The sequence below is a fragment of the Cajanus cajan genome, chromosome 6 (genome assembly GCF_000230855.2).
Source record: "Cajanus cajan strain Asha chromosome 6, NIPB_CcT2T_4, whole genome shotgun sequence".
Taxonomy (NCBI): Eukaryota; Viridiplantae; Streptophyta; class Magnoliopsida; order Fabales; family Fabaceae; genus Cajanus; species Cajanus cajan.
The window spans coordinates 47,293,148-47,363,969 of NC_138522.1; the positions used below are offsets into that span (position 1 = coordinate 47,293,148).

At 31.0% G+C, this 70,822-nt stretch overlaps 6 protein-coding genes, 1 long non-coding RNA gene and 1 pseudogene across 24 annotated transcripts in view; 5 read left to right on the top strand and 3 right to left on the bottom strand.

The window, feature by feature from the left end:
* Positions 1 to 4,344: 4,344 nt before the first annotated feature.
* On the top strand, positions 4,345 to 10,581 carry LOC109796028 (transcription factor TGA2.3). 3 transcript variants are annotated; one of them, XM_020355633.3, is made up of 12 exons: positions 4,345 to 4,520; positions 5,010 to 5,175; positions 5,863 to 5,966; positions 6,589 to 6,662; positions 6,770 to 6,970; positions 7,169 to 7,219; positions 7,333 to 7,392; positions 7,536 to 7,613; positions 7,749 to 7,800; positions 8,477 to 8,748; positions 9,082 to 9,330; positions 9,939 to 10,581. In XM_020355633.3, the coding sequence occupies exons 2-12, from the start codon at positions 5,072 to 5,074 to the stop codon at positions 10,083 to 10,085; spliced, it is 1,392 nt and encodes a 463-aa protein (XP_020211222.1). In that variant the 5' UTR covers positions 4,345 to 4,520; positions 5,010 to 5,071; the 3' UTR covers positions 10,086 to 10,581. The 3 variants fall into 3 exon arrangements, with proteins under 3 accessions (XP_020211222.1, XP_020211224.1, XP_020211223.1); XM_020355635.1 differs by lacking the exon at positions 4,345 to 4,520 and adding an exon at positions 4,527 to 4,882; XM_020355634.2 differs by lacking the exon at positions 4,345 to 4,520 and having other exon boundaries at positions 4,889 to 5,175.
* An 8,415-nt stretch (positions 10,582 to 18,996) lies between these two features.
* On the top strand, positions 18,997 to 24,233 carry LOC109797541 (microtubule-associated protein 70-1). The gene is made up of 11 exons (XM_020357602.3): positions 18,997 to 19,384; positions 19,596 to 19,681; positions 20,454 to 20,519; positions 20,639 to 20,809; positions 20,967 to 21,137; positions 21,272 to 21,427; positions 21,537 to 21,683; positions 22,493 to 22,564; positions 22,646 to 23,185; positions 23,269 to 23,453; positions 23,914 to 24,233. The coding sequence occupies exons 1-11, from the start codon at positions 19,234 to 19,236 to the stop codon at positions 23,930 to 23,932; spliced, it is 1,764 nt and encodes a 587-aa protein (XP_020213191.1). The 5' UTR covers positions 18,997 to 19,233; the 3' UTR covers positions 23,933 to 24,233.
* Positions 24,234 to 27,602: 3,369 nt separating this feature from the next.
* LOC109797179 (DNA gyrase subunit B, chloroplastic/mitochondrial) lies at positions 27,603 to 40,924 on the top strand. The gene is made up of 21 exons (XM_020357127.3): positions 27,603 to 27,880; positions 27,994 to 28,138; positions 28,593 to 28,673; positions 28,776 to 28,889; positions 29,322 to 29,378; positions 30,444 to 30,545; positions 30,802 to 30,952; positions 31,050 to 31,126; positions 31,795 to 31,905; positions 34,341 to 34,411; positions 34,637 to 34,778; positions 35,174 to 35,272; positions 35,423 to 35,551; positions 35,662 to 35,776; positions 37,110 to 37,177; positions 37,615 to 37,728; positions 38,442 to 38,558; positions 38,689 to 38,742; positions 38,825 to 38,930; positions 39,579 to 39,709; positions 40,330 to 40,924. The coding sequence occupies exons 1-21, from the start codon at positions 27,759 to 27,761 to the stop codon at positions 40,396 to 40,398; spliced, it is 2,175 nt and encodes a 724-aa protein (XP_020212716.1). The 5' UTR covers positions 27,603 to 27,758; the 3' UTR covers positions 40,399 to 40,924.
* Positions 40,925 to 42,199: 1,275 nt separating this feature from the next.
* LOC109796668 (uncharacterized) lies at positions 42,200 to 49,359 on the top strand. 12 transcript variants are annotated; one of them, XR_014434750.1, is made up of 6 exons: positions 42,208 to 42,740; positions 43,334 to 43,388; positions 44,673 to 45,265; positions 45,416 to 45,514; positions 46,610 to 46,914; positions 47,008 to 49,359. It is a non-coding gene; the product is annotated as an uncharacterized LOC109796668 (long non-coding RNA). The 12 variants fall into 12 exon arrangements; XR_014434751.1 differs by having other exon boundaries at positions 46,619 to 46,914; XR_014434746.1 differs by having other exon boundaries at positions 42,200 to 42,740; positions 44,673 to 46,914; positions 47,008 to 47,196; positions 47,725 to 49,359.
* On the bottom strand, positions 44,191 to 48,989 carry LOC109796667 (uncharacterized). Its single transcript, XM_020356412.3, has 8 exons — positions 47,953 to 48,989; positions 47,705 to 47,837; positions 47,027 to 47,242; positions 46,630 to 46,785; positions 46,148 to 46,400; positions 45,429 to 45,829; positions 44,891 to 45,007; positions 44,191 to 44,793 (listed from the first exon to the last, which is right to left on the bottom strand). Exons 1-8 carry the CDS (start codon positions 48,987 to 48,989, stop codon positions 44,455 to 44,457), a joined length of 2,652 nt encoding a protein of 883 aa, XP_020212001.1. The 3' UTR covers positions 44,191 to 44,454.
* Positions 49,360 to 51,083: 1,724 nt separating the features above from the next.
* LOC109796827 (pentatricopeptide repeat-containing protein At1g80270, mitochondrial) lies at positions 51,084 to 55,277 on the bottom strand. Its single transcript, XM_020356643.3, has 3 exons — positions 55,118 to 55,277; positions 54,374 to 54,923; positions 51,084 to 52,477 (listed from the first exon to the last, which is right to left on the bottom strand). The coding sequence occupies exons 1-3, from the start codon at positions 55,150 to 55,152 to the stop codon at positions 51,233 to 51,235; spliced, it is 1,830 nt and encodes a 609-aa protein (XP_020212232.1). The 5' UTR covers positions 55,153 to 55,277; the 3' UTR covers positions 51,084 to 51,232.
* Positions 55,278 to 57,177: 1,900 nt separating this feature from the next.
* On the bottom strand, positions 57,178 to 60,432 carry LOC109797520 (calmodulin-like protein 3 pseudogene; annotated as a pseudogene). 3 transcript variants are annotated; one of them, XR_014434758.1, is made up of 2 exons: positions 59,793 to 60,432; positions 57,178 to 57,192 (listed from the first exon to the last, which is right to left on the bottom strand). The product of XR_014434758.1 is annotated as a calmodulin-like protein 3 pseudogene, transcript variant X3 (transcript). The 3 variants fall into 3 exon arrangements; XR_014434757.1 differs by lacking the exon at positions 57,178 to 57,192 and adding an exon at positions 57,235 to 57,249; XR_014434756.1 differs by lacking the exon at positions 57,178 to 57,192 and adding an exon at positions 59,587 to 59,731.
* An 8,408-nt stretch (positions 60,433 to 68,840) lies between these two features.
* Positions 68,841 to 70,822, top strand: part of LOC109796326 (F-box protein At2g26850) — a 5,713-nt gene continuing 3,731 nt past the window's right edge. For both annotated transcript variants that reach the window (XM_020356008.3, XM_029270935.2), the window contains exons 1-4: positions 68,841 to 69,401; positions 69,492 to 69,553; positions 69,975 to 70,147; positions 70,697 to 70,771. In XM_020356008.3, the coding sequence (XP_020211597.2) occupies positions 68,967 to 69,401; positions 69,492 to 69,553; positions 69,975 to 70,147; positions 70,697 to 70,771 (745 nt within the window). In that variant the 5' untranslated portion in view covers positions 68,841 to 68,966. The remainder of the gene's footprint in view (positions 69,402 to 69,491; positions 69,554 to 69,974; positions 70,148 to 70,696; positions 70,772 to 70,822) is intronic.

The window sequence follows — 70,822 nt, forward strand, 5'->3', positions numbered from 1 at the left end:
ATTTAAAACATGATTGTTTTCGTTATATTTATTTATGTAAAGTATTTGTTATTTAGTAACTTTTTGTTTATAACTAGTCTTTTTTTTATTATTTATTTATCGATCATATATTATATTAAAAGTAATTTTAAATGATAAATATTGTGTCACAAATGTATTATTATATAATATTATTTTGATAACGTGTTTTTAACAAGTTTTTTTTTTTAATTTACAAAACTCTTAACATGAAATTTAAAAAACTTAAATTTAATTCTACTCAAACTAATAACATTAGTACGTGAAAATGGACTTATTGTGATAGATAAATATTATTACTAAAAGTATTTAAGTTTTATTAGTTGGTATTTATAAGTAAATTATTATTATTTTTACTCGAAATCATCGTGTGTGGGAAAATAGAACACCCTTTAAATATAAATCATTTTTCTTGCAGTACATGTTGGTATTTAATATATGATATTAATTCAATGTTTAAGTTGTATATAATTTAAATCACGCTCGTAATGTATAACCGTGTTTTCTAAATAATTCTTATAAAAGTTAATAGAGTTATTATATAATTGATTTATGATGAAATGAAAGTGTATAAATTTTTTTTTATAGAGTGGCGACATAAACTACTTTGTGAATTTAAAAAACGTAATGAAATCCTTAGCAGCCCCTTTTATAAATTTTGTAAAGCAAATGATTGGTATTAGCAATAGGTGTGGTGAGAAAGGGTAGTGATGTAAATGAATAAGGCAAAGGAGTGGAAAAATGTAAGTGCGAAAAACATACATAATAAATAGCTATTTTTATCTAATAATAATGGATAATAACTCACGTGCAATTGCAGCATTGGGGTTATTTGTGATTCGGTTAGGTGATGCGTAATATTGTTCGTGTAAAGCTCAAAATAGTCTACTCATTGCCATGCCTATAAAGTATAGTGTTATTTTTATTTTATTTTTTTATTGTATTGTAGCAATTTATTTGAAAGGAGTACAGTGTCCGGAAGATACTGAAATAAAATCTATAGGACATTGGGACCTAAAAAATGCTATTGACTTCTACTTCTACAGTTGTGCACCGCAATTTTAAAATGATTCCCTTTTAGATTTTTCTTCTTGTCATGCCATTTGTCACATGTCTTGCATTTTGTTTTGCTTTTAAATACTATATCTATTTCATTATTCTAAAATGGGGATGCACAATATACACATCCTTTTATGCTGTGTTTGGTTGCCAATATTAAAGTAGAGAAGGAGATGGAGAGAATAGACAAGAGAAAGAATTTTTTTTTGATAAAAGTGCTTTTAACTTGCATTTAAATATGTTAATAATCTATTTTCTTATTCTAAACATAACTTAAAATTTTAAGGTATTAGGTAAGTGGATCTTTCGCACTTATTATATATTACTCTAACATGTACAATTCTAATCAATGTGAAACTTCACTTTACACTTGAAGTCCAACACTCTCCTTATTACCGTTATACTTGTCTAATTCCATTCAGGATCTTACTCTTGATCTTTCTCATTTATATATTACTTAACATGCTTAATTCTAATTAATGTGAGACTTTACTTTATACTTGAAGTCCAACATTTACAAGTAACATATCTGATCTGGATATATTAATATGAATTTTTATCTTTCTCATTTTTTTAGTTATTCATTATTGATATTTTTATTTTTTATTTTTTGTCATGGATGCAAAAGTTAATTCACTGATTCACGCAATGCAAGTTAATGTTAGTCCTCAAATTGTAGTCTCAATTAAGATATTGTTTTTTTATATATATAAAAAAAGAGTACTATAAATTATAAGCCCGAACAAAGATGAATTAAGTGAATTAGCTAGTACGCAACACAAGGTTGAAGGTAACAACAACCCTGTGAATGCCTCCAACAACATGCATGAAAGGGGAGATTAATTAAATCATGCACTGTAGTTTGTGACAAATATTAACTTGAAAGATATGATGCATAGGTTCCATGAATTTACATTTTCTTTTTACTAGTATATTATATTTCTCTTTCATTGAAAATATATCTGCCCCTTGCCTGATTATGACACACACTTCATCAGTTTTGGTAAAAAAACAAAAACTATATTTAATTTAGACTTAAAATTTAAAACTATAAGTCCTCAATTTCATTGAGCGATATTTGTCTGATTCAATACATTCAACCCATTTTCTAAATATTAGTTTTGCTATTGGAAAATTGTGTTAATATCAAAGTAATATAAAAAAATGGAAAATTACAAATAATTAAGGTCCTTAAGTACATATAAGGCACCAAAGATGATGTTCTCACCATAAAGGGTTTGATGATCTTTCTTTATTTTCTTTTATTACATCTCACATTTTCTCTCTTTTTTATCTTCCTATACAACCATCATTTTCTTCTAATTTTTTTGAATAAAAAATTAAATAAATATTATTTCATTTTTTTTCAAGCAGTGAATGTATTATTCTTATTATTCTGATATTATGCTTTAATAAAATTTGGATAATTATGCTTTTAAGCTTTAAATATATGTTTTCTATCATTAAAATTGTGTGGGTGATATAAATATTTTCTATCATTAAAATTGCTTAGATGAATTTTTAAATTGAATCTCTTTTCTCCCTCTACAATGTTATAGTTTTGTATCCCATGTTTAATCGATATAATTGTTTTTTTTTTGTGTGTGATATTTGATCAATTATTATGCATCTTTTGGTAATTAGTTAAATTATGCATCATTTTGTAGAAATCATATTTAACATCGATTAAAATAAATATTTTACATCAAGGCAAATGTAGATGTGATTGTTATAAAATAAAAAAGACTTTCTACGTTAGTTAAAAGTGTGCAAACACTCTTAACACTATTCTTCCACAACACTTTCGTTTACACTGCTCTCTCTCTCTCTACTTCAAATCACCCCCAACCACCCATTGCTCCACCACCCGGATACACATTTATTTTGTATCATCCTAAAAACTAAAACTAAAGAAATGAAATAAAAATCAAATACACCTATCATTTAAAAAAAGTTGACATGATATCAAATAAAAGTGTAGTATAAAACATTACCATCATGATCTATTAAGTCAAAAAATTCTTATTTAATTTTTTTTTAATGAAAAATCCTTAAGATTAGTCGGTGTCATAATAATGCGAATGATACTAGTCTTTGATCTATTAAATTTAGTTGATGACAAGAAATATTTTAAATATGATTGATTACTATGAGAGAAATAAGTGAAGAATAAAGCGAGAATAAATAAATAAAGGAAAAATAAATGAATAAAAATATGTAATAAATATAATAAAAATTAGTATGTATAGTTTAAAAGAAATATAAGAAAAATAATATTATAGAGTTATTTAATTTGAATGAAAAAAGATGAAAGAAAGTATAATATAAATAAATTTACTAATTTCCTCTACTAAAATTAGTTACGCGAGATGTCTCCATAATATATTTTTAAACAATTGAATGAATCAACAATTGATTGAGAGAGTAATGAAAAGTGCAAGGATTGCACCAAGTTTATGGAACATTTGAATTGTTTGTAATTGATTAAGCATCAACCCTAATCAATTACAGGTTATTTATTATTCGAATATGAAAGCTTTGGAATCGATTGCAACGGTTTGGGGAGTCAACCAATTTACGTAAATGGGACTGGTAATCTATTATAATGTTTGATGAGAATGATGATGGTAGAGAAGTGTGTTTGTGGAGTCTTGACACAAGAGGCATGAAAGTGAGGAGTAGCTTAGTGACAAACCAAAATTCCTTTCTATTTTCACACATATAAGCGAAAAAGAAGACTTTTGTGGAACCCTCATCTCAGCATTTGGGACAAGCAACAAGTGAATTTATTTGTCAGTTATCTTGTGTATTTTGAGTTTTGGATGGTGTCTTTGTGGAGTCTTGTACTAATATGGAGTTGGGATCAAAATACAGAGAGGAGGGTAAAAAGAAAGATGGAAACAAAACAAAAAGCGGTAAAGTTAACTCAAGTTTGAAGAATTTAAAAAGGCAAAGTTATTTTCTTTTTTCAAATGGACGAGAGTTTCAGACGAAAAGGACGTATGCAAGAAATTGGAATGGTCTGAACGTCACGCTTCTTCCACTCTCTCTCTCTCTCTTTCCACCCTCCATAAAATATTTATAATTACACCAAAAAGATCAACTTGATGACACATGATGCTCCTCTTTGAATGTGTGGTGTGGTAATAAAAACACAAAAATTGTTTTCAATCATAAGCAACAATCACCGAATAAATAATTAAAAAAGCATATAAAATTTCCCCAGGGTTAGAGATGAAATTGTACTGTGTAACATCATTATATTATAATAATAAAATATTAAAGTGCCATTTCCTTCAATCAAAAAAGTCAAAAAGTCTTGGTATTTATCGTCAACTTGTCCCTGGTTAGGGTTTGCAGAGCTATTATTCCATCGGTTTCTTCTTCTGGGTGTTGCTTAAATCCGTGGAAAGTTCATTTATTTTCGATTTTCATGCGACCAGGTTGTTCAATATCACTTTTTTAGTTTTACCCTTTTCGTATCAAATTTGGGGTGGTTCTCTTTTTCCAATTTATGTTGCTCAGCTTTGTTTTTAGAAAGTGGGCCTTTTATTTTCATTTTCAAAATTAGTTTTTTTTTTTATAAAATTTTTGTGGGGGGTGTATTCTGATGCTGCAGAGGTTTTGATTTCGAGTTCCAAAATTTGTCTTTGTTTCAAACGGGGTGTACGGAGAGTGAAGCTGTCTTACAGCTTTTTTATTTATTTATTTTTCTGATTTTCCAACACCTGTTTTGGTGCCAATATGATGACAACGAGTTTGGGGCTGTTTTATCTTGAATCCTGTTTCCTGAGCTCGCCTTGAAGTTAGTTTGTCTTGAATTTTACTTAAATTGTGGTTTTCTTGTTGAAGATAGTGCGAGCTTGAGGATTTTTTTTCCTTCTGAGGTGGGTTTGACTGAAGTTGTTGTGTGGTTTGTGAAATGGGTTCAGGGTCTTTTGGGGTTGAGGTTTGTGGAGAGATATGATGGTCGTTGTGCTGAGCATGGTTATTGATGGGTAGCAGAAGTAGAACTGTAAACGTTAACACTAAAGACACCAACAAGGTTGTGAACGGGATGCCAAGCTACGCTCCTTCCTTGCCTTCTTCTAGTTCCATGTAAATTTTTCAGCGGACCCTTTTAATTGATGTTTAATTTGTTCTTTGTTGGTCTTATGATAATTTCCCAGTTTGTTGTGTTTTATTTTATAATTCTCGTGTGGGTAGATTGTTTATGTAGTAAGCATTTACTAGTCTAGTATAACTCTTGTGTAACTAATTGAAACTATTCATGTTGTCGGGGAACTGTGCTGTATTGCTGTTGAAATTAGATTAGGCCTTGTCTAGTGCAAGATTGCAGAGGAAAGCGTGCTGTCAAGGGTGAAAATAATGAAAACTTCTTTGTAGTTTGATTTTGCTGTTTATGGGGAATCTATATTCTCGAGTAGAGACAAGTCTTCCTGTTCACTTTATTATGCTGATTCATTCATCCTCATTGAACTGGAATGCCATTGTTTCTTCTAATTATTGGAAGTTGAAACTATACAACCCTGTAGTTTTTTCTAACTATATTCTTGTTTTCCATTTTTGGTGGCTTCAGATTTTCTTAAAAGCTTACTATGACTTTTCTAGATTGAATTTTCCCATGGATTTGTTGTCAGATCTTGAGTATCCAAGTTGAACTTTTCTTTAGGTTGGCAACATGGATTTTGTCGATGACTGCATGGCTTTCTCAGCCTTGCCTGGATTATTGAATATGCATTCAGCAACTTTTTTTTTACATGTTGTCATGGTTTTTGTTTGCAGGGGCATAGAAGCAACTAATGTTCATCCTTCCCGAATTTCTGAATTTGGAACCCTGGAGCAATCTCTTGGATTTCGTGTTGAGGATACCATTAATCTTAGCAGAAGTATGTTGCTCATGTTTTGATCTATAACAGTTGGACTCCTTTTTTGTGTGGTATTTGTTGTTGCTGTGAATTGCTGTTTTATGAATTGGATATCTTGTTTCATATTCCCATTCCTTATATTGTTATGCTTGCCATTCCCAATGTTGTGTATTTAAAACAGAATCACATCCTTTCCGAGTGATTGCACTTGTTTGTGACTTGCTCCTAACATATTTCTTCCGTTCTATTTCTACCTCTTCGGAGTTTTATTTCTATAAAAAATGCTGCTCACGGTATGCAGTATTCTGTGTGCACTCTATTGGTCTGTACTCTGTATTCTTTTGTTTGGCTTCTGTTCCAAATTTGATTGGTGAATATGATACTTTCCATAAGCTGCTGGTATAATGCTTTTAAGATAAGCCTACCATTTTATTTGTACCTCATGGAGACAATATATTTGGAATCATTGTTTTTGGTACTTGTAAAATAAACAACTTTTAATTTTGGTGCTTGTAGAATATTTTTCTTTGATTTTCATTCTTCTAAAATCTAAAGTCATTATTTTTGTGACAAACATTCATCCCCCTCTTGTTGGCACCTTATCAAACCTCTATTACCCTTTTGTTTTTATATTATCTTTCAGATCCGGTGTTTAATCAAATGAAATCAAATAGCCAAGCTCTAGGTGCTGATATTCAATTTGGTGCTTTAAATAAGGTAATTTCTAATCTTCTTTATGTGGTTATGTGCTTTCAAGAATCAATAAGTCACAGAATATAATGAATTCCTGCATTTCATGCTCTTCTCTTACATGTAAAATGCAGTCAATTGCGACATCAGATATAAACCTCTCCGCTGCTATTGGTGGGTCTCAGCCATTGCCATTACAGATACTAAAAGATTCACAACCAACTCTGGCTTCAACATCTGCCGGTAATCGTGAGAACTGGGGAGAGACCAACATGGCTGATGCCAGCCCCAGGACTGATACTTCAACAGATGATACAGAAGACAAAAATCCAAGGGTAATTATTTAGCTTGCATACTACACTTTATTCTGCATCTTGATTTAATTTATTCATCAATTTGATGCCTTTTTGGTAATGCCCCTAGAGTTATGATGTGACAGTAAGTAATTTTTCCTTCCTGTTAAAATTTTATCAAACATACAAAGGCATGCTAATTTGTACTCTAAAATATGGTGCTTTATTGTTGTTTGGCAGCCTGAAAGGGGTGAATCCAGTGATAGATCAAAAGATAAATCAGATCAAAAGGTTGTATGCAGTAGTTGTGTTCTCAAAGCATAAGCCTTTTGTTACTATGGGTTAATTTTAATCTCTTTCTCTCTCTCTCTCTTTTTTTTTTTTTTTTTTTTTTTTATCGCCAGACATTAAGACGGCTTGCTCAAAACCGTGAGGCTGCTAGGAAAAGTCGACTGAGGAAAAAGGTATGGCCTTTTCCGTTAATTATAGATGAACTTGTAAAATTAGTGTGTTATAACATGGTTAGTTGCTTAATTTTTCACATGCTTTATTTTTATTTATATTTCCTACTTTTGACTCCTTTAAATCCTTCTTTCTGTTCATTTAGGCATATGTGCAACAACTAGAGAGCAGTAGGCTGAAACTGACCCAACTTGAGCAGGAGCTCCAGCGAGCTCGCCAGCAGGTTTGGTTGTGTTTGTTTTTTTGTTCAAAATTTGATAATTATCCTTTTGAAGCGCCCTTTTATCAGATTTTATTAGTCGGATTATGTTTCTACTTCTACATAATGAGTTACAATTTGGTTATTAATCTTTTCCAGGGAATATTTATTTCAAGCACTGGAGATCAGGCCCAGTCAATGAGTGGAAATGGTATTTAAAAATCTTGTACCTCTAATTGTATGCCTCAAGCTTGGAAAAATTTATTCAGTTAAAATCTTTTCTACTTGGAGTAGTTTGAGGGAATGTTTAGAGACTGATAATAATAATTTCATAGTCAGTACAAAAGCAATTAGCACTTGGTTTGACATCCAAATCCAATTAAGAATTCGCACATCCTGAAATTAGTTTATATGTAAAATTTTGCATTGACAATTTGGGAAAAAGCAGATATGGCACTGCTAGAGTCACTGTTACTAACCAACATGGAATTTCTACACGCCAAAATATTGATGACTGATTCAAGTGCTCCCATGAAGTTATCTGCAATATGATTCTTTTTCATGAAACAAATCGAAGTTCCTGTAAAGATATAGAATCATCTTATTTGAATTACATTTACGTTATTTTTCAATTTTTCACTGACAAACGTTGATTATTCAGTTGCATCTTTCATCATTTCTGCTGCACTGAAGTAATGCATTCTTCTGATACACCATAGAGCTTGGTGTTATTTTCTGTGATTGACTGCATCATATGTGATGCAAGCCTATGAGAATTTGAACTCTGACAACATGGTACTCAGTAGCATGGATGGTCATGGGCAGGGTTTTGCAAAAGTTTGTGCTTTGTTGGAATCCTAAATCAATTTAATCATCTTGTTATGCAGGTGCTATGGCATTTGATGTTGAGTACGCACGATGGTTAGAAGAGCATAATAGACAAACCAATGAGCTAAGGGCTGCAATAAATTCTCATGCTGGAGATATTGAACTTCGAACCATTGTTGACAATTTCATGACGCAATTTGATGATATCTTCAGGCTGAAAGGTATTGCAGCAAAAGCTGATGTTTTCCACATCCTGTCAGGAATGTGGAAGACTCCAGCTGAGAGATGTTTCATGTGGATTGGAGGCTTTCGCTCATCTGAACTCCTCAAGGTGAGAAGTTTCTAGGTTATCTATGTTCTTTAATTACACTTTTCTTGGTTTGAAAATTCTTCCACTAATATAATGTGCTTGAACATTCACTGCATTCCCTGTTTCCAAAACACTATAAAGTGAGAGAAAAGCGACAAAAGAATCAAAATAGATATGTTCTTGACCATATTGAAACTTAATATTTAAGATATTGTTGAGGAACCCTCCAATTGTTGAAGAAATATCAATTTTAACTGTTTTATCTTTACAATAATTGATTATGGTTTTGAGTTTTTAAGTTTATTTACTTTTATCATGTTATGCCTGACTAAAATTGAATTGACACTGTTGCAGCTTCTTGTAAGTCAGTTGGAGCCTTTAACTGAGCAACAATTGATGGGCATCTACAACTTGCAGCAGTCTTCCCAGCAGGCCGAAGATGCTCTTTCTCAAGGAATGGATGCACTGCAGCAATCACTGTCTGAGACATTGGCTAATGGTTCACCCAACTCATCAGGCTCCTCGGGGAATGTGGCAAATTACATGGGCCAAATGGCTATGGCCATGGGAAAGCTTGGTACTCTTGAGGGGTTTCTTCGACAGGTAATTAACTGTCTGCATTTTCCGATCTGATTCTGGTTTCTCAACTTTCATCCTTTTGATATAAAGCTAAATTGGTAGCTTACAATTAGCCAAGTTTAATTTATGTACACTCAGTGTAAAATATTTTACATAAATGTGGTCAAATTGAATTCATTGTCTTTCTAAATGTTTTACATTGACCGTGTATACATGGAATTTCATGTTTTCTGTGTCAATTTCTTTGCAGTAAAAGAAAGACTATATTTCAGCTTTGAAAAAGAGTTGTGTATTGGTTTTGTAGAAAGACTCGCCATGGCTATAAAATAAATAGGATAATGATGTGCCTCTGACTGGAGTGAATTGTGGAGGCTGAGTTGTCTTGTTGCATACAAGTTGTGTCAAACACCACTGATTGACAAACTGCAAAATAAAGAAAGAATTACAGAAATAGAATGATGGAAAATGTTTTCATTGTATATCTGCATGCCTAAGGTGGAAGATGCTTTAAATGAGAGCTTTTAAGTAATTAATGATATGAATGCACCAAAAACTGGACCTAAAGTATTCCAGACATGATGAATTCCCTCGTAAAATATTAACCATCAGCTCATTTTTTTTCGTGTTACTAGGCTGACAACCTGCGGCAGCAAACATTACAACAAATGCTTCGGATATTAACAACCAGGCAATCGGCTCGAGCTCTTCTTGCAATCAGTGATTATTTCTCGCGTCTGCGAGCATTGAGTTCTCTGTGGCTGGCCAGGCCAAGGGAGTGAAGCATTTCAAAGCTCCATTTGTGGACTTTTTTCAAGCCTGACCCCCTTGAAGACTGACCATTGAATCATGTACACTAAATTGAGTTCAATGGAAGATGGTGTCTTTTGACAATGAAATCCTCTAGAAGCCTAGTTGTGGTGCTATAAAACATTAGATGCTATGATTTTTCTACTCTGCCAACTGCTGGTGTGCTGCAACATTTTTCTTTAAGCTTTTATGCTGCTTTTAAAATAGTCTCTCAATAATTTGATTATATAGGTGTATGATAGATAGAAGTTGTTGAAGGGAAAAAAATGTAGAAATAGTATATCTGTATTTTAGGTTATAGCTGTTCATTGTATTTCAGAAATCAGCTTCCATTTGAGGGGGATTTTCCTCTCTTTAGTTTCATTCCATGTTTAATGGCTTGTGGTTGGTTGCACATATGGCTCCATGGTATATATGTATGTATATATACTTTTCTCTCTTGGTATATTAGAAAAACATTGCTAACTAGTAACTGAATTATTTTTGTTGAGAGTAATCAAATTTGGGGGAGATTTTGTTGACAGAGATTAATCGTTGTATTTGGCGGAGATTAGTCACTGTATACAGTGGATTTATAGTTCATGAGAAAAAGTGGTGGTCCTTTGGAGATCCACTTTGGAACATAGTAAATATATGGAGTGATATAGTATAATCTTAATTGACAACCATATAAGATATAATTAGCGTGTCTCTAATCAGATAAATTATTACATTATATGGTCTCAACTAATCTTATGTGCGGTTGAGTGTTATTATTTTCATTTGTAAATTAAAAAATTCAAATACATCATGAAAATTAGTTGGGAGTATTAACACAATGATTTCAGACTATCAAGGGATTTTTCAACTAAACGGGGTTCAAGTGCAATGATGGATCGATGAATATCGAACGATGTTATGTTCATTAGTCCTTATTATGTTACCATGCAAGTCTTGAAAATTCGTACTTTAAAAAATAATCAGTTATAAAATTGGATATTTATCATAAAATAGTGTCGTTTTAAAAGAAAATTCTTTTAATGGTCCTATTTTAAAACAAGTTTTTAAAATGTTAAAAGTAAACTTTTGAACTATATTTAACTGAAATCGTTTAATTTAGAAGTAAGATTTTAAGTTTATCATTAGTTAAGTTTTAGTATATTTTAAAGTATCATATTGACGACTCTAGTGCCGTTTTTTTTACGATTGTAACCCTGCAAATTCTCTTTTGATAGCTTTAGAGTATAGCATCATAGCATATTCTGATGATTACTAAACAATACAACTTTAGCTGAGATATTAGCTATTCGTGATGCTTCAACATCACCTGAGAATCCAATTAAATCACACAATTCCAACCGTGAATTCGTTAGATTCTCATAACCATTATATAAAAGTGGTGTATTTTTAGCATCCATAATATAAAACACCATTTTGCTTAAATGAAAATATGTTTCTTAACCTTTTTTTAAACCCAAGGAAAGGTTGATAATAGGCCAATAAGGGGAAGGGGAAGAAGATTGATGGAAATAAAAAGGGAGTAGAGTGTATTGCAAGAATGACATGTACAAATTTAAAAATGGTTTACAACGTGGAAATAGACCCATAGTTTAGCGTCCCCACAAGATTATCAAATCTATGAGATTTTATTGCTTAATTTTCTTCTGTTAAAAATTCACCAACTAAAACATCAAATCTTTAAAAAAAAAAATTCCCTGGTCAAATCTTAATCTTAGATCTTATGAAATTCTTCAAAATTCGTCAATTGTTTTATGAAATTCTTCTAAACTTTTAAAATTATCTCATACCTTAATCCCATCATAAACCCTCGAGTGTTTTAATAGAAAATAATAATTTGAGAGTTTAAAAATTTTCTATAATCTGAAAAAAAAAATGCAATTAATTTTTTCTTGTTTCTATAATCTGTATTCTATGATTAACTGATTGCTAAAGAAGTAGTTGAGATGCAAATGTGCAACATGGAGTTTAAAATTGAGCATTCTCTGATCACGTAGAAATAGTTGAGTGTCCTATGGCTTTTTATTCTGAATTGAGGCCAACATGATTAGACCCGAGTTGAACATAAGTAGATTTCTCCTCCTGATTTGGTTAATTTGTTCATTATCATCAACTTTTTCTTTTTCCGAAAAATATGGTTCACACTTCACAATATCCTTGAACTCACGTTATGTAATCATAACTAGCTACGTACAACCAGCATGTTCTAACACAGCATGCTTATATTCAACTAAAGTCAATGAAGGTGATAGGGATCCTTCACGCAAGTTAAAAGTTTAATTCCTCTATTCTGAAATTCATTTAAGGGTTAATGTTTTTTAACAATGTCTTTTTTATAGGCATGGACAAAGATTGTATTTCTTGTTATAATCATGTTATTGATACAACTCCAATGAGATTTTTTTAAAAGTATTTATTATTTAATGTGATTTGAAGTTTGGATAATAATGTTTGATCCAATCTGTTTTGAATGATTTGGATTGGATTTACCAAAATAAAATTCAACAATTGAACCAAATCAATCAATAATGAATTGGTTTGATTTAATTGAATTTATTAATTAAAAAAAATGTGGATTTTTATTTTTTATCAAAACACAAAAAGCACATTATTTTTTCAACATTTAAATATAAACTTGTTATTAAAAGAGTGTAAATAAAAGAGTAATATAAGAATTTGAAACAAATATTTATAGGCAATATAAAACAACATGTGAGTGAGTTGTGAAAGTGAAAATGTGAAACTTATTTAAGGTTTGGTAGGGGGTTACAACCGACATGACTTGAGCTTAGTTCTGTAACTTTTGTTTTACATCTTTACAAATTGTAATTGCTAATTAATAATAAAACAAAACATGTAAAGTAATAAACAAATATAATTTAATGTATTTTGGTTAGATTCTTGGTGGTGAAAGTCAATTTTTTAAAAATTTGGATTGGGTTTGATGTGATCAAGGAAAAAATTTAGTTTGTTTGATTTAAATTATCAGATATATCATATTATTTAAATTGACTCAATTTTGAGATTTTAGTTAAGGAGATTGAGTTTAATATTACTAGATCAATGACTTGTTCATATAATAATTGTACTTTAATTATATACTTAAGAGATAAAATATTGGTCAACTATGTCACAGCATGAATAAAGAATGTTGAGAAACATTTACACCTGTGTGTGTGTTTAGTAAAAATACAAAGAAAAGTTGGTGTGATAAAACTTTAAATGACTAAGATAATTATAATATTTTTATATTTTATATTTTTTTTTAGTTTAATATGAAAAGAAAATAAATAGAAGAAAAAAAAAATATTTTTTATTATTTGAATGAAGAGGGGGAAAGAATGGATTTCAATAACAATTTTTTGTTTGTTTGATAAATTAATTATATTTTTCAAACAATATTTACATTTTTTTAACATAAGAATAAATAAATAAGCAATTTAGTAGAATTTTCACTTAAAAACATTTCTCTCTCTTATTTTATTTATTAAAAAAAAAAAAGACATCGAGTCATAATACATATATATATATATATATATATATATATATATATATATATATATATAAACCAACCCTAAACTTATCAATAAATAAATATTTTTCATAAGTTACATAGTTCTCTTTTCTTATTCAATTTATAAAATATCACATTCACAATTAAGATAATTTTGTAAATATTTTTTTAAATTACCACAAAATTATCTAAATTGTTACTATTTAAACACTTAAGAGTGAAATTTGTAGTATTTTATAAGACTTTTTTAATTTAAGTGATGACATTCGAGAAATGTGATAGGGATTAATATTTGTGTAAGACGTAAAAATAGTCAATTAGTTCGGTTGGATCAAATCATTTAGACTACTCATATTGACGCATGAGATATGTTTAGGTGAATGCATAATAATATATTAGTTGAAGTGTATGCATATGATGTTATCTTGTTTAGTGTGATTCATATGAATGGGTGATTATCTTGTTGAATGGAATGATTGAGATGCTAAAATGTTGTAGTTCATGAGATGACTAGTTGTTAAGCTATATGCTAATGTCGATACTTTTAGTATAATTATTTCTCCTTCTATATTTGTGTATGATTACTTCTTTGATATCTAACTTACCCTTGCAATGTTTTCTTAGTAACTGGACTACGATGATTATGTTTACATGATAGTACGGCATGATTAGATAGAGGTAGATTATGTTTTGTGGAGTCATGTTGTTGACACTACTTTTGACGAGAGTTGTTAGTAAATGTTTGATCAACAACTTAAGATTAATATTCAATATTGGATTACTGTATGTATTATATATATATATATATATATAACTATTATATATTTTTAGTAGTTATTTTAAATTTTACACATGTATATTACATAGATATATCTAGGTATTGTTTATATATTAATCATAATTAGATATATGTTATTTTATTCCATTACGAATAAGAACCGATAAGTAAAAGAATCATAACGAATTGTTTCAAAATAAAGTCAAAACACAGTCACATATAGACAAATTTTAATTTTGAAGACAATTTACTATTCATTTCAAACAAAACCCTCATAATGAATTGGAATCGTTTTCATTAAATACTTTAATGAAAATATTTATAAAATTAGTATACTCCTATATTCGTTTAAATAAAAAAAACTACCACCAAAAATATGAATCAGCTAGTGCTAAAAAATTAAACTTAATGGTATATATTTTAAGTTTTGAATGTTTAGTTACATTGAAATATTTAAAGAAAAAAAACTCTGTTCTCTTGATAATTGTGATTGTATATAACTCAAGCAACATTAATTAAAGGTATCGAATAGGTCGATTAAATTCTGTTGAATCAATACATGTTCGATTCAAATCTCAATAATCATTAATTTTTGAAGCAGCATAGCCCTCGATAGATTTTGTGTTTCTAAATAATCGATCCAATCTTACTTTATGATTTATTATGTTAGATTAATTTGACTTGATTTTTTTAAAATAAATTTTTTTTTTAATTTGATCCGATCCAATTATTTTAACGACTTTAAATAAGATTGCATCTAGTAAAAAAAATACATGTTATCTCCCATTAAAATGGAGAAAAGGCAAATAATGAGTAAAAATAAATAAATAAAAAGGAGGAAAAATGTGAAGTTTTTTTTTAAATTTGTCTTAACAGGAAAAATAGATGGATATAATTGAAAAATGATTGGGAAAGTGAATGAATGATAGAAGTTGTTAAAGAGTAACAATCGTTAGGAACATGGCCCGTACAGAGAGACAGGCGCACGAAGGTGTCGAACATGCGTCGAAACAAACCGTGTGACGGGTAAGACAAACTTCCCATTTCATTTCATTTCATTTTTTGTTGCAATCACGCTCCCTTAGGGGACCAATTTTCTGCACCTTTCAACCTTTTTTTTTTTTTTACCCTAAAATTCTACAATATTCTGAATTTCGTTTTCTGCAATTTTTTTTAAATATAATAGTTTATTTTTAAAAAGTGTAATTTTTTGAACAGTGAATCAAATATGTAGTAGAAAAAGTCGAAGAAAACTAATTAGTCATCGTAATCTTATTTGACTTCACATTTTTTTATATGATAACCTTTCAATTCAATTATGCTGAATATATAATCATAATAACATAATTACATCAAATTACTTGAGAAAAAAAAAAGATGTTTATGATGCATGTCATTTCATTAGTTAAATTTGGCTGAAAATTAATTAGAACAAATTTAGACTTCAGAAATTATTACTATGTAATTAAATCAAATATTAATACACATTACACTATTTAATTATATGTGTCTGTTAAATTTAAAAATCTCAATAATGACTTAACTTGTATAATATGAATTTATTTTTGAAGAGGAATGATTCATGTTGGTGTTGTTTTGCCAACGAGAAGAGGGTCCCAAAAACAGTGCATTGGTTGGAATAGGATTGAAGTTTTGTCATGACACGTGTGCATTTTATGCCTTTTCTACTCCCATGTGCTAAAGTTATAGTTATAGTCCATAACCCCTCCTTATTCCATGCCCATGGACCTATCTACCCCTTTTCATTTTTATAATTATATCAACCAACCAAATAATTTGTCACGATTAAACCTACACCTACAAGATCATTTTTGTTTTCTCCATGAAATACGTGTTAATTTTCCTCACCATAGCTTCATGACACGTGTCCCACGTCTTCATCCTTAATATTTAGGATGGTTTAATTTTATAGGTGCCAATTAGTAGTATAAAGTAAAGGATGACAGGAGTTTCTAATTTATCTATGTATTAGTGGGTATATCTGTCTATTATTTAAAAAGAAAAAAAAAAGAATGGGTGATTAGTTAAATTGTTACTAAAAGTAAAAAAAAAAAAAAATTAGAAGAACAAAGAAATAATAGGAAAAAGTAATTTAAAAATACCTATAAAAATAAAAATAATTAAAAAAATCATGTACATTGACATGATATATCGTTTTTATAATAATCTTATATATTATTATAGATAATTATTTTTAGTTATTAAATATATTATTAAAACAAATAATTAAAATTAAATCATTCTTCCATATATTGTTTTGTTAAGTTTAACAATATATAATAAATTTAAACATGTTTTTATTCCATGTAAAATTAATAAATTTTGATTTTGATCCTAATAATTTTTTTATTCTTTTAAAATTTAGAATTTTTATTTTTTTATTTTTTTATTATGTAATTATTTTTTTTAACTATTTATTTGTTTTTTTAAATTGAAGGGAACATAAGTATTACCATTTTCAAAATTTTTTATAGATCCTTGAAATTAATATTATTTATCTATCTTAAAATCATAGACTAAAAGTACTGATTGTAAATTTTAAATACATAAAAATTAAGAATTTTTTTTAAAAAAATTAATAATAAAAATTATTTATTTTAAAATAATAAAAATTATTTATTTTAAAAAAATAGAAATTATTTAAAAATGAAAAAAAAATATTTATAATTTTTTAAAAAAATATTAAATTATAAAAACTAAAATCAAATCTAAACTAATAACATATTTAATTACTCAACCTTTTTCTTCTTACATTGTAATTTACCTATTTTATGACATATATCTCTATAATATTTGACAAATGAAAATACTCTCACTAGGGGTCATTCCATTTACCATGTATAATAATTAATGTACGCCCCTGTTTTTATTTACAAAATACATTGCCTAGTGTAACTTAATTGAGATCTTAATGAGTTACTTTGAGAAAAACACAAATAGTTTTTTTTTTTTTTAAAGGGAAACATAAATAGTTATTTTGTGTTGAACCCTCCATGATTTTATACTCGTTAAAAAAAATTATCAAACTAGCACGGTAATGTATTTGAATTAACTGAGTTAAAATTAACATTATTTTAAAAGCAACAAATAGTTATTTTGTGGTCATATCATTGTAATTTTGTACCCACCAATTGCTTTCTATTATCAAATCAAATAATATTAATTACTAAATAGTTTTTATCTCTTAACAGGAATTTTATTTATAATATTCTCATAATATATATTATATTATAAAATATTTATTAATTTTGTCAAAATTAATTTTTATAAAATAATAAGTAATTATTTTTAATAAGATTTTCCTTGCTAATCATAATCTTTTTATTTACAAAATTTGAATTCAAAATCACACGATATTTTTTTCTATCATCATTGAGTTTACTTAAATTTTTTTAGTACAGTTTGAAATGAGATAATTTATATTGTAATAATTTATATTGATAATTTATTTTAAATATAAATATTTAATTCACAAATAATTATGATAAATAAAAATTAAATTAAAAATAAGTTAAATATTTATACAAATCCTCTAATCTCTAAAAATACTATTGTACAAAATAGAAATTTATATTTAATGTAAAAAATTAATATAATTCAGATATATTTTTAAAATAATTTAAATAACAAATTTTATAACAAAAAATGGGCTGAGTTCAATAATTTTTTTCCAGCTATAAGATAAATAAAAAAATATGTCACGTTGTACAAACAAAGCTAGCTAGGTCACACGTGACTGGATATTACACGAATGTACACAAGAATATGTAATAGTTATTAGTATTGTGTATATAATTAAAATTTATAATAAATTATATATAAATAAATATTTTATTTAAATATATAAATAATATATGAAATTAATATGTATAAATATTTTTAAATAAATAAATTTTATTTTAAATATATGATAAATAATTTATATTATTGTGACAAATTTTTTTTTATTTTTTGATAGATTATTTTAAAATATTAATATTTAAGGAGTGAAGAGAGGAATGGAGCAAATTCCCTCCCAACTCAATTTTAGATCCTCTCTAATATTCGAGAGATTTAGAGAGAAAATAAAAGATTTTGAAACATTTTTAGTATAATAGAAAAATATTATTATTTATGTTATTAAATTAAAAACTATAAAGATACAATAATAAATTAATTTTTAAAATCTTTTTTCGTTTGTAAATCAAATAAGAAAATGATTACATTTCATCCTCTTCATTAGTTCTAATCAACCAAAAATTATAATTTTTGTTCTTTCTTTTCTTCTATTAAAATTATTCTCATATCTTTCTTTAAACTAAACAACTCTCAATGAATGAATAGATAAATATTTATATAGGAAAATAAATTATTTTTGTATTTTATGGCATATATATAAATATTTATTTTGATTAAATACGTTGGATGATAAAATAAATTGTTTCGGTGCTGATTTGTGTTTATATGAACGACAATTTTCTTTTCTCTATGTATATAGCTAAGTATGCTATTATTTTGGTACATTAAAAGGTTTTTTCGTTGTCCAATAAATACTTTAATTTTTCTGTGATAACGGTGAATTGAGAAAATGCAATTGGCAAATGACGTTTTGTTCGTAAGTTGTAACTGTAACCCAATCAGAGAGAGTTATTGACTCTTCACCTCACACTCATCACTGTAATTAAGAGCCTTGGCTTCCAAACATCAATGTCACTACACAGCAAGAACATCAAACCAACGCTCTCTCTCTCTTTCTCTTGGGCTTTTCATTTTGAAATTGTGCTTAGGGTTGTTGTATGAGGTTGAGCCATTAACAGTTAGCAGATCTGCCATGGCCACCAGCCACATTGGGAATGCCGGAGACGCCGACGCCAAGTCCTTCAAGCCTCGCCCCAAGAAGCCCTCCGACGACTTCATCTCCCACTTCCACGGCTCCGATCCCATCCGCGTCGAGCTCACGCGCCTCCATAACGAACTTCGAGGCATGCACCCTCTTCGACTTCACTTTCGCTTTCGATTTTTCTATCACTACCTTACTTACTTACGCTTTCTCACTAGCAACTTAATTCAAACGCGCTAACTGGCAATGTCTTTATTTAATTTTTCTATTTAATGAATAATCTTTACATAGGAAATGGCTCGTGCTGGCTTAGTTTGATTATTTTTTCTTACACTGGATTGGGTCGTTTGCAGAGAAAGATAGAGAGCTTGGGGATGCTCTTGCGGAAATTAAGTCCTTGAGGAATTCGGAGCGTCTTAAGGGGAAGGGGGTTGAAGAGGTATCTTTCTTCTTCAAATTCTCTAAATAAATGCCTTATGCTGTTAACCTACTTTTAATTTGAAGGGAAAAAAAATTAGGCATTTCTGTTTTTTCTTGATTAAGTGCAGACTCCATTAGAAAATAATAGGTCCTTTGGTTATTTCTAATTTGATTGTTCTCGTTCAGCGGATTTAATTTCTACTTGGCTGGTGAATTTGCTTCGAACTTTTTTTGTTATTGAAACAGCAATAAATTTAACTCGCTCGAGCTTGAAATGTATTAAGTATAATAACATTCGGAAACTGAAATGATAGATGAGGAAACCAGAGGTATCACTTTACTCTTAAAATGGGCCGACCCGGCAGGAAGCTCTTAAAATGATAGATGAGGAAACTCTTAAAATGCGTAGCAATTCTGTATTATTTATCTGTCCTTAGCTCTTCTGTTGCAAGGTCCAGGATAAGCTTTAATTTTTAGTAGCTGTATTGTTTATCACAAGGAACCTAGGTATTTTCATGGTATGACCATATATTCTATCGAAGCAGTCAACTACTACATTCTGTTTTCCTAAATATCTTTGACAAAGCAAAACAAGGCTCTACTGTAAACATTCACCTCATAATGTTTTCATATCTCTAGAACTACGTGTTTTTAGTAGTTCTTTGACTTGAAGTATAAATGTTGTGAGGTTTTTGCTACTTGATGTCTGTATGTAATGAAGATTTTGGTAGTTCAAAATCTCAAATTTAAATGTTATGACACCTTTGTTTTCGTTTGTTTAATCATCTCAGCTAACAGATGAGCTGAACAAGGTGGATGAAAAGCTGAAAACAGCTGAAGCTCTTCTGGAAAGTAAGGTAGTACTAGTAGTTACACACTTACACTAGTTATTGCCTCATTTCCTTTTTTCTTCACTTCTCTGTAAGACAATAACTATTATTTCAGTGCCACTTAATGCTAGTATTATATTTGACAGAACCTTGAAATAAAAAAAATCAATGAGGAGAAAAAGGCAGCACTGGCTGCACAATTTTCTGCAGAAGCCACACTTAGAAGGGTTCATGCTGCACAGAAAGATGATGAAATGCCTCCTATTGAAGCTATTATTGCACCCCTGGAGGCAGAGCTCAAGCTTGCTAGGATGGAGGTACATTTTGATGGCTATATTATGCATTGAATTGGTTTTTAGCTGGGACTGGATGGTAGTTTTCAGTTATTCAATGTCTTATGGATGTCTCATTCCATGATCAGAATCAAGACCAAAGGGTATATATTACTTATCCTTTGCTTCTATATACTTTTAGGTGGCAAAGTTACAGGATGACAACAGAGCATTAGATCGACTAACCAAATCGAAGGAGGCTGCACTTCTTGAGGCTGAGAGAACTGTTCAGATTGCTTTGGCAAAAGCATCCTTGGTTGATGATCTGCAAAACAAAAATCAAGAGTTAATGAAACAAATTGAAATATGCCAGGTCTGTGTTGTGATGCTTTTTTTTTTTTTTTTTTTTAAATTGTGCCTATCCTTACTTGCGAGCAAGGCATATATTTTACATACTCAACGAGAGAAATGCAAAATTTAGTGAAGTATTTTACACTCTTATGTTAGGAGGAGAACAAAATTTTGGACAAAATGCTTCGGCAAAAGGTTGCTGAGGTTGAAAAACTTACCCAAACTGTCCGTGAGCTTGAAGAGGCTGTCTTGGCTGGTGGGGCTGCTGCTAATGCTGTCCGTGATTATCAGCGTAAAGTGCAAGAGATGAATGTAATTATTACCTTTCTTGAGATACTCATCATATATAGTGTTTGTTGTTTTGAGTCTTTTGAAGATGCTCTTAGCTGCTTATAAGTTCTAACCTTCAAAGTTGAAATAGGAGGAAAGGAAAATTTTGGAGCGGGAAGTAGCTCGTGCCAAAGTTACTGCAAACAGGGTTGCAACTGTAGTTGCAAATGAGTGGAAAGATGCTAATGATAAAGTGATGCCCGTGAAGCAGTGGCTAGAAGAAAGAAAATTTTTTCAGGCATGTAAACAGCTAAGAAATTGCTTTTCTTTGTCTTTTGCAAGTTGTTTTGATGTTTCTGGTAGCAGATGTTCACAAAATACTCCTGTTGATCGATGTTTTCCATATGTTTTCCTGTTCTAATCTTTGGCACTAGTCTTTTTGGTTACATTGTGGTTGGATGTTTATATATCTGATGCCTAGATTAGATGATTACTGACTGGTAGAGAGGGGGTAAGCAAGAAATATAATTGATGATAAAAAATGTAGGTATGGTAAATTGTATGTCTCTTGTTGCTTCCTATCTTACTAACAACTAACAAGGCAGGTGTTTTCTAACTCATGTTGGGTACCAACACAGATTATATATAGCTTTCTACCATGTGACTTCCCATTATGATGCATTTAGATTATTTGTTTTTACTATTTGATCTCTATTGTTGTGCTATATGCCATACATTATTCAAAAAAAGATTCTTGTCATCAATTAACATGGTTAAGTGCTTCCCTGCTTTTAAACAAAAATGATGATTTGAAACCAGTAGTCAGTCATAAGTGGAGAAACTGTTAGAGAAGCTAAGAAATGTTTTTTATATTATTTGCCAGAACTTGAATGCTAGAATGAAGTTTTTATTTTTTGGTGAGAAAATTTTTATGGAATGAAGTTATTTGATGTCACATAAATTGGATGGAGTTTTTGAGGTTTCGTTGAAGACTTGTATCAACTCCATTATTTTGTAGGGTGAAATGCAACAATTACATGATAAATTAAATTAGATGGAGTTGTTGAGGTTTCATTGAAAACTAGTATCAGTTTCATTATTTTGTAGGGTGAAATGCAACAATTACGTGATAAATTGGCCATAGCTGAGCGCACTGCAAAGGCAGAGGCACAAATGAAGGTATATAATATGTATTATCCGACTTCAAACTCTTGATTCCTATCGAAAAGCCTCTTCTAAACAATTTAATTAATTTCACAGGAAAAATATCAATTGCGCTTCAAAGTTTTGGAAGAAAGGGTTAAAGCATCTAATGGTAATTCCAAATTCACTGTATCAGATGGAAGAAACATTGCCACTGGGCCTTCAAGGCGACAGTCTTTTGGTGGAGCTGAGAGTCTCTCTGCATCCTCTTTCAATGGATATGTATCAAGGAAAAACTCAATTTCACGATCAGGGTCTCTAAGATCAAATAGTGCTAATGTGTTACTAAAACATGCCAAACTGTCATCTAGATCATTCGATGGTGCTAGTAGAAACCTGGAGAGAGAGAGGTCATCTTTGGTTTCTAATGGGCTAGATAACATGCCAACAAATACCAATAATCATACCATCCCCAGTGAGACAACTTGTACAAATGAGGAGAGTGCAAATGGTACTCCAGTTGAAAAATCTAAAGCAGAAAATGAAGACTATGTTTCAGGAATGCTGTATGACATGTTGCAAAAAGAGGTTATATCTCTGAGGAAAGCTTGTCATGAAAAAGATCAGACTCTTAAAGACAAAGATGATGCAATAGAGGTATCGTCTCATTTCCGAAATATGATTGCATAATAGATTCAACCTTTTCCATCTTCTAATTTAATTTGTTTTAATGTTGGAAGATGTTGGCAAAGAAGGTTGATACATTGAACAAGGCTATGGAAGTTGAGGCCAGAAAAATGCGAAGGGAAGTAGCCTCTATGGAAAAGGAGGTTGCCGCAATGCGGATTAGCAAGGAACATGATCCGAGGGTACGGCGATCTAGTGCTCCTAGGGGGGCTGTAAATTCACAGTCAATTTCTGCCAGGTCAATTTTCTATCTTTTTTTCTTTATTATGATATTGTTTCTTTATTCTTCATTTTTAAGTATACAAAGAAAATAGTAATACTTGAACATGGTTATTACTGTCAAAATCTAGGATTAGGTTCCTCTAGATTGGTGTGAAGGTACAGAATGGATCATCATCATTTGATGATAATTCTGTAAAATTAACTAAAATATAGTGGGAACATTATCCTAGATTTTGACAGTAATATAAAAATGTTAAAGATATTAATATCAAAATATAAGATGCCAATATGAACTTCAACTATCCTTTTTATTTTGCATTAGAACTTCTGCACTAAGGCTGGTATCTTAAAAACGTAGTTTTACTGTAAGCCTTTATCAAGGGATGCTCTTGTATGTTGCGGTGAACATCACCTTTCTGCCAATGGTGCTTCATTTTTACGGATATTCACAGCACTTTTTTTTTTTGGATTTTCAGGAGTGCGCGTAACTTTTAGCAAACTCATTGGCAGTGCCTGTGATCCTGTGTAAGGAATTCCTCGCCCCTGTGCCGATGAACAGAGTTGTTGATTTATCATTTTTTATTCTCTTTTCCCCATCTCCTGTATTTAAGCTGTCTCGACCAGGGGTAAGGTGTAAAGAAAGGACCTTGTGTTTTGTAGGGAATCCATGTCTTGTATATTTTTTTTGTATACCATTTTCAGAAAGAAAACTTAGAATTAGTGGAAGTATCTGAATACAGCTTCCTCAAAAGTTATTTCAAAATTCTTCGAGAGTCAGCCTTTGGGCTGCACCTAATCTGGATTCATTCTAGTCTAAACTGGATTGAAGTTTTCTTTGCTTTCACCAAATTCTCAGAAGAAAAAAATGATGCCGCTCATGTTCACGTTTGGGTTTTAAAGGAAAAAGTTGTTGGACATTCTTTAGGTAACGAAATCTAGAAATTTTTACGTAAATAATATTTTTTAAAAGAAAAATTACAAAAATGACACCTGTGCAAGTTTATTTACAGGAATAGAATGATTTACTGTTTATGCTCGGAATTTGGTTTCCCGGGAACCGAATTTTGAGCTTCAATTTTTTTTTTCTTCTCAGAATTCGGTTCCCGAGGAACCGAATTTTGAGTTAGTTTAATTTTTTTTTTCCGTGTTTGTGGCCCATTTTGGGCAAATGTTAGAAGTGGAACGGCTCGTTCCGGAAGCAGAACGGCCGTTCTGCTTAAAGAAACAATCTTTTTTTTGAAATTAAAACGGGCCGTTTCATTTTCTGGAATGGCCTGTTCTTAGCCCGTTTTAATTTAAAAAAAAAAAACTCTGTGTCTTTAAGCAGAACGGCCCATTCTGCTTCCGGAACGGGCCGTTCCACTTCCAACATTTGCCCAAAATGGGCTACAAACACGGAAAAAAAATATTTTAACCTAACTCAGAATTCGGTTCCCCGGGAACCGAATTCTGAGAAGAAAAAAAAAATTTTGAAGCTCAGAATTCGGTTTCTCGGAAACCGAATTCTGAGCATGAATAGTAAACCGTTATATTCCTGTAAATAAACTTGCACAGGTGTCATTTTTGTAATTTTTTTTTTAAAAAATATTATTTCCGTAAAAATTTCACGAAATCTAACAAATGTGCCTTTTTATAATTTTATAATTACTGACAAGTGTCTGTACACCAGAAAAATAAAAAAATTGACAAGGGTCTGCTATTGGCCCAAGTCAGAAGTATTCGGTGATCAAGCATTGACGCCTGTGATATAACAATATCTTAATATAAAAAAGAAATGCACAAAAGCAAAATTAACTTACACAAATAATGATGGGTAATACTATAATTGTGTTTGTCTCAACAAAGACAAAAATTAATATTAAACGATCGTCATCTTATAAATACTTTCATATAAAACTTAAAAATAACTAATTAGTAATTAGAGGAATACACGGATTTTTTTATTTATTTATTTTATATTTCAAATAAAACTCATGTATAAAAGTTATTATTTAGAGCTGACGGCCTTAAGTATTAGACTTAATTTAAGTTCTAATATGTAATTCTATTTTCAGTTTCAAATGTCAACGAAACACTAATAATGCATGAAAATAAAATCCCACCATGTTTGAATACAAAATAATCGTCCTCAAGTTGCTCGCTAAAAATAACTAAATAAGGCAATCATCAAAATAAAACAAGATAAAAATGAACACATGTTTTACATTACATTCATCCTGTATCCAATGCACTAGGACTTCTAAGCAAAATGTCCAATACCCAAGCAAGTTCAACAGTTGCATATTTTACGAATAACTGTTTCCCTACTCATAAACGCCTAAGAATGAAACTGATATAAACGTTTGAATGATAGCTTATTCTTCTAAATATATTGAATTTATTGTATTATTTTCTCTTTTGTGCGTAAGCACAGTACTTGATCAAAAGCTACTGTCACCGAGGTGATATATAAAGGATAAAATACAAAAGAAATATTCAGACTCGGTAGGATGAGGTTTAATAAAGGTCAACCCGTTTAAGGCAACTTTGACTTAGTCACTCAGATTAATCTGCTTTTACATAAGAATCATAATACATGATGCATTCTTTATATGAAAATTACCTTTCGGATTAACCACAAAGTCGGATACCTTGAAAACCTCTCGCTCTCTCGCAACGAATATTTTGAAGAGGCTATAAATATAAACGTTAGGAAGTAAAGGAGAGATCTTTACCAATTTAGCTGTGCCAAAATTTTGTTTCTTTTAACTCTCATTCTTTTTGTATTATCTTTTCAGTTATCATCTACCAAACGAATGCTATATTAATTTAACAAGACTTGTCCTTTATTAACAAGTTAATTTATTCTTAGTCATAACTCAAATATTTTATTTATGAGAATTATCTTTTTAAACGCCAACATTCTATCATGTTTGAGCTTATAAAAATATTTGTAAATAATTCTTTACAATTTTAGTATACTTGTGTAACTTGTTTGTGATTAATGAAACCCTTGTAGTTTAAAAATAGTTAGACGTGATTTAGTTTAAATAAATAAGTATAAATTTGATTTGTGATTTGGTTTTACATCCTTCACTTTTTCTAGAGAAAATGCCTCATAAAAGATTTGTGACATTTTTTCATACACAAGCAACTTCCTTATGTGTGTTTATTTCTCATTCATCTAAAAACACTCTTAAGATAATATTAGGTTTGTAGGTTGCTCATAATGACAATCTTTGGTAGTGTTATACACCATGATATGATGAATGAATTTATATGCATTGCTTAATTACTCATGTGCAATAATAGAATAGAAGATGTGACTCGTTATTATAAATTAAAAATAAATGATTCATGAACATCTTTTGTAGTTTTACTTATTAAAATATAATAAAAAAGAAAACTATAAATAATTATAATACATAACATAATATACTTTTTTTAGTTCTTTATAAGATTCAAATAACTAATTTATTAATATTAAGAAAGGTTAGATTTTTTTTGTTATAAATTTATAATCAATAAACATGTCTCTTATATTTGTATTTGTTTTAAAACTATCCTTGAATTATAGAGACATTTATCATATGTTCTGAAAGTTTTTGCATTCCCAGAACAAACATATGAGATTATTATATTAAGAGACACACATTAAATAAATTTCACTTCTTTATTAAATTCATAAATACATTCAATAAAAGTATTTTTATAAAGTAAAAATTAATACTAGAGATATAATACATTGAGTCTTTATAAAAAAGAGTAAACTAATTTGAAAATTTTGATAGCTAAATAAGTATTTATGGTGAATAATGCTTCGTGTATCATTATTATTAAATAAAAAAATCTGTTAACAAAGCCATCTCCCTCCTAATTTGGAGACTGATACAAAACCTTGCTCAATGCTCACAAGAGAAAGTCGCAATCAATGGTGTTTTTTTATAACTAAACTTGTGCATCTCCTAATCATCGTTATTAATTAACGACACCGGATGAGATGCAAATTTCATACATCATAATTTTACATCACATCCTTACATTTAATTACTATTCCATCCAACGGCTACGAAAAACGCAGGACCAGGGATCGATCTTCTCCTCTAACCGCACTGTATAAAAACCCAACAAATGTGTGGGTAATGTTTTTAGTTTTTAGTTTTTAGTTTCAGCGACATCGTTTCATTTCGTGTGGAGGGAAAACATTAAGAAGTGAGGTAGGCTTAAAAGCGTAGGGTTTAGCGAAAGAAGATAGCATCAGCATCAGCATCAGTGAAGTGAAGAAGGTAACTTTAACAAAGGAGGGAAACGACAGAGAGTATTTGATTTTCATGCGAATGTGATGGCACATGCTCTTCTAATTCGCCCTCCTCTGCTTCGCTTCATGGCCTCTCGCTTCCTCACCTCCTCTTCCATTCACACGCGTTTTTCTTCGTTCCCTCCTTCTACGCTCTCCAAGCCCAGGTATGCATAACTTCATCTTTCTGCTTGCCCCTTTTCAAAAGTTCTGAAATTTCGATGATAAAGCCAGAAGGGGTTGTTTGTTTGTCCTTATATTTTTCTGGGTTTTGAGCCAGGACAAGTTTTCCTCTGAGGAAATTTTGGGTTCCATGTTCGGTGCCCAATGCGGTCACTCCAAGGGCGTTTATGTCTTCTATCTCGACCCCCGAAGCTTTTCAGAAAAATGAAAATTCCACTGCTTATGGTTCTGATCAAATTCAGGTGTTTTGTTTATTTGGTTCGATGTGTCAATTTGATTGTATTAAAAAAAATTTATGAGTGCTATGTGGAGAAATTTTACATGATGTATTGGACCAGTTTGGATAAGCTTTTCTAGAAGTAATTATTGTAGAGCAAAATAGGAAGAAAAAATGAAATAAATTTCTCCAAGCTAAAATTACTTTATGCATAAGCTGATTTATAGAAGTTATGTCCTATTAGCTTCTCGGAAATATTATTTTTTAACTCATACGTAAGTTAGTTTTTACTGTTTTGCCTTATGAAGAAACTTATTTTGATTTCTCTTCCTATTTTTCTCTCTTAGAAGTGTTTTTGGAGAAGTTTATCGGAATTTGTGTATTTTCTTGTTGGTTAGTACCTTGGTTTAGTGAATTTCTTTGTTTAATGTGGTTTGGAAGTGGCGTGGGTTTGCTAAAGGGTTGTGTGATACATGTAGGTGCTTGAAGGCTTGGATCCTGTGAGGAAAAGGCCTGGGATGTATATTGGAAGCACTGGTCCACGTGGTTTGCACCATTTGGTATTGTCATCTTCTGGCTTTCTTTTTTGCAGCTGCTTTGTTGATGTTTTGTTTTTGTTATGAGGTTTTTCTGATTGAAGCAGAGTTTATGTGGTGTCTTAGGTGTATGAAATTTTGGATAATGCTGTTGACGAAGCTCAAGCTGGGTTTGCTTCCAAGATTGATGTTGTTTTGCTCGCTGATGATTCTGTGTGCATCACGGACAATGGTCGTGGGGTATGTGTTGTTTGTAGTTTAAATTTTCTCATTGGTTTATTATGCTCTGTCTGTGTATATCTTACTTATCCTTAGTTGGTTCATTTTTTTGTATAATTGTGCCCAAATATAATGTTGATTTGAAGTTTGAACCTTTACCTTTTAGATTTAAAATTTAGACCAGAAAAGCAAAATCGGAGTTGGTCACAGTATAATGATATCGTTTCTTTTAATGTAACTGGTAACTATTTTCTGACTTTCTTAGTTTTGTGGAGTTAATTATTACAAATGGCCAACTGCTTGACAATGCTAGCAATGGTTCTTTTATGGAAATAAGTATAATTTGCCATTTATCAAGATTTTTAGCTGTTAACTCTTGTGCAATTGGTCAGTGTTTATTTACTATCTTTTGGTTTATTTTGACTTTACATACTAATTTATCTCATAATGCAGATTCCTACTGACTTGCATCCTGTTACAAATAAATCTGCCTTGGAGACAGTGTTGACGGTATTGTTACACATACTTCAATAATAAGTTTAGATAATTGCTATGTATATGCTTTAAAGACTTTAGATACCATGCAATTCAAATTGGCTAATCCAGTCTGTTATGCTATTTTATCCAAGAAAATTGTGTTTATGGTGTAAGGAAATGCATGCCTGTTTGAAATTTAGTTGAGCTATTGAGTTCTAGAGTTGATTTCCCCCTTAAATAGTTATTAATGCTTTAGTTGCCTTTTGGTATTCCATGTACTCATGTTTTAAATTTGTTATCTATTTGCTTGAGACTGAAGTTAAGGAATCATGTTTTTGGCCTTTTTTTACACCTCTGACATATGGACCTATTTCCTCATCTTGATTATCTATTTAACCTAGAAATGTGTGATGTGAACTTGGTGCTCATATCATCTATAAGCTTATCTATGCTAAATTTGACCAGAGGATCATTGAAGCTTCTAATATACAATTGAGGTTCTTCCTTTTGTATTATTCTGCAAATTTTATTGACAATATTTAAGGATGTTTCAAGAACTTGGTGTTTATATGATCTATTAACTTGTCTACACTAAATTTGGCAAGAGGATCATTTAACTTTCTACATATACAATCAGGATTCTTCTCTTTGTATTATTCTGCAAATTTTATGGACAATATTTATTTAAGGATATTATAAGAACTGATTGGAGTTATCCATATAATTCTGTATTGTTGATGGACCATATTATTCTTTTAGTTTCATAAAGATAAAGAGCCATTTGGTTTGAGAAAATGTTTTCTATTTTCATTTTGCTTCCTGTTTTTTGAAATTTAAAAAAAATGAAAATGAAAAACAATAATATGTTGTTTTTACTGTTTGCTACACAAACTTCTAAAAAAAAGTTAACAAAAATTGTTTTTAACAACAAATGCCCTCTAAAATTTTCACTTTTTGAAAATGTTGGAATTTGGGCCTTATGCTGTAACACAAATTTGCCCAGCCTTTGGAGTACGTTTTATTTATACTTGATCTTTATTGTGTATTTTTTTAGTTGGATAACAGTTGTATACTCTAAGTCTCTAACAAACTTTGCAGGTCTTGCATGCTGGTGGAAAATTTGGTGGTGTCAACAGTGGCTACTCTGTATCAGGTGGTTTACATGGCGTGGGTTTGTCTGTTGTTAATGCCTTGTCTGAGGTATGTCTTTAATATTTATCAATTTTGCCCTTTTCTTTCCGAACTTTTTCAAGGTTTATATGAAAGCATTGGATATAAAATTTAAATTGGTATAGATGTTTTAACTCTAATTTTACACACTTCCATACATTCTTATTCATTATATATTTAGACGTTAGCAAATAATGCAATCACTTTTATATTTATTTTTGAGATTTTTAGTTATGTTTAGTTATATATGTTATCTAAAGATCCTATATACTATTTAACTTTACAGTTGCTAGAGATAACAGTTTGGCGTGATGGAATGGAATACATGCAAACATATGCTCGTGGAAAGCCAGTGACAATTCTGAAATGCCTTGTGCTTCCAGATGAAAGGAAAGATCTTCGAGGGACATGTGTCAGATTTTGGCCTGACAAAGAAGGTTCATATGATCATACATTTATACTTTCTAGGTTATGTTCTTTTTTGATTACTGCAAATCTCAGTCTTACACGATTTATTTTTATCTGAACATGCAGTATTTACCACTGCTATTCAGTTTGATTATAACACAATAGCTGGACGCATTAGGGAGTTAGCTTTCCTCAACCCAAAGGTGAAGTCATTGATTCAAGAATGTCCATTTGTGGCATCACATATATCATTCATTTTTCTCATTAAAAATGGTCTTAAATGTGGATACTTCATCATGACAATTTATTCATGGGTTTTCATTATTTTATCATGTGTTGATTAATGACTGGATTTCCTGTCAAGACTAGACAAAAACATTTCTTTCATGTACATATATAAATCATTTGTGAGCCTTCGCCAAATAGCTTAATCTTTTGGGAGAGTTAGTGATATTGTATATCAGAGTCCCTACAACCAAGTGGTTAATTAAAGTTAACTTTAAGCATAAGATAAGTTGGGTCTGCATTTTCTATGCTTCAGGTTCAAGAGCTCTTGGTTTGAGGGGAGTGTTGCATATAAAAACCATTCATGAGTCTTCACCTAATATTTTAAGCTTTTGGGATGGTTGATGATTGACATTCTTCTTTTGGTGTGGAGTGTAAGAATGGCATTTGGATCAAATAAAAGATGATTTGCAATTTTGATCAGATCTCAAGCTAGAGCTTTGTGTATACATGTGCTCACCTAACAAACAAGACTGAGCTGCCTATAGGATTTTCCCTCATTGGGCCACCTATAAATCAAAGACTTCTAGAAGAGCATTTATCTATCTACTTTGCATCTTACCATGGGTTTTCTTGACCTTTGCAGCTTACAATCACGCTTCGGAAAGAAGACACTGATCCAGAAAAAGTCCAATATAATGAATACTTCTATGCTGGGGGATTGGTTGAATATGTGAAATGGCTCAACACTGACAAGGTCTTGTACTTTTTACCTTTATGCTTGTTATGTATGGTTAATGTCATTTTTTTTAATTATTGTTTGGTGCCTGTTTGCTTAGGTAGGATATCTTATCCTTCTTCATTCTACTTTCTTCAAATATAGAATAAGTTTTTTGTTATACTTGTGTACATCAATTTATTATCTGTTTCTATAAAATATCTATTATACTGCATATAATTTTTTTACTGCACATCTCTTTAAGTTAACAACTGTAAACACTTGCTTACATGAAATTTATTTAAGATAAAAAAGCTTAAACGGTATCATTTGTTTTCAGATTTGCAATATAAATTTTGTAAGTTGTATTACTGACTACTATTTTGGAGTAATACTATAGAGTATAGACACAACCAGTTGAATCACTATGGAACTCATCCCTGCACTGTGGTCATTAGAGCACCTCCAGTGGGGGATGCTTATGGTGTTGCTTAAAAATAAGAACCGGTACTTACAAGAAACTCCCAATGGAGTCATCCTACGTGGCAAGAGGAGATCTAAATTTTTTGGCAGAGTTGCTTGTGGAAGCAACGGATCTTAACATTATAAAGTGTAAAAATGAAGGCTTTTGATTGGTTCTTCTAGAAACAAAAGATTCAGCAAAATAAAAAAAATAAAAAACCTCTTCTTCTCTGCGGTCCAACCAGCGATGAAGCATTTGACCAGGCGAGCCCCTCCGGCACGCGTGCATCTCTGCGGACCAGAACCCCTCCGGCGCGCACACGGCTCCGCGGACCAGACCCCTTCCAGCGCGCGCAGGACTTCGCAGACCAGACTCCTCTGGCGCGCAGATCCGTCCGACCAGACCCCCCCGGCGCGCGGCTCCGCATGACCAAACCCCCCGAGACGTGGCGGAGGAGAGAAGAAGAAGAAGAGAGAAGAGAGAAGAAGATGAAGCAAAATAAAAAGAAAGAGAAAGATAAGCCTGGGAGAAGAAGAAAACGAAAAAAAAAAAAATGAAGAAAGAGCCGTTGGTGAGAAGAAGAAAACGTAAATAATAATAATAAATTTATTATTTTAAATTAAAAAATTATTACATATTTAGAATATTATTTTTTTAAAATTAAATAAAATTTTACTTCATATGTAATAATTAAAAAAAATAATTTAAATGTACATTAATTTTATTGAAATTTAACATGGTAAAAATTTTACGCGGCTTGTATATGATAAAAAAAAACATAACATGCCGGTAATATTTTTTACATGCTTATTTTTATATTAAAAGCACACGATTATTGATTCATATTTTTAAAAAATAAAAACATTTCATGTTTTTTAATAAATTGAAAAGTGTTGGAAAAATAATTTAAATTTCAAATAAATCGAATAAGTAAAAATTTAAAAAATTATTTTAGAAATTTGTAATATTTCAGATATTATTTAATTTTATAAATTTTTATCAATTTATTATGTAATTTTTTTTATTATTGTAATTTTTTTATTATGTAATTTCTTTATTATGTAATTTCTTTTGTTTGTTATTCATATTTATATATTATCTATAATAATTAATTTTTTAAAAATTTATCATAAAGTGTAATGTGAGTTGTCAAAAAGTGTAGTATGAGTTGTAAAAAAGTAGGGGTGCTTATAAGCAATTTCCATTGGAGCAAAAATTGTAAAAATATAGTATGAGTTGCTTATGAGTGACGTGGCACAGTGAGACCCATTTAAAGTGGTAGGGAGTAGCTTAAGCAACTCCCATTGTAGATGCTCTTATATATCTAGTTTGTCATGCAGATTAATGACCAATGCAGGATGACATAATGGCTTGCAGAGGGGTGTGATAGTATTTCACCGCCAGTTATCTGGGTAGCATTAAGTTATCTTTACATGCTGCATGGTCATTAATAACTCTGGCTTGATATCTGATAGCACCTGTGGCAGAAGAATAGCAAAATAATCCAAGTAGAAACAACTGGAAATAAGGCAAACCAGTTACAGTAGTGGTTACAGAATTAGTTGGGTATTTGACTTAAGTAGTGGGAGGGTAGAAGATTGAAGAGATTTGTTTGTTTTGGAGTACAGAGCATTGTCTCTGTTGTGATTGTGAAAGGGGCAACCCGTGGAGATCTCTCTCCTTGTTCTGTGCATTTTAAGCCAAGCAATAAAATTATTTTCTTTTCTCTATTTTCTATTTTTGGTTTGTGTCAATGTTTCTTTTTCTACATTTGGATGTGTTCCCATTGCTTTTAAGTGGTGTTCTTTATTGGCCTTACAAGAATGGCTGACTTCAGCTACATGATTTTTTCAGTGTTTATTTTCTATATTAAAAAATGGTTCATTGATTTTAATTTGTTCCTTTTAATGGAAAACTACTTATTATGTAATGAATTGTAATATATTTGAATTTGGATTTGATATTTTCAGTAGCTGTAAAATGGTTATTGACTTGTGACCTTCTGTTCCAGAAAGCTCTTCATGATGTTCTGAGTTTTAGAAAAGAAACAGATGGAATAACAGTTGATATAGCTTTTCAATGGTAAGCCCTCCAACTCCAATTGATATAGAAGAGTTAGCTAGATACATTTCATCTAACCTGTCAGGATTCATTTGTCTGTATTTGGCACTTGACTCCTTATGAATAAGAATTAAATATAGAAGCTCAAAATGAACAATGGAATTGTATAATTTTCTGTATAATATGGTTGTCAACTATTCATAATCCCTTTTGGTATATGTGATTCATGCATTTCTTCTTTACTAGGTGTGAAGATGCATATTCTGATACAATACTGGGATATGCTAATAGTATACGCACTATTGATGGTGGCACTCATATCGATGCTATGAAGGCTTCTATAACAAGAACACTGAATAGTCTTGGAAAGAAGTCAAAAGTTATCAAGGTATTCCTCAGCTTTTGCTTCTTTTTTCGTTTATTTTCTCTGTTTTCTATTCATGCCTGGCTACTTTCCTGAAATACAAAACTCGTGGTCTAGAATTTGTTACTATGGTATTCTCTTTGACTATATATACTAATACTGCAACTACATTATTTTACCCTTAACTTATGGTGCACTACAGTAACAAATCACCTGAAATACTAAACCACTTTCCTTATTTAATACTGTATGCTTAACAGAACTGGAACTTCTATACATGTTAACATGTTCTATTAAACATGGTAATTGTAAAATAGCAAATGCCTCCCTTTGTCTGAAATGGTTTATGGATTATTTTAAGAATAGTTCACCAAGTGGATTCTTTTCATTTTTAAATAGCATTTTCTGTTTTTTTGCAGGAAAAGGATATTACTCTAAGTGGTGAGCATGTGAGAGAGGGTCTAACATGTGTTGTCTCAGTCAAGGTCCCAAATCCTGAGTTTGAAGGGCAAACAAAGGTACTGCCAGCTTTATATTATTAGTATGATGGAATGCTTATATTCTAGGTCCTCTGGAATATTAGAGTTTTCACAATTTTTTTCTCTTTTACAGCATTTCATGGTACTCCTTTAAGTTTTTTCTCTTACCATTCTCTTTGCCATGAAAAGACAAGGTTAGGAAATCCAGAGGTGCGAAAAGTTGTTGATCAATCTATTCAAGACTATCTTACTGAGTATTTAGAATTGCATCCAGATGTTCTTGATTCAGTACTTTCTAAAGCTCTTAATGCTTTTAAGGTAATCATCTCTTTTCGAGTATACAATTCTGTATTTTAAACCGTATTGCTTCTGATAGGAATATTAGGCTTAACCAAAAACTTCCTTTTATGATTTTATTGTCTAATTAGGCAGCTCTGGCAGCAAAAAGAGCAAGGGAATTGGTGAGACAAAAGAGTGTATTGAAATCTTCATCTCTCCCAGGAAAACTTGCTGATTGTTCATCTACAAATCCTGAAGAATGTGGTATACTTGTTTCTATTTTGTGAAACTTAATTTACTTACCATTTGAACTATAGTTTTTTGACGGGACTGGGTTAATTCTGCATATCAGAACTCTTAGAATATGACATTTGTTGAGATCACATATTGACTATGGATATGGCTAGAGCTTATAAAGGCTTGGACAATCCTCATCCAATGAGATAACTTTTGGAGTTGAGTTAGGCCCAACCCAAATTTAAGATGGTATTATAGATATGATGTTGTGTCACCCTCAACTGCCCAAAAGTCTGCCTGGTCCCTTAACATTCCAAGTGCAATATAAAAAAAATTTAGTTGTACAATCTCCACAGTCTAGATGTCCAACCCTAGATGTGATGGGTGTGTTAAGACTCCTCATTGACTATAGATATGGCTAAAGCTTATAATGGCTTGAGCAATCCTCACTTCATGAGATAGCTTTGCAAAAGTGCTTTACTTTATTTCATTTGAAATTGCTATCTGTATATAATCTCTTTGGTACACTTTTTTCTAGTCTTGTTTCTTTGTTGTGATTCTTGTTTGTCTCTGAAGAAGCTTACAACTGCATAAATAATCAGACATTTATATGACAGAACAAAACAGACACTCAATTAGAAATGAGAAAATTAGGATGAACTCCTCATATATTGTGCTAATAGAACTTCTGTACTGTAAAGAGTAAATTTCTATTGTTTCATCATGAGTATGTACAATTGTTGGTGTCCATTATATGTGTATTGGAGGATGAATCATATGATCACATGCTTCATTATTTCTGGGTTTTAACAAAACAATTTGAAAATTCAGGTCGGATCAAGGTTATGAGATGTGGAACTTGAATCTCTTTATTTCAGTGTATTTCTTCTGAGTTTTGACTTTTGACTTCCAGTCTTTCCACCTAATTATATTTAGAGATTTCAAAAATATGTCCTTATCAGTTATTGTTCAAATATTTCAACTTTCAAGGTTGTAGGTTGATTTCCTTAGGTCAATTATATGCAGCTTGGTTTGTAAGGATTGGGATGAAAATAATAATTGATGCTTTGGTTATGTGGTGATTGTCACACTTTTAGAGAGAACATTTAGGGTTCTTTGCTGAAATTTAGGATGGTATCTAACTGATAATATTCTACTCTTTAAAGTGAATTGTTTCTTAATACAGGACTTCATGCTCAAATGCTCAATATATTTACGTTAGCATTGTATGTATATTTGGAGCTATGTGTTCTAGCATAGTTGATTCATGTTGCATTAGCTGAGATTTTGGTAAATCTTTTGATGAGGTGGCAGTGTGTTCTGAATTCAAATTTCTTTGTTCTTTGTCCCTATATTGCAGAAATCTTTATAGTTGAAGGTGATTCAGCTGGAGGAAGTGCTAAGCAAGGGCGTGACAGGCGCTTCCAGGTAAAGTATAGTAGTATACATTTTTGGATGAAAGCCTGCATAAGTGTGAGCAGGACATGCAGACGTTTTTTTTTTATCTTGCTTTGTTACTTGCTACCAAAAATTTGGAACCATTGAGGACTGACTCTCTTAAAAGCTTAAATTTTTAGGTGCCTTCTGAATGTAAGAAACATTAAAATTATAACAAAGGTAATGTGATGACTGGAAATTTAAAATTGTGAGGAGTTTTCACATATGGATTTGGCTTCATACTTTTAGCTATATATAATTTTGTGATTGTATATTCTAATGTACATTTTCCTAATTCTTGTATCGAATCACTTAAATTCTGTTTACTGACACTTGGAGCACATTGTTAGATTGGTGTTCAGTCTGTGTATAAAAGAATGTTTAGAGTTGTGTAAGTACTTGTATTTATCAGACCATATTTGATGCAGGCCATTCTCCCTCTGCGGGGTAAGATTCTGAATATTGAAAGGAGGGATGAAGCAGCAATGTACAAAAATGAAGAGATCCAAAATTTAATTCTTGCGCTTGGTCTCGGAGTGAAGGTTAAAATTATTTCTGTTTCATTTATTTGCTATTAATGGAGGAGTTAAAACATAGAATTATTAGAGGATTGAAAGTTCTGAAAAACAAGCCATTGTCAAGTATAAATAACTTATAAAATATTACTAAATTGAAATCTCTTTAATAACTAAACTGTATGTTTGTCTTTGTCTTAGTGGTTTTCTTCTTTTATTCATATGAGTGATATACGATGCAGAGTCTAAGTGGAAGAGTAATTTACATGCAACCTGCTTAAAATTCAAATTTTAAATAGCTAAGACAATCTTTAAATTGTTAAGATTCCCAAATGAAGTCCCACAAAAAACAAATCTAATAACAATTGATGTGAATTTCAATCTTTAAAGTGAATTTAGAGACAAATAGAAATATGAAGATGGGCAGAAAGAGAATATGGTAATTAGCAAAGACAAAACGAATGCATTGGGTGTTAATATCATATTTACAATGGGAACCAAATGTAATCCTGATTCCTGAATATGATAGGAAGTTACAAATTATCAATGAATTTTAAAAATTAATTTAGAAAACTCATCTCTGAATAGCATGATAATTGATAACTAAGTTATTAGTGATATTCTCGGTACCTGCATAAATACTAATTAAAACAATTATATCTCACTAAAAATCCTTGATCACGTGCCAGAATTCTTTGCTCTTAACTAATTTAATTAAGAAATTTCATTTGTTGTTTCAGGGAGAGGATTTTAAAAAGGATGCACTCCGATATCATAAGATTATTATCCTGACTGATGCTGATGTGGATGGTGCCCATATCCGAACTCTGCTACTGACATTTTTCTTCAGATATCAGGTAGAGTATACAGGAAATGCTGGTAAATGAACCCTGCGTGGAAGATGAAAGCCAAGCCAACTCCTAATCTCCTATAAGAATATAAATCAAAATAAATGACCAAATTTGATGCAGTGGTTCTTTCTTGCAGAGAGCTTTGTTTGATGAAGGCTGCATATATGTTGGTGTTCCACCATTGTACAAGGTTTGCCCAAAGTTTTTGCTACATGGAATGTCTCTCAGATGGAATCATGCTAACTTCGAGCTATCTTTACTGAAATAACCAGGTTGTAAGGGGAAAACAAGTGCACTATTGCTATGATGATGCTGACCTTAAAAAGCTTCAAAGATCATTCCCTCCTAATGCATCATACAACATGCAAAGGTTCAAAGGTATGAGTAAAAGTTCTTTTAGTTTTGTGCTTCTTGCATTAGAATTTATTGTAGGCTTGCATCACAGTTGACAAAATAAATTTTAAAATAAACAATAACTTATTAAATAGTTAGGGTTGATATTGTCACGAGCTGCTATTTGTGACGAAACTCAACTGATACTAATTATAGTTTTCATATATTTCAAAACTTGAAACTAAAAACGATGCCGAGTGGGGCCTAAGATTTTCTTAATGTCATTATGATTTTTCCCTTTTGTTCATTCGAGCTGTAGTTGCACCATTTCAATAATCAGGAATGTGAAATATCTGCTCCATTCATAATCATACCAAACAAGAGAAACATGATGACCTCATGTCAGTACTTGGGGGTTTGGTCATAATGTAATGATAATCTCTGCAGTCAGTGGGGTGTGTTGTAAGCCATTGTAGTGAACAATATATTTGTTGAAGAAAGTAAATTTAATGTTAAAGAGTATTTTATTGAATTTATCTGGTTTAGTAAAGTAAATGACTTCTACCCATTTATTCTAGAAGATTCATATGCCTCCTTAATGCTGCAATTTTGTTGGTATCTGAGCTAATTATTTTACAATGTTTTCTTTATTCTATCCATAATAGTGCACTCTTGTATGTTTAATAAATTCAGGGTTGGGAGAGATGATGCCTTTACAACTATGGGAAACAACCATGGATCCAGAACGCAGGTTATTGAAGCAATTAAAAGTTGAGGATGCAGCAGAAGCAAATATTGTTTTTTCGTCTCTTATGGGTGCTCGGGTAATTTGACTGGCTACATTTTGTGATTTTTTTTTATCTAAATCTATTTGTTTCTATATATTTTACTACTGATACATTGAACTTCAAGGAATTTATAGGAACCAAATTTGACGAAACTAGTTATTACAAATTTTGAATGCATGTTTTAATAAAAAAAGGGGGAAATATCCATGTCTTTCATATTTTAATCTATTTATACATCAACCTCTCAAATTAGCCCAATTTTACATTTCTATATGATATTGTATTACAATAATCGATGCTTTTTAAACAATTATTCACTGACATCAGAATTCATTTGTATTTATGAACTTAAAAATGTAATTTTCTATCCTTTTGAGTCTCCATTAAAATCTAGGTGGTTTATGAACTCATAAAAATTGTGGTCTTTTTGTTGTTTTTTGCTGTTCCATGCATAATCATCGTATATAATATATTGACATGTGCGGTGAGCTTAAAAATACTGAATGTGCGGTGAGCTTAAAAATACTGAATGCTGGCCTCGGTTGATTGTCTAGGTTCTTAGGTACAATGTCATAATAACTATAACAGGTTCTCATCACCAATCAGCTAAGTTATTGTTGTGCCATAATCAGAATTTGTATTATAATTTGTGTCAGGTGGATGTTCGGAAGGAACTCATAAAAAATTCTGCAAGCATGATTGATCTTGACCAGCTAGATATTTGATGGTGCAGCTAGATGTGGAGAAATGTAATGTCTTCCATATTAACCATACATTACAATATAGTCAAGCACAATTTTTTCTATATGCGAGGGAATGTGGAAAGGTCTTAAATGAAGCAAGGCTCCTATTTATTCATTGGTGATTTGAAAGAAGTGTTTACTAGGTACAAATGGAGCTGTCATTTTTTGATGCTGGGAAATATTTGGAGGCATGTTGGAGTTTCTAATTTTATTAAGTGCATATTCTTTTTGCCCCCACCTATTTACGATCCCAAATTTTGTAATCAAATGTAATCATTTTCTTGTACTTCAAAGTTCCAATATTTCCATTCACAAGAAGTTAGCAGCTGAGCTAGGGTTTGATCGTGCCATTTAAAACTCGTGTAATTTGTGAGCAAACGGGATCCAGTATTTATATTGCAGGATTATAGTTCCTATAATGGAATTAGAACGGTGAATGATTGAGTGAAACATGCATGTGGAAGCATCAACTTTATGGAACAAGAAAACGGCTATATTTACTGTTGTATTTTCATGTATAAATCTGACTTTTTTTATTGCAGTGTTGAATATCTTTTATGGTCAGCAAAATAATAATACAAATATCATTTTACAGAGATACTCTGTCTGGACTTGTATATAAACAAAAGTAACCAATTTCACATATATTAAAAAGTTTATTAAATATATTTAATTTTCATAATTTCTGATAAAATATATACTAAACTTTCTAAAATATCATCAAATTTATGATAGATATTCTTTTCATTTATTATCATATGGATGTTTTTGAATTAAGAATATTAAATAAAGTTGTTTTAATTAAAATTTGTTTATATTTCAATTCAAAAAATTTAAGTATTTTTTGATAATTTGTATATATGATATCTAAATTTTTTCTATCTTGATAGTTTTACATAAGTTACATTAATTTTTATATTATGTTCCTACAGTAAGTATGTGCATCCAAAGTATTGTTCCCTTTGATGTTCGTTGAGTTATTATAGTTTTGTTTTTTAAAAAGCATCTCGGTGGGTTAAGAAGGGAGAGTGTTCATAAATTAAACTTAGTCTTGACTCTTAAGTAATGGGGAACTTTTAGATATATCGGAACAAGTTCTCTAATTGATACTAAAAGACAAGAGTGGCCTAGGCCCTTCTTCTAGTATCAATGTTCCTATCATAAGTTCGCTGTCATCGTTAGGATGATCGTATATGAGGTATTGTTCGCTTTAACGTTGATTGGACCATTATGGTTTTGTCTTTTAAAAGACATCTCAGTAGGTTAAGGAGAATGGTGTTTATAAACTAAACTTAGTGAACTCTTAAGCGATATGAGACTTTTAAGTATATTAGAGCATATTATATAAGTTAATATTATGATTGATTAAATAAATAATACAATTTTTCTTTTTTACAAAATTTTAAATACATTTTCCGAAGGATCATTCAATTTTACTTTTGTTATTTTCAATTTTGAGAAAGATGTTATTAGAGAGAGGGAAAAAAAAAAGACTCGATTGACCGTTAGGCTTACTCAAGTCTTTCTGTTATGTCAGATTAATTCGACTTGAAGTGTGACTTTATTTTGTCTTAAAAACATATAAAGTATAATTCTTGAAATTCAAATCCATCGAAATAACTTTCAATCAAATTCATTTCTAACTTCATAAATATATTTTTGGTTTTCTCCGACTTGCACATAAGTAGCATCTAAAAAGAATATTCCACAAAATCACATCACACGAACCAAAAAAAATGCTGGCATGCCAATCGAGGGAGAATATGCCACTTAAGTATTCGATACAACAACCTCATTCAACACACTAAAACAAACACATTTTTTATTTATTTATTATTATTTCACAGAGAATTCCTCATGGAACTCTGGGAAAATTATTTGCTACTTCACCTGAATACGCACACAACCATTTTCTGAAAATTGAAGCTTTATGTATGCATTGGTTTCTTATCGTTCTAAGGACTAATCACAGAAATGGGGAACACAGTGCACGTCATATTCGTTTTAACATTATAACTTGTGTGTTCAGTGCATTCGCATGTTTTGATTTTGATGTCTATAACTATGATATGACTGCGTAAATGATCATGGATATGAAAAATCACTCATTCCCTTTTTGTTTTCTTATATCTCCATCATCGTCGGAACTTAGAACAGTTGTCAGTCGTCAATTTTTATTTATTTATTTATTTTATGTATGCTAATGCTACTATCTACAGGAAATAGTATTTGAATTTTGTAACTTGAGCATGATGCATGTTCTGACGTGAAATTCAACGTGATCAGAGAGGATTTCCATTCCAATGCTCAACAAGTATGTGGAGGTAATTGTCATCGAGAACCTAAGCCCTTTGTGAATAATTTTCCCATAAACACTTGCAAAAAAATAAAATAAAATGATTTGAGTTTCTTACGTAAACTAAAATCAACTTATGCACTTAACTTTTATGGAAGTCTTCTCATTTAACTTTTCAAAAGTTAAGGTACATAAGTTGATTTTAGTTTGTGACAGAAGCTCAATGTATTTTACCTTCTTATTTTCTACTCCTTTTAAGTGCTTACCTGTGGATAATTTTTTCTAAATAGGACACTAAGATTGCTTGCTTGCTATAAAAGATGGGATTTTTTGCTTTTGTCATCCTAAGCTTTTTTTCTTATTTGAGTTCTTATATCGGGTAGCGAATGATAGAATGCTTAGATTTTGGTTTTGTGTAAGTAGAAATCAATGTTTTCTCATTGTCCCAAAAGAATCCTTACATGGCTTGGTCATAATAAATTCTAGAAATTTCATTTCTTTGTAATTCTTATTGAATGGACATTACAAGTATTTCCAACCAAAAAAGTTTCTTGCTCATCTAGTCATGTGCAAGAAACGTATTTAGAGGTATTTGGCTAAATTAGAAACGTTGGTGTGCAGAAACTACGTAGGGCATAATAAAATCACATGGTGAAAGCTGCGCAGATCATATGAGGTGAGGTGTTGTGAGGACAGACATGTTCCTTCCAACTATGCTTCCAATTATTCTTCTTGTCAGTGTATTACAGAAAACATTTTTCATGATAGGTCTCAATAATTGGATCCCCGTAAATAGCTTGACGTTTACTTCAGAAACTTGCTTTCCTTTTCTGTTAAGGAATTGCCATCTTTTCTGTTTTCTCTTTAACATGTGATTTAAAATTTGGAATAGATGTAGGAGGAGCATGAGCAGCAACAACAACAACAAGTCTTTTCCCACAATTTCATTAGGTGAAGTTAGATACATGAATCACATGGTGCCAATCGGCATAGTTAAAGACCAAATTTCCATATATGACCATAAAATTAGAATTATATTTAAAGTAATCCACTTTTTATATCTGGCTTTTGAAAGAGTATCATCCTCTATATCACCTTGTCAAATAATCCTTGAATGAGGTTTTGGGGTCATTTTCATGAGACTTAAAATTAAAATTAATTTTTTTAATCCTAATAATTTGAAAGAAAGTTTACCACTTACCAAACAAAACTTATCTATTAGTGAATCTTTCGCACTAAACAAACTTATCAATGCACTTGTTAGTTGCTAGTAAAAATATCATGTTAAACTTAAATCTAATTGACGATACATAATTAATTCAATTTGTTTTTATCAATAATGTTACATGTTGTCCTGAAAGACTAAAACAAGTTTATTTTAAATTTGAGAGATTAAAAATATTACTTTTAAATTTGAACGACCAAAGTCAAATTTATTTTAAATTTGATACACTAAAAATTAAAAATATATTTAAGCCTTTTTCTAATGATTTATTTCATTTGTAGAGCTATTTACAGGAAATGAACTTGGAAGCTGTCCTAAGAAACTAAGGACCAAACATTCTAGGTTATGAAACTTAATGAATGTGATACATGTGATTCAGAACCTTCCAACTATTTCTTTACACTAGCTTTGATTGCAATGATACAAGTGAATTAATTCAGGGGCATGAATTGAGAAGTCACTTAAATGCTATGTTACAGAATGCATGTCTAAGATTCATACTTCTTTGATGAATGCTTTATGAAAGAATGCCTAAATTTCTTAGGTTATTCAAAAAGGTTTCTCCAACAAGGGATCCAACCTTAACAAATACAGCAGGATATCCTATTGGAGCTTCTACCCATTCTTCACTTCCTTGTTTGGAAAATACTTTTCCTGTCCAGATATGGAGCCAATTGCTACTCTCTCCCAACGGAAAATAAGCTTTGACTTTTTTCTTTCCTTTGTCAAGCACAGGCACCACTAGGAACTCAGAACCAACCAAGAACTGCTGATAACTCAAGTGATGCACACGTTCATCATTCGGATAATGAAGAAATAGGTGGCGACATACGGGCAATCCTTTCTGTGCAGCTTCCTGTTTACAAAGAACATTAAAAGGACCATTTTAAATGCTTGCTGAGTTTGCTCAATATAAAGTTAAATTAGTGTGTAACGGTAGATTTTGGGATCACCTTCACCAGTTGAAGTCGGTAAAATTTCCATGCTACGTATACTTTTGCTGAGCGCGCAAAATGAGAGAAAGTTTGTTGATTTGAGTAAAACTGGCTGTTACATGATGGTTTGTTTCCCTGCTTGTTGGTCAAACATCAGTAACTCATTTCTATCACAAACTTTAAATGATGAAATCTATTGAGTAATAGGTTGACTTCCTTTTGACCATTTGTTATATCCTTATTAATTCAGATTGTAGTATTTCTTGAATTAACATTTTGTTTTATTCTTTATTTTGAAGAATAAGTATGTAACAGAACATTTGTATGATCAGCTAAGTTGCTCCACTCTACATGGACAATACCGCATCACTTTTAGTCCCTTTTCAGAGTAATGTAATACACTGATTTCAATAGAATAAAAATTCTCATTGATGAGCAAAGTTCTTGTTATAATAAATGTATCCATGCTTAGTACTTTTACAATGATAATAACGATACAACAAGAAAATATAAGCATGATAAAGGGGTAATCCATATTTACAGGTATTTCACTTACTTCATGGGTGCGGAAGACTGTGGTAAAAGAATTTAGCTCCATCCATCTCAAAAGCAATTCTTCACTTCTACTATATTTAACTATAGGTAAGTTTACTGTACAGTATCCTCCAATGTCACTGTGATTAAAGGCATAACCAGAAATTCCACTGCTCAGAAGGCCAACAACAGAACTCTTTATTCCATCATTTGTTTGCCAGCTGACCATTTGGTCTCCTTCCCAAAATAGCATCCCCCACTTGGGGCTATCTCTAAAACCAGCCCTCATGAAGAAAACCAAGCCCTCTTCTTGGTCTTCCTTCACCTTGTTCAAGGAGTTACTTTTCCATTCTTCCACAAGCTCTCTGTTAATTTTGGCCCATAGTTCTGGGTATCTGTTATGTGCTGAAATAGGATCTTCACCTGAAATGGAGGGTGCAATACCTTAGTAAAAATCACAGGCTTATGCATGAAGTGGAGTGTAGTTTTATTCTCTTTCTTTTTACCCTTTTGGAGAGGAGGTTGGATGATGGGAAAATGATCAGAAAATTATTCTGAGAGAAAGTTTTGGCAGAACATAAAAGATGTGATTTGCAGCCAATCGCATGAACTGATTTCTTACTTTAACCCACTTTTCTTTGTGTTTTACAATCTACTGGCATTAGAAAGACCTCATGAATCAGGTCAATAGGTTACACTGAACATAAGTTTAGGGAGAAACAAAGATATGAGAATGAAAACCTGAATATAGAACAGCATCAACAGGTAGGCCTTCACCAAAATCAGCCATCCATCCTGTAACTCCATCATCCACCATTTCCTGTAGAATTTGCTTGAACCAAGGTGCAGTTTTTGGGTGTGTTAGATCTAGCATTCCTACATCAAAAGCTGTGTTTGGAACCATGTATGGATTTCCATAGCTGTCTTTTACCAATATGTCCAACTGTTTCGCTTCCTCAAAGAGGTTTCTCCTTTTGTTTTGCTTCTCATCAACCTATAGGATCATACCAAAAAAGGAGATTTAGTTTAGTTACAATATCTCAATCTGCCTACACTAGTCACATGTCGTATCTTACCAGAGAGGCACATAGCCACAAAATGAAATTACGAAAGCAATGCAAGAGTCCAATTATGAATTACTTGCACTAATTATAAAATTCAGTTTATTGAACAAGTCAGTGACTACAATATTTATACTTTAAGTGATTCAAGGGAAGCATTACCGGAGCTAGACAGGGATTGCAATATGTCATCACTTTTATATGCTGAGAGCTAAGATCTTTGAGAAGTTCCTTCCATCCCCAATACCGGTGTGCATCCACTTCCCAATTCCACCAGAGCTGTGAACCAATCAATGTTTCTCTCTGCCCTACCCAATCCTGTGCAGTTGCAAACAAAGAATTGTAATAGTTGCAAGTTTGTGAGGGTGTGTGACAAGTTGTTCAGAAGGAGTTGTGTGAACCAAGTTGATTTCCAGTGGTTTACCCAGAAGAGTGTTAGAAATCTGTGTATGTTTAAATAACCTTAGTCAAAAACAAAACACACTACTTCAATTCTTGCATATGGCCTTGAAATACTTTTTTTTTCTCCCTTTCTTAAAGTGTAGGGTTGAGAGATTACCTGCAACCAAAATGCTGAGACAGGAACGTCATAAGTCCTTAGTTCATCCCAAATATGGCGTACAGCATCTGTGCCACCCTGCATTCCAACTATAGCACCGGATATTATCCAATCCGGAAGCTCAGGTAGCCTTCCAATGTTTTCTGTGAAACGTTCAATCAGTTCACAAGGTGAGTTCCCATGCAATATCTGCCCTTCAACCGAGTTTCCATGTATCTGCAAGCTCCAGCGTACAAAAATTTGGAAACTATAAGCTTGAATTATATGTATGCATATAAAAAACAAGATTTAAATCATATGATTTCATTACATTGTAATAATTCAGAATGCTCTAAATTGTTGAAATCTGGTGCATTTATCATTTCAATACATAGCTCAATTTCCTAATTAAATTCATTGGTCATCATATATCAATTCTTTCAGCTATTGTAAAATTAACCACAATCTTCATGTGCTACAAGTACTTACCAAAATACTGTGCTAACTTTATTTTATTGTTATACAGATTCATTCTTTCAATGTGCAATGATCAACATTTTCCAATATTGACTGCACAATTTCAAAATTTCTCTGCAGTTTCAACTATTTACTCCCTCTAATTTTGAGTAATTCATTCATATGGATCCGTCCAGTTAACATAATAACATGAATTTTATCTTATAATTTCTGTAACAATACCTGTATCTGTACTCTGTCAGGTCTTGTTAGATCGAAGACAGTATAATCATATCCTTCGAGGTAGACAGATCTCATTTTGGATGTTATGTAGAATGGAGAAGGAGCATAAGTTGTACTCCAATCACCTCCTGCCCTGCCAATAACAACAAAATGTCATCACTTATCATTCATTGTTTTGTCAACAAAGTATCTATTGCTTGTGATTTAGTATGTTGAATTAGACTTATGAAGCTATAGCATTACACTACCTGTAGCTGATCAAGTTTGCAGCCAAGGTAATAGGTTGATCTCCTCTGCCAATACCTTGTTCTTGAACAAAGATGGGCACCCTTTTGCCTTTGAAATTCATGTGAGAAAACTGCTCCCCGAAACCATAAAACCTCTCATTCTCATCACTTGCATATGTCAACCAAACTCTATTGAATTCTTTTGATTTTGAGATATCCAAGTCTTCTATCTCTTCCTCCACCGATGAAACTAGCACAAACCCTCTTGGCCTTGAAAGGTACCAGCACCAACCCAGTCTCTTTTTCCGATTACTCAGCCTCCTCTTAAAGCCCTGGTACACTCCTGAAACTGTGTTAGAGACCTTGTTGCGTGAGATGAAGTTAGGCTTTTCAACCTTCACTTGAAACCCAACCTCATGGTTGGTTTTCTGATTGAACAAAACCCAATACCTTGCATACACAGAGGGTCCTTTTGCTTCAAACTGCATAGTTGCTTGAATGCCATGCTTTTGAAACCTTCTGCTCTTCTTAGTCATGTTGAAAAGCCTTCCTGTGATCATCAAAGTGGGAAGGTGAATCTCTTGTGCATCACTTTTCTTTTCCAACCCTTGATGCACAGAAGGAGAATCTACAACTTCACATTCCAAAGGATGATCAAATTGACTATTGATCATTCCACTATCCTCAATCACCCGAATATCCTCAATCGTTTGGTGATTGCAAACCATATGAACATCTTTGTCTTTGACAAGAAAGGATCCTCTACTTTCTTCCACTTCCGTGTCAACCAGTGCAGCTGAGACAAAGGCCTGTCCAGGGATGGTAGACCAAATGGGTCTGGTTGCCTGAGAAAGATGGGAAATTGAGAGGTGCCCTCCATTGTTGGAGGTCCAAGAAAGCTGAAAATCACTGCCAATTGAGAAGGTCTGATCCAAAGGAACTCTTTTGGAATTGAAGAAGAGAGAACCTTGGACATAGGGGATGGTGGTTGAAACTGAAGAAGGGAAAGGGTTGTTGAAGCGCTTATGGTGCTTTTTGGTTATCTTAAGGATTGCCATGAAGATTAAAAAAGCTAAAAATTTAGCAGAATGTTTGGTTGAAATTGAAACCTCAAAATATGAGTTCTCGAGTTCTGGAGATACCTTTGAAGCTTATAGAGTTTGTTTCTTTGACGCATTTGAAAGAGGGTGGTAAAGCCTTTTGGCATGTTTTGTATTAAACGGTCTTTGGTATGAGCTATGAAACTTTGTGATTGACTTTCCTTGTATTACATAACAGGACACAATGCCTCAGCAACCAAAATTGTTTGGTTTCACAGTGGAGAAATTAAGACCCGTTTCCTTCTTTTCCATGTAGTTTGGTGCTTTGGATTTGTATTCGTACTCTCTCCAGAGAAAGGAATAGTTGAAAAGTTATACCCTCTTACAATTTCTCTTCTAAATTTTCATATTTTATAAATGAAGTATTAAATGAAAAAGTAAATGTATTTACTAGTTATATATATATATTTTGGCATATTGATCTATTGTTAATTTATTATCTTTAAATGATTCGTCAGTTCATCATAAAAACAGTTGGCATCTACTTTTATCTGAACATCATACTGAGATGTACTTTAAGATCAGTTTGTATATACACTTTTTTCCCCTTATACAAAGATAGTTATTCAAGTTGGTTCTTGTCCAAAACTCTTCTTAGTGCATATTTGATATTTTTATTTTCTTTAGTTAACCGTCAAAATAATAAAAAGGTTTGATAAAAGGACAAGATATATTTATGTAACACTCGACGCATGTTTTCATAGAAATATTGAACCTCAACATTTTGTAGCCCAAGAACCGGGTTTCAAAAAAGAAAATACAAAATTTGTATCATTTAGTACAAGTCACTCATATGATAATCGAGTTTATTTTATTTATCTGGATAAATACAAGTTATATTAAGCTCCACCAATTTCAAGTGTATTCATGCAAGTCAATAATTGAAGGGAAAAAGGACAAGTAAAAATATGCGATTGAATGTAGCCTTCATTGTGGAACTATTCTTTCTGACTATGAATCTTCTTGCCATGTTGCGGACTATTCTTAATTATGAATCTTCTCTCAATGTTGGAGAATGTTCCTAGTACATATTTTTCTGTTTTTAGTTTGAGTAGGGACGTTTTGTTCGACATATATTACCACTGTATCTGGTCTTGTTACGAAGAAGATTCAGTATTCGATACAAGTCACGATGGATATAAATCTACAACATATAAGCATTAAGCAAGATAAACTTGAGGGCCCAAGCAACTTCTTTTGACAAATAATTAGTGACGCTGATTTACTCTCTTTAGGATGGAAATAGGTTCGGTAGAATTAGAAATTTTAATATTTGAATTTGACGTGGTACTTATTATTGGATTTATTGTAGGTTCTAACTTGACTTGTTTAGTTATTAAAAGTCTATGTTATATTATAGGCTAATTGACTAAGTCAACAGTATCAAATAAGTTGGTTAATTTAGTCAATATTATTAAAAATAATAATAATAAAATTTACATGTTCCCTCCAAAAATTACTCTTAATATTAACGGGACACATTTTTGCTTTTAAATATTTAATTCTTTTGATATATTTTCTACATTTTTTTTTACATTTAACTGGTTTAAAAATAAAAAATTGAAAAAGTACTATAAAATTCAACAATTTTTCTATACACAAAACTTATTTGAATAAACACCTTAAGATAAAAAAAAAATATAAGAAAAAAATAAAATTAATTTCTTTACAAATAGAAATTAACTTGTACATAAACAATTTGAAGTCATTAACTTCTCCAACATATTTTTTTAAATTATATTAGTTAATTAGAGTTTATAAAAAAACTAATTTCACCAATAGGATGCATCTAAAGCCGTTAGGATGCCAATAGTACCCTTCTTCACTAGTGTGTATAATATACATAATGAACTTGCCTAGAGTTCAGGTAGAGAATAATTTCACCACCAACAAATAAAAATAGTTAACGCAATTCTAAGACGCGGGCATTTTGCAAGCTTGTTACTATTTCTAACGATCAATTTAATTTCCAAAACTCTTCAATTACAGAGCACAACTGCTATCATCAAGCATCTTCTTCATAAGTTGGCGTTTCAACTAAAAGACGAGATATAGGAAAAATAACATAATTTTGCAATAACATAACATTCATACTCGTTAACGACGAGTTTTTTCAAGCATACGATAAAAAATACTTAACCTACTCCTTGACTAACAATAGTTGGATGCGTATGAGTAGAAACAACCTTTACACAAGGTTCTCAATCAAGCAAATCTGAAACTGGATTCTTCCTAAATCCATCAACTTGAGCCAACATGTTTGCCAAAATTCTATTGGGTATTATGTTATCCGCTTTAAACCTGTCCCGAATCCCATAGGCCGGAAGCTTTGCATTTATATAGGCACTCATTAGAATTTGGTACATCTTTGGTTTTAATGGATAATCAGCTTGTTTCATTCTAAAGAAAATCTTTTCCGCATTATGGATGTCACCCCTCTTAGCATACTGCTCCAAAATAGTTAGGTAGGTAGAAAATACTGGCTTCAACTGGCTCTGATAGGCTGCCTTATGAAGAACAGAGTCTGCCTTCTCTACTTCCCCAGCTTGGACATAAAGTTTCACTAATGCATCCCAAGTCAATGGGCCTATTGGGCACCCACTATCTCCCATTCGCTTAATAATATCCTTACCCTTCATTAGCATCTTATGATTTGCATAAACCTTCAGCAGTATGGAGCAAATCTTGGAAGAAAGCTTCCATTTCTTCACCATCATCTCAAAAACTTCCTCCGCTTCATCAATTTTATTCAACTTTCCCCAAGCTTCAATTGCAGCCAGACACTCATTATAACGAGGTTTTGTCTCACAGACATTCCAAATTCTTCCCACTTCATCCACCTTTCCCAGGGTTGCATAAAGGGGAAGCAAAATTTGGCATAGCCATCGATTCTGTTTCAAGTTTTCACCTTCCATCTCCTTCAATAAAGTTTCAGCTTTATCTTGAAGACCAGCTAAGATGTAATGCCTAACCAAAACAGCCTGGGTACTGATGCTTGGTTCAATGCCTTGAGCCTTCATTCTATCAACAATTTGATCCATTCCGTCAATATCTTTGGACTGGCCTTTTGAGTCTATTAAGATTTCATAAGTAAGACAAGAAGGTTTGATATTCTCATTTTCCATCAACAACAACACATCAGCTATTTTCGACTTGTAATTCCTCTTATACAGAAGCAGCAACTGATTGCAAGCAAATACTGTAACAGGAAAACCCAAATCCTTCATTTTATGGAAAACTTCCTCTGCTTTCTTCACATTGTTCTGACTGACACAGTTAGCCAATAAAGTCCGGTAGATTATCTCACTTTTACAAGATTCAGGAACAGTCTCAATGTAAGCCTCTGCCTTCTGTAAGCCACGGGCTTTGGCAATCAAATCGAGTCGACTAGCATAATCTCTTTCAATAAATTCAAACTGCTTTTTTGACTCGAGCCACTCTGAGAGCTACAGAACCAACCGGAAAAAATATATAAATTTGCATTACCAAAATCCTCTTGTAAAACTAGAAAACCAAAAACCAAAGGAGTGTAAAACTTGAACCATGTACAAAAATTCTTGTTTAAAGGAACTGGAATAGCTAATCTGCTTCAGGGAACATTTTTATCATTAACACTGAAAAACTTCACCCTTCAATTATAAACAGACCAAAAATAATTAGAAACAGTTAAAATTTACATTAGTTATGTCCAAGGTTGTTAGAATATTATAATTATTATTGCATTAAGAGACTTGTTACCTAAGGATTGTATTATATGTATGGGGCTGAACTTCTACTAGCTGCACAATACTTGTACTTGACCTAGATTATTTATTCAGGGATAAAACAAGATATTTATTGAGAGAAAGAGAAAGGAAGACGATGAATCCTCTTAAAGAAAAGAACAAAATAGATAATCAAGAAAACAAAGAAAATCAACAACATTTATGTAATAAGGCTTCCCAATCTCTTAAGATATCTGTTAATGAAACTGAAACCCCATTAAAATGGCCATGAGCTTTACATCAAATAGATACCAAATGCCTAATCTTATAAAAAATCAAGTAATTTACCAAAGAAACATACTTAAAAATATAAGAACTCTGCTCCAACCAAATGCATCAAATTTATAACAAAACCATGAAAACTGTTGAAATTATGGGGTTTTAGGTATTGTGAGAGGAAATTGAGAAAAGAAAGACTGAATAATACTATCTTGACTATTGTGCTGTATTAATACAGTTGATGATATGTTCATGTCAACATATGTAACATATCCTAATAGACAGAACCTAAAGAATAATCCAAGATATACCAACATACTATCAGGATATTACGATAAATTCATATATTCTAATACTTCCCCTCAAGTTAAAGCTCACTATCCAGGCTGTTGTTCACTACTGTCTGAGACCAACCCTGTCTCAACGAACTTATATCATGTCCCCCATAACTGAGCTCACCACCCTCAGACTGGCCAAACCCTTCAATGGAGCCTCTACTTCTGTCCTATACACTACCAAACTGTTGTCAGTCACTGCCTGGTTCTACATCTGCGGGCATGTAAGGGTAAATGAAATAACCTTCCTACAAGATTTTTCTACTGAGCTTATTGAAGCAGCCTTCTGTGCATTCCTCAATCCCTTTTGATCCACATATTGTTCATATTGACAATCCCTACCCCAAGTTACCCTTTTTGCCTTTGTTTATGCATATGTTGTTATGTTCTTTAATAAGATACGACAATGTTTAATTGGAACTAAGAGCTTAGTCAGGTTTAGCTTGAGGATCAATGCTGGACTATTGTGTTTGGAGATAAGAGGGTGACACAGGATACAAATCATATAAAAATTACTCATGCCTCACACTAGATGAAAACATGCACTTAGCCTGATTTTTAGTATATATTGGAGACTTTGGAGTATAAGATTAGTGTTTTATATCAAAACAACATTACAATTATTCATTGCAGCTCTTTTTTATCAAATATCATATGCAGGGTATATGAAAGTCACTACACAATGAATGAAGGGAGAGGGAACAGTCAATCAAACAAGCATTGCATGACATTGAACAACAGCATTATTTTTCTCATATTGAGTATTTCAACAAAATGATATTACCAAAAAGAACAATGGTAAGAACACACCGGGGCTTTATGGCTTGAAAAAATGTTTTCTATTGTCATTTCTTTTTTCATTTTCAATTACAAAAACGTCCCCTTGTTTTTATCTTGTTTCTTGAACATCCATTATCCGCAAATAGAAGTAATGACCCACGAAAGTGTAAGTTAGTAAACCAATTTCAAATTTCAGACATTAAAATGTACAATGTATAAGCAAATTCAAATTTAACCCAAATACCTGCAAAGCTCTCCCAAACATCTTCCGCCTCCGAAGATTAACCATGGCCAGTGAGACCTCCTCTCTGGTTAGTTCCTTCCCTTCTTCCAACCACTTATCCAGAGCAATATGAATAGACATACCGGAAGCATTCAAGATCTCCTTGAATAATTCCGATTCAATCCTCCCACGATGTGGTTTTTCTTCTTTCTTGGCCTGCTCATCAATCTCATTGTGTGCCTCCTCAACGTCCTCCTTGTCACCATCATCATCCGCTGAGTCGGCATCAGAAGTTACTAAACTGTCACTTTCATTTCCATCAACGGCAGGGGTCTCCAGCTCAGAAAACCCGTCCTCCAAATCATCCTCCTCTTTCGTGCTACTCGAAGAAAGCTCCCGTCTCCCCATAGTAAGATTCAGGGAAGCATTATGTCCTGAATGGTAACGCGATTTCGGCGACGAAAACGGATCACACGCCATTCCATGAGTCTCAGAGATGCAACTCTCTTGTTCCACACAACTAGTTTGAGCGAATTTGACACAAGATGCTCTCGCATTAAACCCTCGGGTCCTACGCAAACACAGCACAATAAACGATCACTGCCTACTCTAACCGATATTAAAGTATGAACTAATGAAATAATCTCTGGTAAGGAGAAAATAGGTTAAAGGACAAATAATGTAAATTTGGATTGAAATAAGGAAAAACGGGAAAGAATGGAGCAATTAGCGAAAGAGTTAACATTTGAGAAGGAGAAGAGTTACCTGAGAGAGATTGAAGCTCGACGAAGAGCCCACATGGGTGGTTACGAACCTGAAGAAACGGTGATGGAAGCGCTTGAACCCTAGTTAAAACCCTTTCAATGCCTTCAACCTTCTATATAATGCTAATGCCAATGCACTTTTTTTTTTTTCCTACACCGCAAACATTGAGAGTTTATTTATTACGGTATACTATAAATTATATTTTTATAGTTTATTTGTTATAATTATTTTAATTTTTTATATTTTAAAATGTTTTTTAAATATTTTATTTTTGAATTAATTTAAATTTTTTAAAAACAATAATTTTAATTTTATGATACAATTTTTAAATTAATTTATATTTATAACAACCTATTTAATTATATAAAAGTTATAACACTTAATTGATATTTGAATAAGATTATAAATGAAAAGAGTAATGTTTTCGGCTTCCAAATCGGAACGGCTGAATAATCTTCTGACCAGTGAAACCTTTGCAAATTTTAAATTAAATTAATATTTATATTAAAATTAATTGACAGTTGTCCATTTTTTAACAGGGATAAATAGGTTAGTACAGTTGGAAGGTAAAGAATTTTTCAAATGAAAAATAAACAATTAAAAAATAATATAAAATCACAGATTTTAAATTTTTAATTATTTTTTACTTAATTTTTACATGTTTATAATATTTTTTATTTAAATTTTAGTTACATTCAACAATTTTCATATAAATAAATTTAATGAAATAAATTTTTAAATATTAAATTAGTCATAAAATATCCAAAATTATGTCTTAAATTTGTAAATAATTTTTATTTTAAAAAAGCTTAAATTAGTCCAAAATTAAGAAATAAAAATAATATCATAATTTTATAACATTAAAAATTATTTATAAATTTTTAACATTTAATATCATATAATATCTAGGTTCTAAACAAAATATAATATAATATTTAAGTCTAAATTTTAAAAAAATATAATAAGATTCATTAATAATAATAATAAGTTTATATTTAGAATAAAGAGTATCAAATTAATATAATATAAATTGCAAAAAATAAAGATATTAAGAATAATTAACTTAAATGATTCAATTATATTTATAAGATAAATATTAAAAATAAGTTATTGAAATTTCTAATTTTTTAAATATTTATTTTTATTACAAATTTTTTAAATTAAAAATTTTTTAAAAAAATAATTTAACTGATTAAACCAATTTTTGATTCATTGTCAAACAATTTTAAAAATCAATCGATCCGATTGAGGATTGACTTTTACTTGAACTGGTTCGACCAACTAGTATAGTTTTCAAAATCATGGTTAAAACTATAAGTTGTGACTTACTACAATGGATACAAAGAACATGTGGTTCACTTCTTGAGAACTAAAAATTATGCTACAAAATCTATTTTTTAATATTTTTTTAAAAATTATAAAATCACAATTAAATCCTTTATTTTATTTACATGTTATCTCCTTCAAATAGAAATGTTAGTTTTCTCCAATAAAGACATTATAGTGTTTATATGTCAATTACAAGTTTGTTTTTATAAGGTTGAATTAAGTTTCTATTCACTTTTCTGAAGATAATATTATAATTTATCGTAATGATCATTGATTGTTGGGTTGTTTATTAAACCACCCATAGGTGTTTAATTTGACCAACTTTATGCTTGAAATGTCTAATCATTGACGTGATGAGATGTGTTGAAGATCCCTCATCAATTAAATATAAGGTCATAATAATAGTGTATAAAAATAGAAGGCAATTCTCATCTTACAAACCAATTTTATAATCTTGAGTTAGGTTTCAATCTACTTTATTAACACACGTCATCTCCTTCAAATAGAAATGCTAGTTTTCTCTAATAAGACGATGGCATTGCTTCACATTCTAATGGTTGATGTCTGTCCTCAACTATTGTGGTTGTTCATTATCGATCTCAGCATTACAATTCACAAGGTCTTCTTTCATCTTTGAGAATCCATTGATGAAGTCCTTGGCTCCTTTGCATCTTTGTTGTCATTGATGATCGCGGTGACGAGTACCCAAAGACGATTCCATCGTCGCCAACAAGCTCACCCTTTGCCTTATTAGGAGGGAGATTGTCATCCTCCACAACAGACTATTGAGTAATGTGCAATTTCTTGATGCATTTAATTTAATAAATTAGTTAAAAAAAATAGTGATTAATCTAAATCGTTCATTTATTTTTTTTAGATTTAATGATAGTAATCCACTTATTAACTATTTAAAACACTAGTTAATAGTAGACAACACTCTATATGATCTATAACTAACCAAGTTAGACCTCAAGTAAATTAGATTATATATATATATATATATATATATATATATATTATATTTTATTAATAAATCACGAGTATTTTTTATTGAAGATGATTTTGATTAAGTTAAGTAAGATTATTTATGACCTACAAAATTTTCCTTCTTCATATTTAAAACAATTACATAAACAATTACATATCCAAGAATTATTCAACACTTTTTTAATCAAATTAGAATAATCATGTACTAGTAATCTATGAGTGGGAGATGAAAAAAATATTGTTTAATAGTTAATGAAAAGTCAAACATTATCTATATAATAGGTAAAAAAGGTAAAAAAGGATATATCTTCTCTCTTCCACCTGCTTTTAGTCTCCATTTTTAATAAAATCATTTTGTTATTTACAACTTTCATAAAAATAAACTAATTTATTTATAACTAAATTTTTGTTTTCACATTTTAAATTTTCAACTTTCTCAAGTAATTGAAAATTACATTTTTATTGCAAATGAAAAATTTCTATTATTCACACAATCATTTTTTATTTATTATAGTTGATATACAATTGTCTCTATAGTTTTTATTTTTTTTATAAAAATAAATAGAAATATGAATTGTCTCCACCCCATTGATTAACATAAACAGATTTAAAATTTATCCCTGGAGTCAAGTAGGTAAACTCGATTATGAATATTCAAAACACTTTCGTGGTACGGTTCTTGTAAGTTGAACAAAATGTTATACAAAAACTTCTTTGAGAGACAGGAGAAACATTTAATAATGACTTCCTCCATTTTAAATGAGAAAAAGTTGATTATCATAAATTGCAGTTTGAAATAAAATAAAATAAAAAGCTTTTAACGGGAGGCAAATTTATAGTATTGGAATGAGAAAAAAAAATGAAAATCCAGAAAGGCTAGCTTTTGGTCGATGCAGACAATGACGGATGCAAGTATACGGTAGTGGGGCACTAAAATTTTGTTTATTTTCTTTTTTATATTAAATATTAATTATTTTATAAAAAATATATTATTAATTATAATTTAATTATCTTATTATATCTAATATAATAAAATATATTGATATTTTATTTTATTATTTAATTATTTTTATTCTGCGATAAAATTATCTTAATTTTTTTATGAGAAAAAAATTTACTTACTCTAAAAATAAGTCTTGATAGATTTACTCTTTTTAATAACTAATGTTCTATATCAAATTAAAAGCTTTTAATATATAAATAAAGTTTACAATTTTTAAAAAAAACATTAAAAATTATATAATACTTCGTTAGATAGATTCAAAATAACATATAAATATTTTTTTTAATGATTATTCATTAATTTAAATTAATGAAATAAGATATCAAATAATTTTTAATTTTTAAAAAATTTTATAAATTCAATCTATACATTAAAAATTTTTAATTGAAAGGTTGAATATTTGATGTAAAACATGAATTATTGAGTGAAGTAAGTCTATCAAAATTTACTCTTGAAATAAGTAAATTCCTTCTTATTTATTACTATTATTATAATATACTATATTTTTTTACTAAAAGAGTTATTACTTCTTTATGTTTCATAATTTAGTTTACTGATGTAGGTTATTTTTCAATTTTATTTTATTTTTTAACCATTTGATCATGTATATATGCATATTGTATGTTGTTAGTAGACAATCCACATTAAGAGGAATGAGAGTAATTGTCACACAATTTTTTTTAACTTAAACATATTTAAATAAAGACATTTATTCTTATAAAAAAAAAAAACATTGCACTCATAAAATATTTTTGTTTTAAATGAGTGTAGAAATTTAGAAAACTAAAGGAAAATAAATTAATAATTTTATTACTTTTATCTTATTAATTTTTATTATTTTATTTTTTTAATATTAAATAAGTCACAAAAAATTATAAAATGACATTTAAATATAATCTCAAATAGAAAGAGAAAAAGAAAAAATTATCATTTTATTTATAAGACAATTTTAATTTATTAAAATAAGGTATTTTAAATTTCTATCATAAAAATATATTTTGTAAAAAATTATTAAATTTTTTTAATAAAAAAGATATAAAATATTTTATTGCCTCCGCTAACAGATTTTTTGGAACCGGCGTTGAATGCAGATAAAGTTAATTAATTTGGTTTACAGCAACTGGACATATATATAGATCGAGGAAATCAATGAAGCAAGCACAGAAAGAATTGAGAAATTCTCATCAAACATATATTCTGACGAATGAAGAAACCATTTGACCCCCATTGAGTTAGAATTAGGGAAGGGCATCTTAGTCATTAATTAATTTCTTCTTTTATGTGCAAAATTCGATCTATCCATAAAAGAGAAAAGAGTTACATTAACATTAACATTACATTATTACAGGCTCTAACCTTGTGAAGTCTCAACTTAATGAAGCAGCAGCAAAGGAACCAGCCTTCATCATTTGCCTAAACTCTTTGTAGTTAATCATTCCATCGCCATCAACATCGACTTTCTTGATCATGCTTTGGCAATCTTGTACGGTTTTGCCATGCTTTAGCCCTAGGGAGCACAAGACCTCGCTGAGTTCCTCCCCCGTGATGAAGCCATCTCCATTTTGATCAAACACGTTGAAGGCCTCCTTCATATCCTCCTCCTCGTCTTTCTCGTCCATTATCGTTTGGTACAACTCGCCGAACTCGTCCATGTCCACGTACCCGTCTCCGTTCACGTCGATCTTCTCGATCATCTGGATCAGGTCTTCCTCCGAGATGTTGATCCCCAGGTTTTTCAAAGAGTCGCTAAGCTCTTTTCTCGTGATGCGACCATCCCCGTTTCGATCGAACATCTGGAAGACTCGTGCAAGCTCTGCTTGATCCATGGCTCGCAACAATTAATAGATATATCGATCGAATTAGGGAGAGGAGGAGGAGGAGGAGGAGAATATATATCACCAAAACCAAATGCTGTCAAAAAATTCAAATGTCAAAGGCTGATCTCTTATGTATATATTATGATGATGGAATGTGGGACGGAGCTTTAGTTACAAGGTGGCCTGGCACTGGCTAATCGGATACCAACCAACTTTATCCAAAAATGATGTTGCACCTTCATCACACATCCTTAATTGCGTTAAGTCGTTCGTTATTTTTGGTTTCTTCTTTCCCAAGTCTAGCTGTTGCTAAAACGGTTCCTGGGATTCGCTCATAGCCATGTAAAAATAATAAAAACAAATTTTTTTTATTATAAATAATCTCATTAATGTTGAATTATAGTTAGGTCCATGTGAGCAGAGATAATATATGCATGAAATCGTAAGTTATATAAGGTGCGTTTCATATACATTAAAGAAAATGAGAACAACGTATATATGACAAATGTTACTCAGGTTATTGAAAAAGTTTTTGCTCTATATATTGTTTGGTACGTGAATCATGGACATCACAAATAAAAAAATTTAAGTTTATTATAATATTAATTTACAATAAATAATAATAATTATTTTAATCAAGATCATTAATGGTGGTGATTACACTACAATAAATATTACATATAGTGACATACAAAAAGTGTCACTATAGGTACAATATATGTAGGTATATATATATATTTGACATATAGTTAAATACAATTTTAGTGTTAATTTTGAATGAGATTTAACAACATATTTTGTGTATTACTATAGTCTATACCCATATTTTTTAATAATATATCAACATATATTGTAGTTATTGTGTGGGTAAAAGTAATTTTTAGTAACATGTATAGTGTTACTATAAGGTGTGTGTCACTGTATGACAATTTTCTTGTAGTGTTATAGTAGTAATATACAGTGACAACAATAATAACAATGGTAGAGAGACAAAATGGTGGTGTGGGATGCAATAATGATGATGGTTAGTGACAATTATGGTAAGCGGTGAATCTTGTCAAAATATTTTAGGGAGCCAAAATACTTATATACATATATTCAAAATTATTTATAGTATATTATATAAAAATTCATATATATTTAAAAAAAAAAAAAACAAGATAGGGGTTGTTGCCACCCCTTATCCCAATGAAGCTTTGTTATTGTGGTGGCGTTAAACAACAATAAGAGTCAGGCGGTATTGATACAATGTGGTAGGGAGTGTTTTTTGTATTCAAGACAACAAGGTGTCTCATGATTTATTGAGTAACAAAAAATGATTTTTGTCATATCCTCTTCATCTTTTTTTGTCATGTTTTGTGATCTCTTTGTATATCAAACACAAAACAATCATATTTGTCTTGTATAGTACCATGAATTATAACAAATAAAAAGAATCCATGACTAATGCAACCCGTGTACACACAAAAAAGGAACATCATAAATTTCTTCCATAAAGAATAATTATACACGAACATTCATTTTACTCAAAATATCTCATTAATACCTTTTTTTACCATATTATATCACATATTACATTTACACTTCATAATAGAAAATGATTTATATATAGTAGTATATATATAAGGTCTTAAGTTTGATTCCTTGTGAACATTAATTGTCTATTTGACACCTGATAAGAGAGATAAAATTAAAAAATAAAAATATAGATATAAAAAGTAATATGATGTTTAGAAGAAAAAGATTATAAAAAAAATGATAGGTATTAATAAAATATTTGGAAAAAAAAAAGTGTTCATGAATCGTTACCATAAAAATTTAATTGTTGAGTGACAAGAGAATACCAAATTTAATATTAGAGCACTCAACACTATACATGTTTAAAGCCCATTGTTAAAATTGCATTCAAAAGTTTGTGATCAGTTGTATGGTTTGAGCATTGGATTCTTCGTAGAATATTAGGCATTTGGTAAGTGTATTTAACCGTACGATCATTGGCTGCATTATTCGTGTATATATACAAAGATAGAGAGTGTCTACTTATTTTAAAAGTAAATTTAATTTGACTTATTTTATTTAATAATTTATATTTTATATTAAATTTTAATAATTTATTAGTCATTAAGTGAAAAGATTTTAATATATATAAATGAAGTTCGCAAATAATTGAATCCAAATATAACGCGTAGCTTAGAATACGACGTGCTGCAGAAAGAAATGTAATTGAGAAACCTAAGACATATAAATGATCTCGTAAGCAACGAGGAAAATGTTTCTTTAGTGACAACTCACAACAAATAATATATAAATATATACCATATTTTTAAATGCTTCGGAAACAAGCAAATTAATAAGTCTGCAATTCCTTTTCAACAACTTTGATCTTATCTTCTCTGTTGATTTATATAGACGCTTCTAAGGGGAAGCACACAAGACCCCCCAGCTACTTCTGTGTCTAATATTGACCACCCTTTATGAGCATACCATGGACAACATTGATGGCAATTATTCTCTCTTGAATTTGCCACAACCCATATTGGATTGCATTCTAAAGCATCTTTCACCGATCTCGTTAGGATGTCTGAGCTAGGTGTGTATTTGTTTAAGAGATAGATGCCGAAGTGATCCTTTGTGGGAAGAGCACATAAAGAGGAAATGGGGTAGAGTAATTGGTGATGTTGCTTACAAGGAGTGGCAACATATTACATCAACAAAGGAAAAACGAATTAACCAAATGAATCAACATAACAATAATCAGAATGGATCACTCGGGTCTTTCAGTGGTACTTGGCCTATATGTTATACCTTAGGTCATATTTAGAAGATTGTAACCATCTTAATAGCTTTAAGATGGCATTGTATATTTCTCTAGAGAATGGCAAGTTTTGGTTTCCAGCTCAAATTTACTGGGTAAACCCTCTTATATTTAATAATTGTTATATTTTTCAACAAGAAATTTTTATTATCAAGTGACATCCTCTTGTGTTTCTTTTTTCAGGGAGTACTGGTTTGCGACGCCTTAGTTAGATATGATTCCAAATCTGATGACTTTGAAGTAAGGTAAAGGAAAATATTTAGTAAGGTTAATTTTTTGTTAATTGATCCAAGATTAGTAAATGAAACATGAAATAAAAGTTAGCAACATATTTTTTTAGTTTATCAGTGCCAAAGAGATGAATTGGGTTCTATTGTTACTAAACTTTTAGCATCTTTATTCAAAATATTTAATAATTGTATTTAAGTAATTAAAATGATTTGGAAAAAAAATATAACAGGAGTTACTTTATTAATTAGGTGAATTAATTAATTCATGATTGATACTTTATGAAATATGTAGTATATTTTTTTGTAGACAACAAAATGGGGGTTGGACGTAATAAGGAACAACATAAAATGGGATCAGCTGAGAGCCCCTCCAGTTGATACCCCTCCATGTGATCGACACGTCTCAGATTGTTTAGAAGACTTAAAGCCAGGGGATCATATTGAGATCCAATGGAAGGCAAGAACAGAAATTTCTTATGGTAGGTTTCTTTCACTTTCGCATTATTTATTACATTTTCCATTTTCTTTTTATCTTTTAAGTTATAAGATTTGTTGTATTAGTATCATTTTACTTATTTTTATAATCCTCAAAAAAAATTTAAACAAATGGCGCTAGGCTGTTTCTCTCGAATTCTATTATCTTTATATCAATTATCCAAAAGTAATGCTTAAACGATTGAGTTGCAGATTGGTGGTATGTGTTGAGATTTCCGTTGAAGTACTTTTTATTATAATTATAGATTAGGTTACTTCCCTCAACGGACTCAAACACGGCAAGTGTACCGGCCGTACAAGTAGTAAAAATATCGTATCCACAGGGATTAGAAGGTAAACTAAGCATTCATTGGCTACTTGTGACTTGAGAACAATCCCAATAAATATGAATATGAATTTAAGAACAAAACTACTGGAATTGTTAAAACACAAATAAATGAATTAGAAATGAAATGGGGTGAGAAATGGTAAAATGGACACTTGAAGTTGTGGGGGTTTGATTTCACCAAACAAACACTAGTGAATCCTATGTCTCTTGTTACATTCATTGTTCAGTCAACCATAAATTTACTCAGACCTAATTCCTTAGAGAAAGAGCCTAGGTGCAAAATATTGAATATCAATCCCTTGAGTACTCAATACCTCCACCCGCATTACCGGTTAGGGTTTTAAGACTACTAATGGGTCAAGCCCTATCCCTAGGTACAATTCCCACTAGGCATATGTTCAGAACTAGTTTCAAGGATATTTCCCAATACTCAATGAAACCTTAAATCATGCAAAGGGTGATCAAGTCAAAGCAAGCATTAAGCATGGAATCATACACAACAAAGAATGAAACAAAACATATATATATCATTAACACAAAAGGATTACAATAAAGTTTGTTGGTTACATCAAAACCCCAATACAAAGGATAGAACCTCTCAAAACAAAGAGGGGAAAAATAAAATAGAGATGGAAGAGGAAAGGAAGAACCGAAGGAATGATCCACCATGGCCGTTCCCAAGCTCTGGAAATCCCTTCCACAGCTCCTGGAGGCGCCCCTGAGTGAATGAGGGAGAAAACCCTCAAAATTTGCCTTTTATACGCATTTGGGGAGACAGATTAGGTTTTACGCGCTCATCGCGTTAAGCTGCGCGCTCAGCGCGGGTGCTTTCCCTGATGCTCCAATTGCTCTCGGCCTCGAGCGCGCTCAGCGCGTTTTACTTGTGCGCTCAGCGTGAAGCTCCAAAGGCTGAGAGTTCTCTCTGTTTTGTGCCCGCTCGGCGCGTGTTCTGGCGCGCTCAGCGCGGTAGCCTTCTCTGCTCCTTAATTCTTTGAGTTTCCACTCCAATGGCCTTTTTATCCTCAATTCTCTACTTGAATACCTGCATATACAAAAGAAACCAAAATGAGAACAATTAAAATGCAATGATACAAAGAATGTAAGAATTTGATCATTAAATCTTGTATAAAAACAAGTATAATTTAGGCTCATCAGTATGCTGTTATTGGTCACATGGAATCATGTAATGAGAATGAGAACTTTTGTCGTTGCCGTTACTCTGGTGAGAAATTTTCTTGCATCATTTGGCTTTGCATGCTCGCTATATATAGTGTTTTTATACCGAATGCTTAATTGATCATTCCAAATCGGAGAATTAGAGTGTGTTAGATATATAATCAATCATGTGCTTTTAATTAAATAGTTGGTCCTGATAATATATAATTTTCATATTAGTTATCAAAACAACTGTTATGCTAATTAAATTCTTTCGATGAATATGTTGCGTGGCAACGATATATAGAGACATTTATAGTGGAGTTCAAGCAATATTCTCATGGATCAAGGATGAGACGGGCAAAGTTTCTAAAAAATGGTGAACAATGTGAAGAAGAAAGTGGATACTATGGAGGAATTAGAAAGCTTGATTGTGAGGAGGAGATCCAAAGATGGGAGAAGCTCTTGCCACCGAATCAAACTCCTGAATATATATGCCAGAGTTGGATGCCACCGCCATCACGAGGAGTTCGATTCCTCTAATAACTAGCTACATTTCAACTTGTTATTCATGTGTATCTAAGTTACTAAAACCTGCTGGTGAATAAATGAGATCACAAATATATATGTTAGACGCAAGAATATCTTTAATAAATATTGGAAATCAACAACTTTGTGACTGTTTTCTGCAAACTTTAAGCATCTCTTAAATGTATTATATTTTCATGTGCACATTTTAACTAAGTTGTTATCAGTAAAAAAGTTTAAAGATGTGTGTGGAGTCAGACCTAAAACTCAATTTATCTCTTGTGTTAAGATGTGATTAATGTCAAATTAATTTATTCGCGTGTGAATGATTTTTTACACATTATAATGAAGTGCTTCTCGATACTTAGTTCTTCACGTTTTCAATGATAAATTATATCCAAAATAACTTGTAAGAATAATTTATAAGCAGAACTTATGAAGAAAAAAAAGTTCTTATTCAATCTTGTCGTGAAAAATATATGGAGTGCACGTATTTTTTATATTTTGTTTCTTTTCTTAAACTCATGAAAATACCCACCTTTACATCTTGCTAGAGTCAAATATGAGCATGCACAATTTTTTCTTTCTTCTTTTCTCAAATTTGTTGCAACTCTCGTACACTTACATACTTGCATACAAATTAATGAGAAAAAATAAAATAAAAACACGAGCCAGTGAAATATTTTAAATACATTGCATACAAATTAATGAGAAAAAATAAAATAAAAACACGAGCTAGTGAAATATTTTAAATACATTTAACACACACAAAAATTAACATGAATATAACTTCTATAAAAAAAATTATAATTCTTCAGTTTTAGTAATTTTTTATTTCATTTTCTATATATATTTTTTCTTTTTCACTAAAAAATATGATATAATTCAATAAAATTATATTTTTATATATTATAGTAAAAAAAAATTGTGTCTCCTATAATAGTGTAGTGTGGTTGAATTTTTATAAGGGTTAATATTTTTATATACTAATAATAACTATTTATACATGTGAATGTAAACATTTTAAGTTTTTTTTTTAAATGATTATATATATATATGAGGAGGGTTCAAACTAGGGATGACAAAAATACCCGCACCCGCAGGTATCTGCGGGTAAAATCCGCTACGGACAATAAATGAATAGGCTAATTAATTGAGTACCCGCGGATAATGGGAATGGATAATTTTTTACCCGTTTATAAACGAGGCGAGGGCGGGTATGATGATATCCATACCCACGGGTACTCGTTTAATAATATTTCTTAAATATCTTAATTATCCTTGTACCACATAACCCTAAAACTATACTCTCTCATCTTATTTTATTACAAAAGTGAGGTTGATGAAGTTACCAACATGTGTTAAGCATGTTATAAAATTATGTTGGATGTAATTTGATTAATTTTCTAGCTTTGATTGGACTAATAAGATTAATGTATTTTAAGTTGTTTACTTTCGTTTGGAATTATGAGATTGAATAATTGTAGCTTTGTGATGAGATTTTAACTTACTTGTGAGATTGATGTATTTTATTATTATTTCAATAAAATTAACGTTAAATACAAGTTTAAAATTAACACTAAATTTTTATTTTTAATATTTCAATAACATTAAATATAAACTTAAAATTATTTATAATATAATTTTTTTAATTTCTTAAAAATTTATAAATATCCATAGATATCCGTAAGTATTTAAGAAATTCATGGACACTCGCTTAATGGATACCCGTGTGGATATGGAGTGGGTATGGTGCTAATTTTCATCTACCGGGGCGGGGGCGAGTTTACTATATTACCCGCCCCCATGGCGCCCCATTGCCATCCCTAGTTCAAATGATACCGATATAATTTTTACTAAGTATTACATCGCTTGATAACTTTATATTAAATATGATTTTTATAAATTCAATCGTTAGATTGAAAGTTCTTTACTCTTAAATCATATATACAAAATTTTATATTAATCCAAGATGATTTAATACTTCATTCTTATAAAATAAAATTGACATAATATATACATTTTAAAATACAATAAAATATGAACACTTTGATTATCTTCAAGTTGTTGTTCAATTTTAATAAAATTTGATATACACATATAAAGTGATATGAACTTTCAATCTAACGGTTGAGTTTATAAAATTCACATTTAATATAAAGTTATTGAGTGGTGTAATACTTAGTAAAAGTTACATCAGTATCGTTTGAACTTTTCTATATATATGTGTGTGTGAGAGAATTTGATTTTAAGATCCTAATTTATATTTTAGTTATGCTTTGAATATTTAAATTTTAAAATTATTAATAAATGGATGACTTTCTAATCACTATATTATATGTATGAACTTTCGCTAATGACTAATATTTTTTAATAAATTTATAGTTAATTCATTTAAAAGTCTTATGAGAGGGTTTTTTTTTTTTTTTGCTATGAATTTAGTGAATCTCCTTTTGATTGCAGATTTTAATTTATGAGAATTGAGCCTAAAACTTTGTTTCAGAGATGAAATTTAGTTTTAGTTAAATTAACAAGTTGATTCATAAAAAATATTCTGGATTTGATTTTAAATTTTTATTCTTAAATTTTAAGGATGGTTTTATAATATATGTGTCTGTGTCAGATAATTTTTCTAAAAATTTATGATATTTACATTTTATTTTTTAAAAAAATAAAAAAATAGGTTAACAGCGAGTAATGATTTAACAATCGGCCCCTTGATCCAAACGACAAAATTAACATGTAGGTTGGGTTCAATCATGTAGTCCATGTATATCTGTACATATAAACCACATAAAAAATATATATATATTTTGACCCTCGCAAGTAACTATAGTTTAATCTGAATTTAACGTTTACCTTAAAATACTACAAAGGAAGAGCCGGCCCAGCATGATAGTGACAAACATCAGACACAGATCATCACGTAAGCAACGAGGAATATGTCTCTTTTGGGACAACTCATAACAAATAATAATACTATAAGAAAACAAAAAGTAAGTCCATATATATATCTTTAAATGTTTTGGAAATAGGCAAAGGTTTGCAATTCCTTTCAACAACTCTGATGATCTTATCTTCTCTCACTTCATTCATATATAAGGGAAGCTCACAATAACCCTAGTAGTTACTTACAAATATTCACCCTTCTTTGACCATACCATGGACATTATTGGCAATATTTGTCTCTTGAATTTGCCAGAACCCATATTGGATTGTATTCTGAAGCTCCTTTCACCAATGGAACTCATTGAAATGTCTGAAGTGTGTACTTATTTAAGGGATAGGTGCCGAAGTGATCCTTTGTGGGAAGAGCATGTAAAGAAGAAATGGGGTAGAGTCATTGGTGGTGTTGCTTACGAGGAATGGAAATGGCATATTACAACAGCAAAGGAGAAAGGAATTGACCAACTTAGTCAACATGGCAATCAGAATAGATCACTAGGGTCTTTTTATGGTACTTGGCCTATGTTATACCTCAGGTCATATCTAGAAGATTGTAACCATCTTAGTAGCTCTTTGGCAAATTGCTTTATGATGACTTTGTATTTCTCTCTCGAGAATGGCAAGTTCTGGTTTCCAGCTCAAATTTACAGGGTAAACCTCATTAGCTTATGGGTTATATTAATTTTTTCATTGACAAATTCTTATTGGGATTCATTTACATTTCTTTCCTTTTTTTTTCAGGGATCATTGGCTCGTGACGCCTTAGTTAGATATAATTCCAAAACTGATAACTTTGAAGCAAGGTAAGGGGATAGGGTAGGGAAATAATTAGTGAGATCAATTTTGTTAACACGAGGAGTGACAGTATTACTCTTTTAGTTTGATAAACTACGCTCAATTTAGATAAATTTATTAGTAAACATCTGCAAAAGAAGAAAATAAATAGTAGAGTGAAGCAAACCTCTATAAAATAAAAACAGCTTATATATATCAACTTCTATATAGATATATCAGATGAAAAAGAATTCTATAAAAATTAAAGTTTATAAGTTTATTTAATTTATAAAAGCAGAAATTTATTTTATATCTCATTTTCTTATAAAAATATATTAAAATGGAACCTTAATATAAGATGTAAAGCATTTTTGTGAATTTATTTTTAATCATTATTCAAAAAAGTTTTATATCAATAGAAATTGTGAGTATACAATCTCTTTTTTGTAGAGAACAAAATGGGGGTTGGCACTCAGTTGGTAGCAACATCCAATGGGATATCCTTAGAGTTCCCCCAGTTGATACCCCTCCATGTGATCGACACATCTCTGATTGTTTACAAGACTTAAAGCCAGGGGATCATATAGAGATCCAACGGAAGTCAAGAAGAGAAATTGCTTATGGTAAGTTTAATTCTTGCCTCATTGCCTATTCCTGGTCAAATTTTAAGTCGGGGACTTTAGTATATAGGACTTTTAGGTAATCATCAAGTTTTTGTGCAAATATATTTATCATCATTTAAATTGCATGTTAACTTTCTATTCTACCATGTATGATTTCATGCATACTGAATTTTACTTGAATAAAACATTATAAATATTGCTTAGGATATATATGATCTGTTCTGGATAATATTGAAAATGTTACGTCAATTAAGTTTGTTATTCTCTAATATTAAGGAATTTTTGTCTAACTTATTTTTTTTATTTTCATTTTCTTTAAAAGACAAAGTTAGTTTAAACAAAATATAAATCTTGGAAAAATATTTTTTCTTCTTCTAATTATGAAGAAAACTTTAAAATGAAAGAATTTTTCGAAAAAGTTAACTTTTTTTTATTTATTCTCTTGTTATTTAATTTGTATCGAATTAGTTCTTTTCTCTCTGCCATGTTTTCTTCGAAAAGCTTTATCAATTTTCAGAAAGTAATGCCTAAATTACGAATGAGTTGCAGATTGGTGGTATGCTGTAATTGGTCACATGGAATCATGCAGTGAAAATGAGAAGTTGTGCCGTTGTGGCGACTCTGGTGAGAAATCTTTTTGCATTATTTGGCAAATTGGCATGCATGTCTCACATG

Excerpts from the sequence above, each read along its gene's own strand:
- LOC109796028 (XM_020355633.3), top strand. The coding sequence starts at position 5,072 with ATGGGTAGCAGAAGTAGAACTGTAAACGTTAACACTAAAGACACCAAC. Across the intron at positions 6,971-7,168 it reads CAGAAGACAAAAATCCAAGG|CCTGAAAGGGGTGAATCCAG; the intron begins GTAATTATTTAG and ends GTTGTTTGGCAG. Across the intron at positions 7,801-8,476 it reads CCAGTCAATGAGTGGAAATG|GTGCTATGGCATTTGATGTT; the intron begins GTATTTAAAAAT and ends CTTGTTATGCAG.
- LOC109797541 (XM_020357602.3), top strand. The coding sequence starts at position 19,234 with ATGGCCACCAGCCACATTGGGAATGCCGGAGACGCCGACGCCAAGTCC. Across the intron at positions 19,682-20,453 it reads AGGGGAAGGGGGTTGAAGAG|CTAACAGATGAGCTGAACAA; the intron begins GTATCTTTCTTC and ends TAATCATCTCAG. Across the intron at positions 23,186-23,268 it reads ACAAAGATGATGCAATAGAG|ATGTTGGCAAAGAAGGTTGA; the intron begins GTATCGTCTCAT and ends TAATGTTGGAAG.
- LOC109797179 (XM_020357127.3), top strand. The coding sequence starts at position 27,759 with ATGGCACATGCTCTTCTAATTCGCCCTCCTCTGCTTCGCTTCATGGCC. Across the intron at positions 28,139-28,592 it reads ATGGTTCTGATCAAATTCAG|GTGCTTGAAGGCTTGGATCC; the intron begins GTGTTTTGTTTA and ends TGATACATGTAG. Across the intron at positions 34,779-35,173 it reads AGAAGTCAAAAGTTATCAAG|GAAAAGGATATTACTCTAAG; the intron begins GTATTCCTCAGC and ends GTTTTTTTGCAG.
- LOC109796667 (XM_020356412.3), bottom strand. The coding sequence starts at position 48,989 with ATGGCAATCCTTAAGATAACCAAAAAGCACCATAAGCGCTTCAACAAC. Across the intron at positions 47,243-47,704 it reads CTGACAGAGTACAGATACAG|ATACATGGAAACTCGGTTGA; the intron begins GTATTGTTACAG and ends TGGAGCTTGCAG. Across the intron at positions 45,008-45,428 it reads CAGTCTTCCGCACCCATGAA|GGAAACAAACCATCATGTAA; the intron begins GTAAGTGAAATA and ends ACCAACAAGCAG.
- LOC109796827 (XM_020356643.3), bottom strand. The coding sequence starts at position 55,152 with ATGTGGGCTCTTCGTCGAGCTTCAATCTCTCTCAG. Across the intron at positions 54,924-55,117 it reads CGAGCTTCAATCTCTCTCAG|GACCCGAGGGTTTAATGCGA; the intron begins GTAACTCTTCTC and ends GTGTTTGCGTAG. Across the intron at positions 52,478-54,373 it reads TGTTTGGGAGAGCTTTGCAG|CTCTCAGAGTGGCTCGAGTC; the intron begins GTATTTGGGTTA and ends TTGGTTCTGTAG.